A 70741-nucleotide genomic window follows, 5' to 3' on the forward strand; every position below is an offset into this window, starting at 1 on the left:
ATAGTCTAAAAGTGAAGGACATTCAAAGCATCTGCTGACATACGCTGTTCTGAGAAGTTTCCAAAGTCCTGTAATGGAACTACGACAGTCTTTATCGTCTGTTGAGTTCAAACCTTCACAACTAGAATGAGCTAAAATGATGTTTTTATGGAATGTGTGCAAAAAGAAAAAGTATGACTCTTAAAGGTAAACAAATAACCCAGAGTAAAGTTTGACAAAGAGAAAAAGACCTCAACCTCTTCAATAATATTCTTTGAACAATATAGAATTGTAAAAACTGAATTATTTGGATCCCAGAGCAATGAACATGCTTGGTATGAACCAAATTCAGCACTCAGGGAAATAAAAAATTAATACCAAATTTATTTTTTATTTACTGTTGCTTGATGACTAAAACAGAATTATTTTTGTTAGTCAGCGCCAGTTAAATTATTTTATTTTACGAAGATAAATTTAAAAAAAGTGTCCTAACTTTGATGTAAACTTGTTTCATTTTATATTTGCTACTATTTTTATTTGCTATAGTTCTTTCATTAGATGCATTATATGCACTACATGCATATAATGCGTCTAAGAGAAGTAGTTTTCCATCATATCTTCATTTTCGAAATTAAAACATTCTCAACATCTGCTGAGCAGCCTCAGCCTGTCCTTCAGGCTAAAGCTTAAATTGTTAGCTTTTTAATGAAAATGTCTCTATCTAGCGGGCATTAAATGAAGATTTTTTTACACTTTGCAGTATGTAAAAAACTACTTTGTTTACAAAAAGAAATGGAAAAGCAAAGTTTTAGCCATAGTTCATTTAAACAATAAAATACCTGTTAACTTATAAAGCATTGAATTTCAATTTTAGTTGCTAATACAAATGCATGTTTTAGTTGTCAAAGCTGTAAATTCAGATTATTCACTAAATTGAGTCATTGGCATATTTTTTTTTATTTTCTGTAATACTTCCTTTCTCTGTGTTAATAATGGCAAATACAGTGAAAAAAGGGAGAAAAAAGTACAAAATGACTTTTTCTTCTTTCTGTTTGAAAAGAAGAAATATTTCCAAAAGTAGAGACAATCAAATATAACAATTCTTTTCTTGTGTCCCTTGTTATGAGGCACATTTAATTTTAGAATAATTCTTGATTGCACACTACTTATGAATTGAACAAAAAATAATAAAGGGTCATTGTGTGAAAAAGTTAAAACTGCTGATTTACTAACGTGGCATTTTGTGAAGTTCAAAAAGGTATTCAAAAAGGGTATACTTTCTTTTGGCTACGACTAGAGCTAGATAAGCAGCTAAAAAAATTAACTGGCAAGAGAAGAATTTGAGTAAAGTAAGAAATATTTTAACAATATTTAGATTGTTAATGAAGAAGTATCAAAACATTACTTAGGAGCAGGTTTTTAAAAAATCTTAAGATCTGAGTTTTAATAAAAGAACCCACAAACACAATTTTTGTATTAATTATTTCAGAGTTTTACTCTTTTAATCATTGTCTCCCAGTTGAAAGGTGGAAATGGGTTGCTATATCTATAACTTGCCAATAAATTTACATTTTTTTAAAAACAAGCTAATATGTTGTTATGAAATAACAGCTCAACAGAACCACTTGCACTGAGCTTTCCTCCCTTGAATCCAGAAATTATAAAACTTACAATATTGGAAGTGGAAACGAACTGAAGTCTATAAGTTTAATTAAACAAGCTTCCATTGCTCATTGCTGGCTCATGAGGTGGGATAGCGATGTGCTCTCCCTAACTTGGGTCCTCCTGAGTTCTGCAGCAGGCTGTTGCCTGTCTGGCATGTTGGGGTCTCAGGTGAGGTCTCTCCTGCTTGGTGGTGTGTGGTCTGTGTGGGCATGATGGACTGCCATGGAGACTAGGTTCTAGGTCTAGCCTGTGTGGTATATAGGTGGCAGCATTAGCAGTGTAGGTAGCAGGTAACTGGGCCAGGGGGTTCTGCCAGTTTTGCAATGCTTTCTAAGTTTCTTACCCTTCTAACCACTTTGTCAGGTGACATTTTCATCTAGACACTGTACCCCTGGGCTTGTGCTAGTCACTCATCCATCCACCCACTCATACACAAATAATGTGAAGCTACTATTACAGCAATTTGGCCTGCTAATGTTGATGCTGGCGACAGTCTTGATTTAATAAAGTCAATCGAACAATTCCAACGTGAAGGAACCTTGTTGTAGAGCAAATCTGCCCTAATGCCTGTGGGCAACCAATTTCTCTATTCAGGAAATGCCAAGATAAGACAAGTGAAAAAAATGTATGTAAATGTTGCTGATTGAGTTGTATGTGTATTATATTATGTTCTCAATTTATCAACTGATGGGACCAGAGTAACAGATCTTTCAAAGACATACGTCATAGCTAATCATATTTGTTTTTTTTATTTATTTTTTATTTTAGAGATGCAGTAAGGAGGTTAAATGAAATACAAGCAAAGAAATAGCTGAAAATTTCTAATTTACAAATTTATAAATTTTACTTTTGTAAAAATTTAATAACTTATATAATTCGAGGTAAAGATAATAGATTGTTTTTCATTTTTCTGGGTCACCATAATAAAATAGTAAATCTGAATAATTTGGATAGTTATGCATATGTACATAATACTTTGGATCTATGACATACTTCAGTATGTCACACTAAACTTTGTAAAAATGTAAATATAAACTATTTGATCTCAAAATTATTAATGTATTTTATTGAATAATCTCTTTTATTTACCAAAAGTAACTGACAGATTAGAACATTTATTGATTAAAAAATATATTTAAAGTTTTTAGATTCATTTTCAGCATATGAATATGACCTTATATTATACCAATTTTGATTGGTATAATATAATATAATATAATATAATATAATATAATATAATATAATATAATATAATATAATATAATATAATATAATATAATATAATATAATATAATATAATATAATATAATATAATATAATATAATATAATATAATATAATATAATATAATATAATATAATATAATATAATATAATCAGAGCTCACAACAAAACTGTCTTTGAAACTATTTTGCCAGTTTCCGGACGGACGTGTTGGACAGCCAATCATAAAGCGTAAAGACCTAAAGCCCACCCACAGTGCTGATGTAGCCAATAGTTGTTGACATATGTAGCAATGGGTGGAGTGAAGCACATAACATGGTAGTGTGTCATGTATATATCCCGACGTCGGCAAATAGAGAAAAATAGTTAGCTAGGCTTGTCTTCTGAGGTAGTCGGGAGAGGCTGCGGTGCTGAATTAGTGAACAAAAAGAAAGAATATATAACAGTATTTATGACTTTATTTATATAACTCTATATATGCTGTCCAAATATTATCAAATTAAAACGTTAGAAACGAATTTCCTCCGAGCTCTCTTGCATTAAATGGAGGAGAAGAAGGAAGACGGGGACTCGGAGATACAGGAACACGGACCGGAGCACTGGTTCTCAAAATGGGAGCGGCAATGTTTAGCCGAAGCCGAGACGATGGACCCGGGCGAGGAAGAGGCCGACAATGACCAGGATAAACTCTGGCATCTCTTCCAGAACTCCGCCACTGCCGTAGCCCAATTGTACAAAGGTAAAAAGGCAACACTTTCTTATCAGCTTGAAATAACTTAGCTAGAGATATGTAGCTATTTAACAACTGCTAGTTGGTTAGCAACCCGGATCTGTATCTACAGTAACTGTGGGCTAAATGCTAGCTAGCTTAGCCAGCTTTCTAGCCGGTATCATGAGTAGCGTTCACAGGTGACTTTTTTAAGCTAAAGTTAGCTGGCTTGTGGTTGCCAGGGATTAGCATTTTCCTGTTTATGTAAAAAAATATATATAGTGCTATGCATTTTTTCTGGATAAACAGATCATATCAATATAAATAAACGATAGTGACTACTTTTTAAAAATATATTATACAGTTTGTTGACATTAACTAGATCGTAGCTAACTTCACATTAGCCAAGTAGTTACAAAATGGCGATGGTAACAACAGTCGTAGCTACGCGACATTCCCAGCTGACTGTCAGTGTTAACAAATGCTATGAAGTCAAAGTGGATATTTTTAAACGGCTCTTTACGTATTTAACGAGAGTACATCACTGTACGGTTGTTGATAAAACTCGTGTTTCCCTGCTAATTCGGAAGGCTGCTTTTGGCGAGCGTTAAAATTACAAGATGGCGAGGAAAAATATTGGTTCCCTGCTTTCACAGGCTAGTATTCTACATATGTAGATACCCAAACAGCAACGAGTTTGACGTATTGTTTGTCTTGTATGTGTATTTCGCATTGCTTTTGAACTTTACTGCTGAGAGTGCAGTTAAGTTCGGTACTTTCTCTCCGCTGCCCTGCTGGCCGTCTAGCTGCCTGCTGACATCTATTTTTATGCCAAACCCCATCTCTGCAGTTGTAGAGGCCAGACAAAATGGCGTTTATAAGTGAACCTCGTTTCTTCAACCCCAACCCTCGATGTGCACATCGAGGGTCCATATGAAAAAAGCTCAGTGTTGTGCGATATATAGTAACTCTTCATTTCTAATTTCTTCCACAGACAGGGTATGCCACCAACAGGGCCTGTCATTGTGGGTGCCATTTCAGAATGCTGCTACTGCAGTAACCAACCTTTACAAAGGTAACTGTCCATGTGATTGGCATGTGCTTCTTAAGCTGCTACCCTCTCGATTACTTGACTTGACGCCATCAGTTTAAATGCTGAATAGAAGTGTGGCCACACCTATATTCACTCAGATGATGAGATGAACAGGTATCATTGCTGTCCTTGTGTACTTCACGGTGAGTGGCTAGCTTGTCAAAAGTTGCATTGATCGCTGCATTAAATAAATATACTTCACAAAATCACGTCTTTACATATGAAACTAAAATACTTTAACAGAAATAAGAGTGAAATTGGTCAGAGATGCCATTTATCCTAAATTCAGCTCTGTGTAGTTTCTTCTACAGTATGCACTCCAGTGCCTTTAAAAGGTATTCACACTTGTTCATGCTTTGTCACATTACAACTACAGGCTTCTATTTACATTATTGTCATTCGTTTCCAGTGTTGGCATCTGTTATTGTGAGATGCTGTCCAACTGGTTGAATGTTACGTTAGCGTGTCGTATGCAAGTTCATAACACTTCAAATATATTGGTCAACAATTATGCCCCTTTTGATATAAATTTGATATTATGAAGTTGGTGGTGTATTTGTGCAGTTTATTGGACTTAATGTGTTGACGTGTACTACTACTTCTGTAAGGCACAGCATGTATTATTGTTAGACTGTTAATATAAAGTATTACACTATTTAGATTGACTAAATTATTATTAGGTCCATGACTGCAGAATTTTTGGATAATGATCAGTGATGTCTCCCACCTCAGAAAGTGTTGAAGCCCATCAGAGAAGTTGTGACCGGGGAATCCAGATAGGTCACCAACGGCGTAACAAGGTGGGTCCACGTCTTTGTCGATGATCTATTTATTAATTTTTTTTTCCTCTTTGTGAACTTGGTAACCTGTGTCCTCAACATTGGAATTGCATATTCCTCTCATATTTGTTTGCAATGCAGAAAACGGTTGATTTCAGATTACAGTTAAATGCCCACAGCAGCAGAAAGACCAGAGAAACGTATCGAGCTTCAATCAGATGACACAACTGATCGGTCCCTTGCAGGATATGCTGGCCTGGGTGAAAAAGCGCCGAAGAACCATTCGCAGGGAGGATCTTATCAGCTTCCTGTGTGGCAAAGCCCCGCCACACAGGAGCAGCAGGACCAACTCTCGGCTGGCCATGGTGGCCCCCAGCAGGGCTAATTCCCCGGCTGAGACCGGCTCATCTGTGGAGACGGACCTGCAGCCCTTCAGGGAGGCCATAGCTCTGCATGGTGAGGAAAGCTTAGTCTTGCTTTGACACGGCAGATATATTTGATATATTTACTGGAACATCTGGGCGGTGTCAGGTAGAAGTTGGTTGGTGTTTTCTTTTTTTTTCTTTCTTTTTTTGGTAAGTGTTTCATCCACTAGCACAACAAATCCATTAGATCTGTGGTAAAATAATTTATTTATAAGCTAAATGCGTTTCCTCCTGGTCAGCGTTATCTCCTTCTACATAGGAAACATCTGAGTTGTGGTGTGTGAGTTTATATATAGTTGTTGATCACGTGATTCTGTTTCTTGCTTCAGTCATGCTTCTCTGCCACATGTCGCCATTAGATAAGTTTGTTTTGCTGGGGTGTGTCGGCACCGGCCAATCCTAACTGCTGGTCCCGTTTTAACTCTGACCAAGGGAATGTCACAGAGCACAGCAGACTAAATCCAAAGTTGTTGTTGTTTTTTTTCTGTTTTAAAATTGTTTTAAATTAGCTTGTCTCGTTCAGATGCATGCAAACATGTTTGATTGCTCAGTAGCTTACTTTAAAGAGTTTCTATTGTAATGTAAACAAAATCAGATGGATCTGATGTCAAGTGGAATTGTGTGTGAAGTATTTCAGTCTCTGTCAGGAGATAAGGGAGTGTCCCTCCCATATTGGTAATGTATACTTCTCTACTTTAGTGATTATTGTGCCTGGGCACAATAGAGACAATTTTATGTTACTTTTGTCTAAATATAAATGACCCAAATGTAATGACTTTGCCTGTTTAAGTTCCATACATTTTGTTTACTTTTTAAGGATGATCAACTTACAATTTTTACCTTTTATTTTGATTTTCTTGCCAGCTGTTTTCTTTAATTAAAATTTATTTTTGATCACTCCTTCCTTGCTCTGCAGTCCACAGTTTAAGAAACTTTCTATGTTCACATTAAGTGTTTGGACACTTTGCTGTGTTTGGACACAGTTTTCACTTTGGCACCACTGACGCTGTTGTGGAGACGGCGCTCATGTTGTCTTGAAACTAGGATATTGAGGAATGATTCATGGGACACAGATGGACTTTGAATCCTTCCACCAAGTCTTGATCAGACATTATCTCATCCAAAAGATGTTTGCTAAATGCTACACACAGTTCAGTATCTGACAAAAGGAATTTTTTTTTGTTTATTTTTGTTTAGTAGGGTCCATCAGTGTGCAATCTTAAATTAAGTGACTAGAACTATTATGTGAAGGCTTTGACGTTTTAAGAGAGAGAAAAGTAGAAAATGTAGCAGATGAGGTATTAGCTTTTGAAATGTTTTACGCTACATTGCATTACAATATGTGCAATTTAGCTGCTGAAAAGGACTGCTTGGGTGCATTGCAGTGGAGTTTCGCTTTGTCATTCTCATAACTTCATTGTCCAGTGACCAAGATCAGAAAGCAAAAACTCAGGTGGCGTGGTGGGAAAGTGTTATGTTAGAAAAATTATACACTGATGCATTATAGTAAAATACTGCTAATACCGTTGGATTGTCACAGGATGCTCCAAGGTTTCAAGAGAGAGCTGCTCAATCCAGCATCTTAGCATGGCGAACTGCAGATCTATGAAGAAATGGCAGCACACATGAACTTGATTGGACACAGAGAGCATTCATCAAGAGACCCATTGTAGCTCTTTAAGAGTTGCAGAATCTGCTGGCAGGAAATTGAATAGTTGGTCTTCACAAATCTGGCCTTTATAGAAGAAATGTTACAAGGGATGCTGTCTGTGGTGAAAAACCAATCAGTGTGAAACAGGATGCCACCTCATCTTGGTGAGGGGTTGCTTTTCTTCAGAGGAAGCTGGATGGAGCGGTGGAAAGATGGAGTGAGATGTAGCGCAGAGACTTGGGACGAAAAGAGTAAAGATTTCGATGAGAACATTAATGTGTTGGTAAAGTCCAGACCTAAAGCTAGATGTTTGCCATTTTTCGTTTTGCTGTCTTGCTTATTGCTGTCATACCAAGTGAAATTCGTTGGGCCATCTTTTCCTCCTCAGGTCTGAGCGGCGCCATGGCGAGCATCAGCGTGCGCTCCGGCGCCCCGGGTTCCCCGACGCACGTGAGCGGGAGCAGCAGCAACACGGGGAGCGTGAGCGGCGGCGCGTCCTCCGGCTCCGGACCGGTGTGCCGCAGCAGCAGGCGCAACGGCCTCCAAGACGTCGACCTGAACACTTTCATTACAGAGGAGATGGCCCGACATCTGGACTCTACCGGCGCCACCGCCGCCGGGGGAGGAGGAAACAGGAAGCGCAACTCCACCCAGTGCAGCGACGTCATCACGGACTCTCCCACGCACAAACGCAACAGGGTGATCTGAGGTGTTGCCTGCATGATTAAGGTGGGATGAAGTCTTCAGAGCCAGAATGGACGGATGGGTCGTTTTAGTACATGTGTCCTGATGTACAGACTTCCAAACATCTGGACTGGAAATGAAAGTGAGGCCTGAAGGCTCTCAGTTGCATTTGTTCATGAATTGTGTTCCTTGTCTCCTTTTCCAACACTAAGTACAAATCCACAATGAGAGCAGTGTGTGTGTGTTTGTGAGAGAGAGAGTGTAACTAAGTGGGAAGTTTGGACGGCCTCGCACATTCCTCAGACCAAGCTGCCCTGGAAAGGAGTCAAAGAAGGAGGTCACTTACTAATTCTGGGATGTCGACGGTTCTCAATGAGCGGAAAGTGCGGCGTGCAGCTCGGCGAGAAAAAAGCCACTTAATCTCTGGCACGCGTGTGCGCTTCCCTCCCTCAGTCTGTCATCCCCCACCCATCACCTTAATAAGGAAGAGAGGGCCATGATCAAACGTCGGACTCGCCAAAAAGAGGAAAAAATAACAAACAAAAAACAAACAAACAAACAAACAAAAACAAAAAAACGGACAGAGCTTGTTGAAGGCTCGACGTCAGACGTTGTGTTTTCTGTTACTTCCTGTTGCCTGACGGCGCCGTGGCTCGTTCACCCAGCATCACATCAGTGGCATTTGTAGCCAGTTGCCGGGCGGATGATGTCTAGCAGGTGGAGATTAATGTTTGGACTCTTAGACCATGTTTTTTCATCTTTCTGCTGTTTCCGCTTTGGGTGTGACTCGGTGTTCTGCGGTTGGTTTTCCACTCTTCGCCCAGCAGTGTTAAAGTTACAGGCTCATCGCCTCCCTGCAGCTGGAACAGCCAAGTTGATTCTACACCAATCTTCTTTTTTTTTTGTTTTTCATGTTATTATTATGATAATGGAAATCGAGTCTTATGCCCTTCCTTCTCTTTCCCTGCGTGTTATCATGAGATCCGCTGCAGTTTTATGTGCTCGTGTGACAATTCTGATGAGTTGCAATAAGTATTTTAGGTTGTTGTTTTTTTTCTTTTTGTTTTTTTTTTTTTTTTGCACTTAGCCTTCACGTCTGACTCATGCAAACAAATCAGCACTTCCACTTTCCTCCCCCACTTGAAGTTGGTCTTTAACCCCCAGCAAGTGCTTAAAAAGCGAGCAAAACATTTGATCCCACCCAATGGAGCATTTATGCATACATCCCTGTGTGAGAAATTATTTAATTTATTATAAATATGGTATTGGCAACTTGGTGCACATGAATCGCTCTTAAGCTGGACTTGTGTGTCGAAGCACTTGATAGGATTTTTGGGTTTGTTTTGCTTTTTTGCCACTCGTATAAAACGATCATTCTTGTGTTCATTTCATTCAGAACGTGGTGGTTGCTTCTCCTCTACTAATATGGATTACGTCAGACACCGAGGTCACATAAATGAAGAAATTTGATTGTTTTTGGTTCAATGAATAAGAAGTGGACATGGAAGGAGTTTATCAGATCGAATAAAAAAAAGAGCAGTGCAGCCAAACCTGAACTTGTCTGTGGTTGTAATAATCCCAATAATTAGATCTGCACTGATCAGTTTTCTTCCTGGTTGATTCAGTTTTTTTTCTTTCTTTGTAAGGACTAAATATATACATATATATTTTTTTTTTTAAGTAAGAAATTAAAGCATTGGAATGCATTTATGCAACAAAGCACAGATCCTGAACCATTATCTGATTCTTGGTGAACTCTGAAATGAATCAGAATACTGGCTGGTGCATTTATGGACTCAAAAAGGTGGGAAGTTCTTAATTTTATACACATTTAATAGGAAAAAAACAAACCTGACTGATCAACGCCAGCTGAATGAAGCAAAGTAGATGTAACGCCTGTTTATAAGTTATGACTTTCTGAGATTGAAAGTTTTTAATTTTGCTGACTTGATGTTCTCATGCTCTCTGCTCTTCTTTGTGACTTAGTTCACTCCTTTCGGATTATCATTTTCTTTTAAGAATTAAAAATAATTAAGTTTTCTTTAAAGTGGCACGGCAGGGTATGCTGCTTTCGTCGCAGATTTCATTGTGTTGATTTATTGTGATATTTTATATTTAGCTGCTGCTGGCTGAAGGAAGAGCTGATTTGTCAATTCTGTCGAAGCAAAGTCCAGAACCTGGAGTTTTACATTGATATTTGTTGAAACTTTAGGTGAAAATGGAAAGAACGTCCTGATCAATAGGAAGTAGTTTTGTCAGGTTTTCCTGTTGCCATAATGTTGAACATTTCAAGTTGGTTGTGGTTCAAGAATCTGAAGTGAATCCTGACCTGTCCACATCCTCTCTGGTGTAAATGTTTTCTCCTCGGTGAGCCCATCTGACACTCCATTTTGGTGTTGGTTGGGTATCTGACTGAAAACTGAAAACCACCTTCTGTTGTTATGGCAACGTGTTGGTAAAGGAGATGGTGTTTTCTTACCAGGAGATTTTAAAAAGATAATATTTTTTTTCATCTTCCCTGAAGTTGAACTACGTTACCCACAATTCTGATTTGTTATCCAAGCCCCTGTTCAGGTTGCCAGCCCGTTTTCTACCTTTTGGTTTATTTAGAGTTGACATGTTTTTGTTCTTTTTCTCAGTCGGTCATGGCCTTCATCACCTTCATCAGACTGACTCATGCCACATGATGTCTTCAGAGCCAAAACTATGATCAGCTGTTTCTGGATACTTATTTGTCTAAAATAAGATAAATGGCTAATCTATATACTTAACAAATAATTGTTGGTATGATATATGTGGTTCACATTGTAAAATAAATAAAGCAGTTCAGTTGAAATTGTATGAGTTATGTGTTTTCATTTTTTTTAAAAGGTATATATTGTGGCACGGAGGTCTTAATTTTCTATTTTTTTTTTCTTTTAAGAAAATGGATATCTAAACTTAAAGTCCTATGATTTAAAATAAATTGAGCATTTCCCAATTACTTCCCTCAGAAATCGGAGTTTGCGTAACTAGATTTTTATGTGACGTAACATTCTGCCCCTGCAACACACGTTCCTAAACTGTACACCCCACATTGATTGGACAATGAGCAATGTAGCCAGCCAATCAGAAAAGAGTTCTCGTTTCGACCGTCTCAATTAGCTTTTAGTGAGAAAAGTATAAACGGTTCAACTTGGGCGTAGCTCTATTTTGGCGTACCCAACAAAAGAGCCAGGATAAATATTACACTGTGAATATACTTTTAAAAATACGCATATAATGGAAAGTTTCAATCAAAGCAAAAGGGTTTTTCATGTGTAAACGTCAGTTTATCTTCATTTCTCATAACGTATTTTCCTAACAGCCGGAAAAACTAATGGTCACCTGACGTTCTTCTTTGAACCACCAGAGGGCTCCAAGATACCGTATTAAAATGTTGCGCCCGTCTCCCCTCCTCCCCCTCCCGTCGAAGAGTCGCAGTATTGTTTGGTTTTGTATTTCCAAATGTCAAGAGGATTTTTCCCATGAAAAAATTACATTGAAATCTAAAGATGGCCTTTGTATTAATAGAACTCAACATTGACATTATTAAAGATTAATAGTTTAGACAATTTCACACATCTGCTTTTATTTACAGGCTTAAATAATAGAGTGGTGCAATAACTAAACTTAAATGACAAATGCAAAGCAGACCCTACCTTCAACAACGAGATCAACAAAAAAAAAAAAAAATTAAAATAGGGTTCAACAAAGTCTGGGGTATAGTAGGGAAAGAGCAAACTAATGCATACTGTTTCATTTTAAAGGTGATGGTGTAGGGTTACATATACAGCCAACGCTGCTGAAGATCCACCAGCTCAATTTTATAAGGTTTTGACCTCTCCTTCACTTACAAGCAGCAGATGAGGAAAACATTGGGGTATAAAATAAATCAGGATCCAGGCTGTTTCTGTATCCGACATGTCGGAGCGAATGCAAGGACTCGGAAGAGCAGTTAAATGAAATCCTAGTGCGATGTTTGGATGAGAAAAGTCCAGTGCAGTTCTCCAGGAGCTCCCACCCGTCTGAACGCAAGGCTGGCTTAAAGTGTAGCGGTGTGGTTCAGATCTGGCTGAGCGGCAGGAACTTCTGGTAGTAGCTCTTGGTTACATCAATCATGAGATCTTGTGTGCATTCTGGGAGCTCTCCTGAAAACAGACCTGGAGGAGCACCAGAGAGAGAGAGAGAGAGAGAGAGGGAAAAATAAAGACTGTTAGAAGCAGGTTTGGCGGAAAAAATACAAATAAGTCTGCTGTGTGTCCTGCTGACCTGGACATCCGGAGAAGATGGTGAAAGGTGGCACCACTGTCTCAGGAGGAAGCACCGTGTTGTCTAGGATCTTGCAGCAGTCTTTCAGCACACATCGACGACCCTGCGAGACAGAACGAATAAAATGAACAAACATCTCTGAGTTAAGGTTACGAGACACTGAACGGCTTATAATTGCTGTGCTGTGCACCGTCTAAAATGTTGGTTACAAAAAGAATGCAAAAATAGAAATATAAAAAGAAGATCATATAGTTGATCATATAGTAGATCATAACATTAAAATAGATAAATAAATAAAAATTGTACTGACGTTAAATCAGACCAGGCTTCTGTTCTGATTTCGAAGTCGTCGATAAATAAATCTCTGACATGTCATTTTCCCCGATATTGTTGCATTTAGCAAATAGAAATAATTTTGGTAATCCTAACTGACCTGCATGAGAAGCTTAGTCTGATTTAACTTTAAACGCCGAGGAGGGCGTGGGGGTAAAATCTGTATGTCTTTTATGTAAACTGTATTTCTCCATATTCTATTTCCATAAATATTCTCTCTGCATGTCCCCCCCTCCCCCAAATAGACATATTAATCTGATGTTTCGGCGCTGCTTGCTATCTTCTTCTCTTCAAAGCATGACCACCATGTGACTGCAGAAGACTGTAGCTGGGAGGCAGTTCCACTTTTTTCACTCTTTTTATTTTAAGATAGGCTGTCTTTTCACTGTTCTTGCGTTCATTGTTCAAATATCCCCCCCCCCCCACTTACTATCACACAGTTCTTGCCGATGTGGACATAGGAACCGATCTGAGCTGCATTGACCACACAGTCCTCCTCGATGAAGACATGGTCTCCAATGTGGAGCGGGAAAAACGCCACCCTGAAGCAAAACAGGGATAAGGATAAGATACGCCGAATGACTAAAAACATACCTAAATAAGACTCTAAAAGCCTGCAGAATGACTGACTGCAATAAAGTTTGGTTAGGTTTTTTTTCTTCTGCATTATATACAGAGAGATGAAGACATTTGCAAAAACTCAAGCATCTGAATCCGTTTTACGACAGAACTAAAACAAGATTAAATGTGACATGTTCAGCTTGAAGACGTGGAAGAACGCCTTACCCTTTGCTGAACTTTTTAAAAGGTGGTCGAATAACACTCCGGCTTTTTACAACACAGTGTCTACCCACTCTGACATTAGCCAGGTCCCCCCTGATGATGCAGTCATTCATCACGATAGTCTGAACAAGAAAAAACAACAAGCAAAGAATTAAAGCCAGATTTCTCTCCTTGATAGCAGCGTTAGCTCGATGCGTTCTTGTTGTTTTCTCACTTTGCCGTTCAGTACGATGTTCTGACTCCCGCACAGCACGGACTGCCTGCTCACTTTGTTTCCAGAAGCCTGTAAAAACCACAACATGAGTATTAAACCCGTCTTCTTGCATCCAACGCCCTTCTCCACATTAGCAAACAGCTAGTTAAAAGAGCCGCTACTTTAGCTACTAAAAGACTCAAAGTCGCATCTATTACCGTTTCAATGTACTCCGCTTTGTTGTACAATATTTCAGACAGTTCCATGGTTAGTAATTAGTTATAATATCAACGTCAGAAGTGGTTGTTATTTGATAAAAGCATCTAGTTATTATTTCCAGCTCTGAGTTCAGCCCTTTTCACTTCCTGTGTTCTGCGCATGTTCATTCAAGGTTCGATTAGTCTGCCCTAGATACTTCCATAATTTTCCTTTCTAATAAATTATTTTTCGTATGAATATCACATTTAAAAAGTTTCTATAGTACACTATAAAATATTAACCAAAAATAAACTGCTAATTATTTTTTAAGAAAAATAGTTTTGTATTTAACGCGCATGCGCAGATTGGAGCCCTTGACCTGGAGTCTTCTAACTTGCCTCCGATTCAGCAGGTTCTCCTACAACATGGCGGCCCGTGTCCTGCAGCAGTGTGTCCGCTCGCTCGGCCGGTCCTCGTTGAGGCTTTGCCCGGTCAACCTCGCGCTCAGAGCGGCTGTCGCCCCGGCAGTCACCGTCCATCGACCTTTCTCCTTTGCTGCAGACAGCCGGAGGACGCGGTGGCTGGGACAGAGCAGGGTAAGTCGCTGCTAGCGCGGGGCAGAGCTGCGGCCTAGCTGTGTGACCTACCCGATGTCTTTCAAAGCTCACAGGCTAATGCAGTCTGTTGCGGGTTTACTGGGATGTTTGACCTTTGTTTTAGTTCGCGGACTAATTTTTCAACACGAGTGTGCGGTCACATTTATGAGGGAATGCTATTGCGATACAACTGCTGAGTTTTGTGGCTTGTTAGCACATAAAGCTAGCTATTAGCAAAGTTTACTGGCATGTGTTGTTGCACTTGTGTTGAGTAAGTCTGCACCCCACACATACATTAAATTAAATGCTTCTAACAGTGGATAAAAATCACTTTCTAAAGGCATGTTTTTATACACTCAGAAGATTGCGAAGGAATAGCAGAAAGCTTCAATTTACACAACAAAGACATAATTATGGATTTGTTATTGAAAACTTGGGTCTTTAGGGTTAATTACTAAATATTCTGTGCAGCACACATACACGTTTGCGTCACTACTTTTTACAGGTGAAGACGAGTAAAAATTTAACTATTTTAAATTAAAAGAGGTATCACTTTTCCTCTCAGATTTAGATAAGCCCAAAACCTCGTTCATCATATCCTCTCTGCACTGTAGTTAGCATTTCTTCCTAGTTTGTAACAATTTCTCAAGGAATTAGATCATGAAGTGTAAGTACACCAAAGGCACACTGTTACGAGCCTTGTTTACTTTTATATTTAAAGAAATAAAATGTTGTTTATAATATTTTTTTTACGATGGACCTTCTTGTGTGTCTTTAATGAAGACACGATCATCTTCTCATGGTAGAAATTAGCATTACAAAACAATTCATTTGCCCAATAACTGCTGAAATACTTTCTCTAACAACTTGAACGAACCATGGAAATGCTGGAACATGTCACTTCATACATTCCTGTGCATTTCGCTGATTGTGGAAGTAGCCTAACTTAAGTCTTCTTCTGTCAGTAACGACTTCGCCATTGAAAAATGTTACCTGATTGTAAAAAGATTGGATTTTTGAGTTCCCAAGTGTCTGTTATTGTCAGGATTTTGCTGAAAATCAGTGGATCTTTAGTTCCTTTAACAGTGTAGAGAAGCATGTTGATCTGACGTCCTGAACTTTCCTGTCTCTTTCTCCCGGGCCTTGCTTAGATCTCATCAGTGGGGTTGCTGTGCCGACAGTATGGCGACCTGCCCCCTCTTACCCTAGAAACCATCAAAGACCGTGTCTTGTATGTACTGAAACTCTACGACAAGATCAACCCAGAAAAGGTGGGTTGTTGCTAAACAAGACAAAAAAAAAGAGTTTCTATTGGATCTTTAAGAAGTCTAGAAAACTCTGGAAGGTAGTTTCTATATTTTCTGAAGTCAGGATGACTTATTAAAAACAATAAAAAAGAAGGAAGTCACTAAATAATTCTGTTTTTATTCTCCAGCTTCAGGTAACCTCTCATTTCATGAAAGATTTGGGATTGGACAGCTTGGACCAGGTGGAGATCATAATGGCCATGGAAGACGAGTTTGGTGAGAGCCGGTTGGCTTATCTTATAGCATAAGATGCTCTTGAGCTAGAAAAAAAAAAAAAGAAGAGAGAATGTTTTGGATTTCTGTTTATCCCAGCTCATCGTTTATCGGACCTTCCTATTCCGTTTCTGCTGCAGGCTTTGAGATCCCCGATGCCGAAGCGGAGAAGCTCATGACTCCTGAGGAGATTGTACAGTACATTGCAGACAAGAAGGATGTTTATGAATAATAGTTCACAGGCAAGTGCTTCCTCTCTGCTCTCACCTTCTCCGGACTACCCCTTCATTAGATTTTTCACATCACTTTCTACTTCCAGAATGTGCCCACACCATGGGAAGTACTTATGAAGCAGATCGGCGCCAGTTTTTTTTCCACGTCAACACCCCCTCATTCCTCCCCTCAAGCTCTTCGGTCCATCATAGCGACGTCTGCAATCGCCTGCCGTGTCTTGTGTTTCACTGTATTTAAAACGAACATGTGCTTGGGAGCTTGGATGTTAAGAAGCTGTATTAAACGAGGATCTGTCACAGCCCTGAGTTTTATTTTACTTCAGGTTCCAGCCTGTCAAATTGATGTGTAAGATTTCTCATGAATAGATCAATAAAGGCAGGATGTTGGGTTCTGTAAACGCGGCTCCGGTCTCATTTCATTCGAAGCACACGAATACAGATGCGATTTGTTCGTCTGTTGTATTCAAGAGTTAAGCATTAAACACCCGGTACGGTTTTCTCATCGTTTCTATTGATGTACGGACAGGGAAGCAAAGCACTTAGGAGGAAAAAGGGAGCAATTTAGACAATGGGATAGAATGGTCTACTTATGCTTCTTACCTGGAAAACACTGAACATAAAATACCAAAGACTTCCCAGGTTGTGGAGAAGCCGTGGAAATAAAGATGCGGCGAGCTCGAGCGTTTTGTCACTGTTAGTCTTTTATTGAGGGTTGTACCTAAGTTATACAGCTTTGTATGCTGGCTGCAGGAGCCAGAGGGTTACAAACAGTAATCAGTATACAAGTACAGCCAACAGAAGACCTACTAACTACTACTCTACACCTTAATACAGATTCTCCTAAGAGTACTAAAATCCAGAAAATTAAAGAGGGAACAAAAAAAAAAAGAATAATACAGAACAAACCAAGCAACAAAAGAAAAAAAAAAGGAAGAAGGATAAAAAGATTAAATGAACCCAAACATACAGACAGCATCAGAGGAGACATTCATTATTAGAGCACACTGGAGTTGGTTTTCTATACCATGTAATATCAGGCGACTTTATTTTTTTTAATGTTTTTGTTTTTTTTTGTCAATTGATACCCATACAAATAAAGATTGTCCTTCAAAAAGTGCAGATTCCACTGAAGTTAAGATAAAATCCTTTGATGAGCCGAGGAAGACATTTGGAGAAAGAAAGCAAAAGGTACTTCCTGTTCTGTTTGTTGGAAAGGACCGCGTCCTCTCGATGATTATAGACACTGTAAGCTTATATTCTCATATATTTATATATATATTATGTATAGTTTCAACAGTCTCCCCAAAGCAATGTGCATAATAGGTTTAAAGGTGATCCAACTACACACTGGATTGATAGAATCTCTATAAAAAACATTGTAGTTGTGTAAAATTTGCAGTTTCACCGGCCAAGCTGGGAAAATAAATGGACTTTGCAAATCTTAACCTGTCCTCTTCTGCTACAACTGGCCCTGCTAGGTAATAAAGGTTTATCAGGTTGTATTGTGTTTTTTTTTTTTTTTTTCCTTTGCTTTTTTTAAAGTTTATTAGAAGCGGTACAATTCAAAGATGGCACATGTTTGAGGAACGTTATTGGGAATCCCATCTCAAGCTGCGTTTCTACAAAGGGATTTTTTTAAAATTATTATCATTATTTCTTTTTAATATAATTTAGAGAACAGAAAACCCAAGGTGGACATGGAAGCCTGGGTTCAACACTCCACTGCATAGTCTCTCTGAGCAACACCCGACCCCGAGAAAGAAAGGGGGGAAAAAAAATTAAAAGTAAAAATAAATCCCACCCCGCCGCCCCCGACCCACATCTTTGTGCTGGTTAGACTAAAGCTTTTCAGGGTTTGTACATGTGTGGTCATACTAAGTGTAAAACAAAAGACAGCAGATTCTCACAGTTTTTGCTTTTCTTTAAGAAAAAAAAAAAAAAAATAGCCTTAGCACTTTTGATCGACCGTAGGAGCCGTTGGGTGTGTGTTATGATATAATATAGCATTTTAGTCACAGGATAGTTAAGAGAAAAAACACAAGTCACATTATTTGTACTTTAAATATATATATATAAAAAAGTAGTAGAGTATCACCAGTGACCCTCCCTCCTCTCCTACCAATCTCCTTCCTTCTTTCCTCCACTCTTCCGGCCCTGTCGTCAAGCTGCTTGGCAGCTTTTTTGGGGATTGTACATTGCTCATGGTGGTTTTCCTCATGTCATCTTTTTGCAAATGAATTTTGTTTTTCTTCAAGCATTTAACATTGTCCAGCTTTTTAAATACACATATGCACACATACTGCTTTAAAAAAAAATAAAATAAAATCCAATCCCTTTCCTTCCCTAACAATTCTCCCTCCTCGATTTGGCATAGGTTCACTCTCTCTCTCACACACACACACGTGCATCTTCACTCACACACACTAACAGTAGATTGAACAAGACAGAAAGATAGTACAATTCTGCTGGGAACAACAAAAAAAACAACAACATTATTACCGAGAGGCGTTTTACAGACGTTGCTTGTCCCTTTCCTAACAGCGCTAGCGATGCCACCTCTGGGGCTGCTCAGAGCTCAGTTATCGTCCCACTAACGTTTAAGGTAAGGATACTAAAGTAGGACAAAACCGCTCTTAAATCAGCGCAGGAAAATGTGCATTGCTAAAAAGAAAATGAAAAAAACAAAACAAAATAAATCAGAATGAACAAAGTCCTTTTAAACGAGCAGAAAGGGAATATGGACAGATTGGGGTCGACTTGCCCCATACTTTCTCGTCAGTTTCTTTTTTCTTTCAGATCTTCTCCCCTGTAATTGGGCTTAGGGTTTGGATGTGGGAGAATTGATTCAAGATAAGCCAGCAAGGAAGCGAGCGGAACCCTGTGTGTCCCTGAAAACAAGCCTTATAAGTCACATCCTCTTGCCTGAGTCACAAAGGGGTTACAAAAAAAAAAAAAAACAACAAGAAAACAAAACTACTTTCAGTCATAAGAATCTCCCGCCATGATCGCCAGGCACGGTCAGAACTTCTCAATGCCCCACCTCCTCAACAATAAACCACGAGCAGCAGCTGCAGTTCCTGCTCCGACCCATGAGGGGGCGACATGGCTGAAGATGCCGAATAGGTCAAATCGGAGCTCCGCTGAGTTTTTTTTTTTTTTTTTTAAACCGTTTCCACTACAATCCGAGGCGAGGAAAAAACTAAACTAAACAAAAAAAGAACTAACAAAAACTAAGCACCGTCGTCTTTAGCTGCAGCTCACGCCACACAATAGTTACCCTGTCGCTAAGCTAAATCCTCGTCCCGCCCGTTTGACCCCGACCCGACTCCGTCCGGTGCTTCCTCCAATCCGCCCAAGTGCAAAATCCAAGGCTCCTCAGTTCATTCTGTCAACTTAACTAAAAAAAAAAAAACAAACCCCTAAAAACACAGTTCAGATGTTCCATTTGATAACTTCAACAAGACAAAAACACAAGTACTTATATATATATTTATAGTTTAAGCAAAGAGATGTGGAATTAAGTAAACTAATCCTTTTTTGTATGATTGAATTATTTGGTAGAAAGCATTCAATACTGGCACACACCACTGTCAAGTCTGGCTAATACTCGAGGTTTATTCACTACATACGCCTTAAAGTCGTTTATTGTATATATTCACGGTGAAACTTAAAACAAAACAAAACAAAAAAACAACAACAAAAGCTTGTAGTACTTCTGAAATAAAAACTCTATATTGGTGTTGGGTGGGATGTCGATGTGTGCACGCCAACACACGCATAGCAGGCTGAACACGGGAAGAGAAAAGTTCAAAAAACACGAGAAAAGAAAATTAAGGTCCATGGCTTCGCTAATGCTGATCTCTCGTCCGACGTGCTCTGAAGCTTTCGCCTTGTCGCGCTAAAAACTGTGCATCGTAGTAATTCAACAATCACTGGTATATATATAGGTAAATTTAATGTTCACGCAAGTATTTCTCTTGAAATCAACAGTTACATTCACACCGTTCTCTCGCTTTCTCTCTCTCTCACACACACACACACAAATTCATGATGTCAGAAACTTCAGATGAGTACCCCACCCTTCCCAGACTCAAAGGATGGGAAGAGAAAACCAACCAACCAAAAAAAAAAAGAAAAAAAAAGAAGAACAAAAAAAAAGAAAGAAAATAAAAACAGTACAACAATACAATCATATTCTATTTGTAAACAGGTAGAAGCCACTTGACTTGTTGCATCTTCGGACACATTTAGGATCAAGGCAATGAAATGTGGACGACTTTTGCACTGTTAAAATATCTTCAACCAAATATATTTTTTTTATGTCTTTTGTCGTTATATACCTTTTTAAAACACATTTGTGGCAATGATTATAAGCAACAAAACAAAACATGTAGTCGTACTCAATGAAACATTTCAAAAAGAAATTTTTTTTTGAGAGTCGGGGAACAAAAATGAAGAGAAAAAAAAACAAAAAAAAACCTCTCGGCAGGCCTTGTGAATACGAGAGGCTACAGTATGCATAGATACAGATTTTGCCTTTTCTCTTGTTTTAAATTATTATTATAAGTGACGAGACATTTTACACTCACATTAAAAACAGTCCCCAAAGTTTCTACAACAATGGAGTGGAGGAGGAGGAGGAGGAAAGAGGGATGGAGGGAGAGAGGGAGCGCTGGGATGATTTACAGTCCCTCCTCCGTCCTTCCCACCGTCTTTACCGGGAACGCTCCTCCTCCTTCAAAAAAAGACAGCATATTGAAAGCAGTGTGTGAGCTTCTCCAGCTTTAAAGCAGTTATTTGGCAGAGGAAAAAATAATTATAAGGAAAAAAAAAACAGACCTTTACATAGTTTTCAGTGCTAGATGTTGGATTTTCCTTTCCTACAAGGAGTAGTAGTATTTTTATTTATTTTTTTGTTTGTTTTTGTTTTTAAATTCAACTACAAGGGGCGAGGGGGAAACTGGCTTGATTTCCTGAGAACCATTGCTGGTTATTTAGCAGACAAGAGGAATAGTTTAAATAACCAACGCCATGGCCAAGAAAGAAAAAAAAAAAAAAAAAAAAGAAACAAAAAAACACTGATCCGAATTCCCAGAGTTACAACGCATCGTCTTCATCCTCAAGAGTTTTTTTTTTTCGTTTGTTTTTTTCTATTTCTTTTTATAATTTTTATATACACTTTTTTTTTTTGCTTTTTAAGTTTTTTTTATTATTATTTTTTTTTTATTTTAGTTTATCTTCTCTTTAAAATGAAGAATGGACACACGTTCTGCCTCCTAAGTCTTGTAAACAAGAGGTTGCAGTGTGGCACCTCCAAAAAACATTGAAAGCCTATTCTGAAAGTGCTGTTCCCTCCCCGCCCCGCTAGGGGGCGACCGGGAGGGCTTGCTAGATAGGCCCCGCCCACTTACTTAGAGCGGGAGAGGCTTGCTAGTCCCAGCTGCGGCTACAGTCCTTTGCACTGCAGAGCTCAACTTTCTTTAGTTTTAAAACAAAAATTGGTGCAATACTTTTAAATGTCACTTATTCTTTTCATTTTTTTTTCTCTTTCTATCTATCACCAGATAATCATCCTAAGTCAGGCTTTATTCATGAACTTATCTGTTGATCTTGAACTCCACAACAACCAGTAAGGTAGGTGTGCCAAGGCAGAGAGGAGCGCACATATATTCATTCACAATGCATCACAAACACACAAAGTACTCGCGCGCAGGCGTACGATAAGGACCTCAATGAGTAAACAGCTACACTGGAAAAAAAAAACTGGCTGCTCCCTCTATATTGCAGATTATATATACTGAGAAAAAAACCACATTCAGTGCAAAGTTAAAAAAAGCTCATACTCCAACATTGTCAAACAGAACGCCGAAAAAAAAAAAGAAAATGTTGAAAACAAAAGAATTGGAATTCAAATAAACATGACGAATGAAACAAAATATATAATAATAATAATAATAATAATGAACTTGACTGAAGCTTTTGAAAGAGCACTACCTGGAAGCAAATATCCATCCGTTCACATTATAGAATTGGCCTGCATGATTCAAGTATTCTGACTGATATGTTTTTGGGCTAAAACAAAGTGGACATATGTGCAGAAAGAGAAACGTAACTTGTATTCCACAGGGGGAGACACCCCGGCCCCCCGTTTTGTTGAATATCTTCTAAGTGAGAAAGAGTCCCAACCGGTGCGGTTGCGTTTAGAACTACTCTTTTCTTGCCGTTTTCTTCAGCTGATTATTGACTATTCTCTACTGACCCGTCTCCCGGCCTCCGTCTGGCGCTTCACATGGAGTCCCCGCCCCCCGTCAGGTGGTCCACCGGGAGGAAGGAGCTGATTGGAGAGGGGCTGCTGATCCGCCCCGGCTCAGTGGCGCTGGGGTTCCCCCACAGGCTACTGGAGTAGTTGGACCCGCCCCACAGAGAGGATCTGTGCAGGTCGCCGCTGTTCCACTGGTTGGGTTCAGAGGCGCGGCTGGGGAAGGGGTGAGACTGATCCATTCGGCTTTGAGAGGAACCGATGGCCTGCCAGCCAGAGGAGGGCGTGGCCAGTGACTGCCCTTGTGCAAAGAAGCGGCTGATTTCCTCCTCGCTGGCGAACTCAGCCAGTATAGTAGTGTTCCCCAAAACACACCTGCAGGGGCACAAAGACGAGTTCGTATTTGCCCCGACACAAAGCCCTGAGTAGAGCCGTTGAAAGCAAAAAGAAGGGTTCATGCATTTTTTATTTTTTTTCCCCACAGCAGAATTTAAGCACTTATCCAGGATTCTCAGTCGTTTCTCAGACTTTTCCAGCGTCACATTTGAGACAAAAACAACACAGAAATAAATCAATTCATCATTATATGATGTTTAGTACCGTTACTACTAAACATCATATATTGTGTTGTATTTTACGTTCTGCATCTAGGACGAGATAAACTAAAATATGACGTTTTACGTTTTGAAACGTTTCCTTCACACACACCCTGCACACCGGACAGATTCAATAACAAAACACCAATTTAACTAAAAACCTTCCCAATTTCAATAATGCTGTTTAATGTATGAAATGCAAGCCAAGCTTTGTTTCAACTACACAGATCAATAATTCAATGAGCCAATATTTATCAGATTGGAATAATCCAAATGAAGCACATTAAGGTAAATGGCCTTCCTGCTCAGATTAATTGCTTCAAGCACAAAAAAAGTTATAAAAAATAAATGTTCTCGCTTAGTTTTCTGGTGTTTAACAAACAGAAATAATTTTGGTAATTATAGTTGGCCTAAAACAACAAAAGTTTGGTATAATTTAACTTAAGACAGTAAGAAAAAAAAAAGTGTGTCTTTTTATTAGTCTTATGAAAACATCTGGTATCAACCGTAACGATTTCCAAATTTAGGCTTTTAATTTTAGAAACGCTGGATTGTAATTTATTATAAAACTTTGCAGTTTGAATATCAGGCACATTTAAGAACTTTTTTTACTTCAGATAAAAAAAAAGGGGCTTCAATACAAAAACTCACATTTTTGAAAAACAAAAGAAAGTTTCTTCATACTTCACTTTTAAGTCGTGTATGTCTATCATATTAAGTCTCAATGCAGTGAATTTAAGTTTGTGGTTGCAAAATGGCAAATCGTATAAACGTTTAAGGGAATAAATATTATGCGATGTAAAAGCTTTTGCGAATGATAGGAAAAGTTGTATGATTGAAAAGATTGGGAGAAAATAAATGTTATTGGTTCACTCTTACATGTGCAGAAAATAAATGTTATTAGTTCACTCTTACATGTGCAGAAAATAAATGTTATTAGTTCACTCTTACATGTGCAGAAAATAAATGTTATTAGTTCACTCTTACATGTGCAGAAAATAAATGTTATTGGTTCACTCTTACATGTGCAGAAAATAAATGTTATTGGTTCACTCTTACATGTGCAGAAAATAAATGTTATTGGTTCACTCTTACATGTGCAGAAAATAAATGTTATTAGTTCACTCTTACATGTGCAGGCTCTTCTGGGCCTTGGCGGCTTCATCCTTTGAGCTGTAGCAAACCACGGCGTTACCATGTGGCAGGTTGAGGTGGAATGTGATCAGAGGGCCATGCTGCATGCACAGAGTCTTCAATGTGGAGCCGTCAATCTGGGAACCCAAAATGAGCACGTAAGCTAAAATATCAAGCACTTGGACAGCAATAAACATTTAGTTTGGGGCTGTTTTCGTTCCGATTTATCTAAACTACTTTGAGTACCTGAGGTGTGAGATTTTTCAGAACAAGCCACTGGGTTCTCCCTGAGCTGCTGCTGCTGTCACCCCAACTGGAGCCTGATTAATAAAAAGACAATACACATCATTTAAAATATCAACAAAAAAAAAACACAGAGAGAGAGAAACGTCTCACTCTGTCTCCCAATAGCAAAATTATAGAAAGATCCATGTTCTGTCTCACCAGGTGTGTATCTGGACTCGGAGGAGCTCCAGCCCCCCAGCCTCAGGGCCGAGCCGTCCCAGCCGGACGAGGCGGGGCTGGGCTTCTGGGTAGTGAGGCCGGGCGGCGGTCTGGAGGGGGCTGCTACTGGCAGCGGCTTAGGAGACAGGGGGACCTTCCAAAGCTCATGGGCTAAAGAGGAGTTGGACACAGAACCGCCGCCAGGAGACCACTTTGACTCACTGGGTCTAGCTGCAAGGGGAGGGGAGACAGAGTTTGATTTTATTTAGGAAATGCAAAACTAATGGACGTCTGATCCATGGAAAGAGTATATTTACAGAAAGACGGGTTGATTTAGAGCCACGACGTGATCCCTGAGGTTGAGTGGGAAACGTACCTGAAGTGCTTTGTGCTGTACTGGTGAGGGAACCGCTGTGGCTGGAGGCACGAATGGATGACCAGGCACTGTTAGAAGGCATCGTGGTGTTCAGTGATGAGGATGGCCCTGGGAAACCATGGCAACAGCGTTATTTCTATTCCGTCATCCTATTTAAAGGAGTGCAAGGTTTGGAGTTTCTGGTGAAATCAGGTTTTTCTTTAAGAAAAATTTACGATTTTGGTGGACACCATTTTTCTTGTCTACAGAAGTCGCTAAATTGGCGACAGGGGCACGACTTTTGTTAACCCCGTAGGTGCAGACGTGACCTGGTGGGCGGGTCAGTCAGTCAGTCCTCTTTCACAGCAGAGAAAAAAGGCGATAATGGCTCATTTTCAGACCTTTGCAGCGGTAGATAAGGTCAGTTTCTCAAGTATCTGTCGGTCTCCGATCTCTCGAGATTAAGAAAATAGAGGCCGATTTATTGCTTTGACTCGACTCCTCTGAGCATAAAACTTACAATCACATCTTCACATTTGAAACAAGGAAGTAAGGTGGACGAGATTTTAAAGACGTTTTTTTTTTTTTTTTTTTGTGGCCTACCGTTGTTCCTGTCCCTGAGGAGGTCTGTGTCGCGGACGGTGTTGATGGAAAAGTTGTTGATGACACTACCAGGGGTCACATAAGGGTCAGTCTCAGGGTCGATGTTGGGGTAACCTTTCCAAGGCTCCCCGGGCCGGAACTCTGCAGATAGTCGTCCAAAATTAGTAGCAGTCATTCAAAAGAAACTATTTAAAAAGACGTTTTCTGTGCTGACGGGGGCTCTACCTGGGGGCCAGGTGACAGTATTTCCATGGGGAGGAGGGGAGTTGGCACGGGGTGGCCACCCATCCCCCACAGAGCCCATTGATTGACCAGGAGGACTCAGGGGAGACGGGCCGGGAGACAGGAAATCATAGAAAGGAGAGTCGTCCAGTCGGAGTCCAGACGACATAGCACCTGTAGGATGAAATCTCGGGCTTAGAGACGCAAACAAGTCTACAAGCAGACAGCGGTTTCTCAATGTGCCGTTACTAAATGCACTCGAGGAGTCAAGTACCAGGTTTGCTGCTCTGCTCCAGGGGGTCAGCAGCCCAAAGTTTCTTCAGTCTGGACTGGGGCAGCTCTTTGTAGTTCACAGCTCCTCCGCCACTGCTGCTTCCACCCCCAACACCCATGTCAAGGGTTACATTCTGGTTAGAGTTCAAGCCTGATGGCAAGAGACGGAGGCAGAGGTCAGGAACAGCGAGAGTGCCATCAACTTAATGAAAAGTATTCACGCCATTTTCGCTTCTTCACATTTTTCACGTCGCGACCACAAACCTCACTGCTGAACTGTGAAACGTGGAACGAATTTGTTTCCGTCGATCCGAGTCGAATCTTTGTAGAACATTCAGTCACTACACCAGAGTCTTTTGGAATATTTTTGCCCACTTCTCTTTGCAAAAACAAGGTTTCCCCTCAGGAAACTTGAACAGCGCGGTGGTAGTCCACCAGCGGCCCACCGTGCAGCAACTGTAAACGTAGTTTAATCCACCTAAAACCCTATCTAAAATAAATTACGCTTCCCCTGGTGGGAGCCCCGCCAGGCTTACGATACACTAGGAGACCCCTGCTAATAAAGCTCAAGCTCAGTCAGATGAGATTAAGATTACTTAGCATCTGAACATCAGTTTTCATATCTACGCCAACTGCATTTGAAATCTGAGAAAATGCGTCTTGGTGATTTAGACGACTGACCAGGAATCGACATACCAAAGGAGAAGTTGCCGAAGGACCCGATGGAGGAAGCGTCCTTCTGCAGGTCTGGGGTGTTTTGGGACAAGTAGTTGTCGGGGTACGGTTTGAGTTGCCGTGGAGGCTGCATCATTGATGGAGACGAACCAATGGGACGTGTCTGTGGAGAGAAGGAGGAAGGAAGCGACTTTAAGGCATTTTAGCTGTACCTGGTGGAAGTTGGCTTGAAATTAGGAAACATGTTGGACCAACTCACCTGTTCAGTCTGACGACCCACGGGCATGGCCCTCTGGCTCTGAACCTTTTGCTGCTGCTGATGCTGAAAGAGAAGACGCTGCAGACAGACGACAGAGTCAAAACACAGAACACGAATCACACCGACCCTTTAATGACAGTTTGCGCATTTGAACTGAGCGGATGGTCTATGCAAGCCTCCAATTTCTTACCTGTAACTGGCTGATCTGGTTGAGCTGTGTCAGCTGGTTGAGCTGGGAGAGCTGGTTGAGCACAGCCACCTGCTGACCAAATAGAGGGTTCAAACCACTGTTAGCTCCTGGGTACTTCAGCAGAGAGGGAGGGACCTGGACCAACAGAGAAGGATGCAGGTTTAAGTGAAGATCTGCCGTCTATGAAAGATGAAACGAGACAGAAAGACACCAGGATGTTCTTCCACAAAGTGAAGTGGCTTGTAGAGCGCCACCTAGCTTGTGACTCCATTTGCTGAATTAAGCTCTTACTAGATATAAAGGCTGCACTGTCTTTAATTGAGACGCGATTTAAGCAAACAATGCAAGTAGTTCTTCCGTTTTCGCAATGTTATCTAGACCATATCAACGATATATTTAGATGGAAATTAGCTACAATAACGCTGTACAATCTGGAGTGCATTTTGGAGACAGAAAAATAAAGATGAAATTAGGCGAATAAAGTTCATTTTTCATACTGCAATCGGCTAGCAGAGCTTATAGACTTGATTGTCATTTAACGATACATTTGAAATGTTCGTGCTGAGCAAGATTTTGTCACAAAACTCCAATAATAATAAATAAACAAGTAAATGAGTTTTAATTAAAACTATCAATATCAATATATAAAATAGAGACGAATGGGAGCTTATTAGTCTTATGCCAGCAGATGGTCATAGTTGAAAATGGGAATTTGTTCTCCCACCAAAAATAAAGGAAAAACTAAGAAAAAAAACATTATAACTAAAATTGATCATTTCTGGTTTTTATACTTGAGTCTGGACTGGATTTTACTCTTTTATATACTTTTTTATAGTGCAATCGGAATGAGCCAAACACTGAAAGCTGCAATCTATGGCCAAAGCTTGTTAAAATAAAAATTGTGATTCTTATGTTGGCATGAAAAATGTTTTGGTTTCTCCCGCAAAACTGTAAAAGTGTCAGGTTTTCCATCTTGAACCAAATCGTTTCTATCAAATTAATGGGAATTTTGGCATTTCGCATTTTTCTAATTTCTTGCAGATATTTCAAGCATTATCTAAGAGACACAAGACCTTCATGTAATTAAAAAATAATAATTCAACAAGTTGGTTCTGTTTCTTTTTCACTCGTTTTCCAAAAATAAAAGATGGAAAATTTAAATGAAAAAAATTTCTGGCAGGTTTCAAAAAGAGTCCAAGAGCTTCAAAAAACAAACACAAATTGTTAACAGTTGCTGAACGCCACATGATTATAACATAATTACTGCATTGTTAGCTTGTTCTACCTGAGGGGGAAGGATGGTTGGAGGCACTTGGTTGCGAAGGTTGTGTTGAGGTGGGGGTTGGGACTGGGGGCCTCCTCGGCCCTGTGCTACGCTGCTGCCACCCAACATGGGGTTTACATTCTGAGGAGGAAAAAGAAACAAAAGAAAGGAAAAAAATAAACCATTTTAAACAACCACAATGTAACAAGGAAAACAACCAGCCACGTGCTTTTGAACAGTTTAAGGTCTAAGATTGAATAAATGTCAGGAATTTATTGGAAAAGTAAGGCACAACGCCAGCCATGTAATGTGAAGAACAAACAAGTCTGAAAGTCTGAAAAACAAAAAAACAAAAACCAAACAACCACTCATCATCCTTCCACACTCACCTGCGGAGCGGCCCCAGAACTAGAGTGGGAAGGGGATGGCCCGGAGTTGAAACAGGGGATAGGCTGAGCAGAATTGCTAGGGGAAAGGCTCATGCTTTGATTGGAGGAGAGCTCGTCAGAAGCAGGGCTATCATAAGCGGAAAGCTGCAGAAACAAAGGCCCGGCACGCACGGCACATGGACGGCAAGCACAGGGGGACAGGAAGCGTGTCAGCAGCCAAATAAGCACAGAGAGGGAAGGGAAGAAAAGAGACAAAGTAATTAATTTTGCATAACGAGAAGGGTGAAAGAGAAAATTCTGGACTCTAGGGTGCGAGAGAAAAGTGCAGCGGAGCAGAAACAGATTTAGGGTCGAGTCGAACCAAGATAGAAAACAGACCTGAAAATTTAAACTAAAAAGAAAAGCATGAACCTCGCAGCAATCTTGTCAAATTCCTTATGAGAGGCCATTTATCAAGTCAAATATGTGACAAAATTACAAGTAAAGCTGCGCAGCAACTGAGAAGAGTTCAAACTGATAACATTAAAAAAAATAAAAAAAACAGTGCAGACATGCAATGTGCCAGAACAACCACTGAGGGGCAGAAGAGTGCAAAAAAGCAACAGCTAACCAGACATCCCTCCCCTCTAATGGCTTCATAACAGAAGCTGCGTACCTTCTCAAAGTAAGGACGATCTACGACGGAGTCCTTGTGATACTGGTGTCGAGAAACCGTGTTCTTCCCCATGACGCCGTTGTAGTCCCCCATGCTGCTCATGTCCATACGTTTGTCCGTCCCCATGCCTGACCCTGGTTTCATGGACTCATCAGGAGAGTCCCTCTGCTAAGGCAAGAAGATTTAGATTTACTGACATCGTTTGAGGAATGTAATCAGGAACTTATGCACAGAGAGCATTTGGCAGGCGGAAAGACTTGACATAAATAAACACCGAAAACCAAAAACAAGTTTTGTTTCTACAACTGCATCTCCTATTGAAAATATCACTGACCCCCCCCCACCGCATTTCCTACATAAAAAAAGTTGAGCCTTTCCACTCTGCTTCCAGACTCAGACCTTGATTTCAAAATGTAGTGCAAAGTTTAAATTTAAGCTAAAATGACGAAATTAAGAGTCCTTAATCTCTTTAGCGACAGGTAACTTCTGACATCGTCTCTGGTCCAGGAATGCAGCAGCTGCTGTATACGCGTCTGTGGCTCTTAAAGCAATAAAATCTACAAATGTCTAAATGGGCATTTCCTTCACATTCCCATCAAGACTGAATAAGTTTGTACAATCGATTCTACCAGTTTTTTCTTTCCACAAAACTTTCCACTTATATGCTGAAATGCAGCAATCTGAACAACTAGCTTCATTCTGTGCAGACCATGATATCTCCGGACTGTTTATTTGTGTATGTGTATTTTTTTTGCATATATTGAATTACTGAAATCAATTTAATTTTTTTTAAAGTTCTTAAAAATATACCTGTATTTTAAGCATGTTTTTCCACTCATCTCTTCTGTGTCCAAGTTGTACTAATGATGTGAGATTATTGAAACATTCAAACAGAAACTGAACTTTGAACAGAACAGGGTGAAGCTTACAGAGAAAGACATGCTGTTGAACTGGGTGATAAAAGGTTTCCAAGGATCATCCTGCTTGTTGACAGGTTTGTTCATCTGAAACACAGATTTAAACAAAAGAAAGAAATGGAGACTCTTAGTTTGTCAACAAAAAAAGGGGGGAAAAATTAAAGTATTTCTGCCTTTTTAAAAAAATATAATTGTGTGTTTAATTCGACAGACCTTGTTGGGGCCTTTTTGCTTGTAGTTCCACGTGTTCTGGTCATGAGACCGGTTGTCCTGTTGGTTATTGGTCCACATCCCAATCTCTACCTCCTCTTCCTGGTCCCAGCTGTTGCTCATGGACACGTCCTCGCTACCCCATGTCTCCATAGGCTTGGGAGCTGCAGATATTGAGGAAAGATGTAACGACAAGAAAACAAAAAATAGGAGGTACGGCACATATGTGAGGTGAAAACCTGCCGTCCACCTACCGGACTTGTGCTGATTGCCCCATCCTGGCCCAGATTCTCTGACGTCCTTGTTGGGTTCGTCCCAGCCAGCGCTGGTGTCCATGGGCTTCCCCCAGGCAGATGTCCCATTGTCCACCGTCACAGGTGGACCAGCGGAAGGTTCCCCCCATGAGGAAGACTCCTTCTGCTGAGAGTAGGGCTCCCCCCAACCTGCAGAAGAGGAGGACACCATATGAGACGCTGTGCAATTTCTAAAGTGTCCTCTTCAGTAGTTGAGACATTGTTGGCATTCGGAAGCATTTTTCTTTTCTTAAACACAGGGAGCCTCTGCAAACAGTCAAACCTCTGGTGTTTAGACAGCTTTTTTAGTCTGCTTTAACTAAGAAAGGGTTATGCCAAGTTTGATTAAGCAAGTGTTTATTTAGATGTTTAGCCTTTATATAGTGAGAAACGGGTTCAAAAGGCTCTCGTTACAGCTGATCCCACAGACCTGCAGCTTTCTCCTTCCACAGGAGGAGTTTGGGGGGAATGCCAGGGATAGCTTCTTATAAAAATAGGACTGACCACAGGGTACCCAGAGGTTTCAAAGTTCCTCCAGTAAATGTGCAGACAGTTGTAAACTTGCATTAGCCAACAGTCATAAAGGGCAAATCTTGATATTGATGGACACTAGAGGTGGGTATCGTATCGTATCATTTCGTTTAGCATTTATCGTGATACATTTCGTCACGATACATTCCAATTAATGTTTATAAAATTCAAAAACTGTCCGGCTCATCGGCAATGTGACATGCACATCGTGTTGAGACAGTGCAATTTACGATTACGCAGATCCAATATGCACGCCTTGTAGCAGAACATCAAAATTTCCAAGTCAAAATCTGCTATTTAAATTGTTAACCTTTCAATTCATTGCACAATAACTCAATTTAACATCAGTCAGAATTAGAGGTGGTGGTCACGTTAGAGTCCATTTAAACCAGAGTTTCGGCAGCTGTCACCAACTCAAATGTAAGACCTTTGACACCATTGTGAGAGGAATTTAAGACCCATTATCTCCAAAAACAAGTACAAACTTCGTCCAGTCAACTGCTGATAAATGTGCACTTTCCAATGATGGGCGCAAAAAAAGCTAGCTAGCAAGAGTAAGTTAGCAGTGAGTCACAGGACGTAATGAAGATGTCTGCGTGTAACTAAAACTTTTGCCCGACATAAAAGTCCCACAAGAAAAACATAACAAAAAAAAACAAAACAGACTATGCAACATTTGTAGGACTTTTTAAGGCCTTCATTGTAGGTACATTAATTTAAGACTTTTAAAGGATGTGCAGACACCCTGTAAACAGTCCTTCAGATGTATTCTACCCATTTCGTAGCTTTTAGTAACTTTAAACATCTTGGTAAAAAAAAAAAAAAAAAAGAAGCTTCCCCACATCACAAGGCTGTCACAGCATCTACCACTTTATTTCTAAGGATTTGAATTGTTTTTCACCTCTTTGCAATTGTGCAAAAACATTGTGATGCTTTATCCCTATCATGCAAAAATATGATAAATGCGGCCATGAATATGTGCAAAACACTGAGGCTGTTGTAATCGGTTCACTGCACAAGGACACCCTATTTGTGCATTTCTCTTTCTCAGGCCCTTTCTGCAGAATGGCTGCCTTACACTGAAAACGTTCCCATTACCAACGCAGAAGACCTCCTCCTTTGCCATTCATGTTGTCTCTTGCTCTTTTCTACTTCAACTCAACAAAAGTGTATGTGCAGAATTGGCGGGTGAACAAAAAAAACTAAAGGAAGAAAGAAGAGGTGAATGAGAAAACGAAAAAAAGTGATGCTCTTAGCATTCCAGAGGGATGACTCAACTAGCTTAGGAAAAAGCTCTCAGCACAGACAACACAGTAGGAGGACTGAGAAATGGTTCTACTGGCCCAGTTTTTACCCATGTAGCTCTGAAAACCATGCATGTGTCATTTGTGAGCATCCGCACAAATAACACATTTTTAATCAGAATTTGGTGCACAGCTGCTCACTTAATGTGATATATTTACCTAAAAGTTGAAACTTGCATGATCTGCTTTGAGATTACTTCATAAAATTTAAGAATATATCCAAGTACCGTAGCTTGCATTTACTAGGTAAAGTACCGTAATTTTATCTATCTAGCACATTTTCCGTAACAAGGCGATTCAAAGTGCTTTAGATGAATAATAATGAAATACAAAAAAGAAAAAAAATTGTTCTCCCAAAGGTATAGTTGTTTCCTGTAGTTCCAATCAAACTGTAAATCTTCATATTTTAAGATCTTACAAATGGTACCTTTTATGCCTTTTTTTAATGCCATGTAAAAACAGAAATATCTGTGATGTTTTGGATTTATTTGTTCACTCTCTGTAATGAAATGTCAGCCTGTCAAGAGTTTTCCTCTTTATTGTATAAACAGAAATTTAAATACAATAGTGAAAAAGGCCATTCGTATGTGCATGTTAATATGTTTGCAACCTACTTGAAGTGGAGGTTTTGTCCTGGCTGACGTGCTGCACAGGCGGCATTGAGCTGTGTGCAGGGTGGGGTTTATTCTGAGAGGGTGGGGCCATGGGCTCCGGATCCGACTGAGTGGTCCTGTTCCACATGTTGACAGCGCCTCCACTGTATTTACCTGTGAAAAGTTTCCAATATTTTTTAGAAATAGCATGTTTTTATTTTTCAGGCACAAATATGCAAGGACATTTTGGATAGTTTTTTTTCAATGAGCCTACTCAGCTGCATGATTCTTTGAATACAAATATGCTACTAACATACAGCCTTAAACCTTGTGCAAATCTGAAAGCTTCATTTGTCTGTCACTTTGCAATAAAAAAAGATTTCCATTCATACTCTTAAGTGCTCAGCTGTTAGTTGCCTTTAAAAGTTTAATGTAGGGCCCATTTTCTTTAAATCAGTCTTTTTAAAGAGATTGGTATTTGAATTGGTCGTTACCAGGATCTCCCCAGGCTGCAGTTCCGTCATCGATCTCCATCCTCCGACGGATGGACTCCGGAGAAGGTTCCTCCCATCCAGTTGCAACGTTCTCCTTCGGGCCTACAGGAGGCATTGGGCCACCAAGCCAGCCTGAAATAAAACCCTGGCATTAGCTTGTTTTTTCTTCTCAAAACATTTCACTGTAAACACATTCAGTTCAGTTATGATCAATTCTAGCAATGATAAACCCTCTTCATCCCCACCTGTGGGTTTGCTGGAACCCTGGTTGCCCCTGGACATGCTGGATTCAGGACCTTTACTCCATTCGTTAGAAGGTTTAGTGTTGGCTTCCCCCCAGTTCTGAGCTCCATGGTGGTTCTTCCCTGGCTCACCCCAGCCTTGGTTGGGCTTGTGGACTGGGTCTCCCCAGTTGGAGCTGGGGTTTGGAGTGCTCTGGTCAGGAGTATTCGATCCTCCACTGCCTACCCAGGTGCTGCTGCTGCTGGTGGTCCGGCTCGGCTCGCTCCAACATCCGGAGCCGGAGCGGTCGCTGTCGCTGTCCCACCCTACTGAGCCAGCGCCCTTCTGAGGTTCCCCCCAGTGGTTGCTGACTCCTGTTCTGGTGCCATCGACACCACTACCCCATCCTTCACTACCGTTTCCACCGTTTGATCCCCAGCCCTGCTGCACTTTGGGTGTATTAGTCCATGTCATTGACCTAAAAGGGGGGGAAAAAGGTTGTAAATACATACTGAAAAACAAAAAATATATAATAAAATTTTTATTGATAAGCATGGTTGAGAGAACATTCGGAGGGAAAAGGTGATTACTAATATGAAGGAATACCAGGATCTAAAAGTTTTTAATAAAAAAAAAAGCAACAATTGGCTCTACTTCTAAAATCACGTAGCTAAAGTACTGGTTACAGATGCCATGCATTATAATACAGACTGAATAAATATTCTAGTAATATTCCAGTAGACTTTGTAACCTCAATTTAACTATGGTAACAAGCTGATATCAGCTGGTTAATAAGTCTGGCTTAACCGATATTCTAATCATACACCTATGAATGATGGCTGCTGCTCATTTTTTCTTTCAGCCAGCTGAACAGCAGCAAGAGGTGTTTACTATGACCTCGTTAAACCATTAAAAAATTTTAAAAAAAGAAACCCTCAAAATAAAACCATGATTAGCAACCCCTGCTTGTATACAGCTAGAATGTTGGGCAACGCTTACCTGTCGTCTTTAACGTTGTTGTTGTTCCAGGTGTTGCTGCTGTTACCACCCTTGTAACTGGACCCATCATCCCAGCCACCTCCTCCTTTACTGTCCCAACCTGATGTTTGTTTCTGCTCTCCCCAGCCAGAGCCTCCACTATCAGGGCCTGAGCTGCTTGGCCCAACACCCCAACCTGCAAGTACATCCAAGACACAATGATCAACTGTCCTACTCAATGGTTTCATAGTAGGAGCAGTAGGTTTATGTTGAATATTTCAGATTAAGGACCAGCTCCTACCTCCAGAGGTCTGGGAGGGAGCTGCCGTTGTTGCTGAGCCCCAGCTGGAACCTCCGCTGCTCTGCTTTCTTTCATCCCCTTTAGGACCCTGATTGACCATAGGAGAACTGACGTCCCAAGCGGTGTTCTGCCGTATGGGCGTCTGTCCCCATCCAGTGTTGGAAAGAACCCTCGGGTCCACATCGGCCCGGGTTATGGCTGACGTCATAGACGGGGTATGGTCGCCTTTCCTGCGGTTTCCTCCTTTAGACTGGTTGACGTCTCTGTCTGAGCTGGATCGACCTCCGGTGCTTTCACAACTTCCTTCACTTCCTCCGGAGCGGCCCCAGCCTCCAGTGATACCTCCCAGGCCCTGACTACCACTGCCTGCTCCTCCCATACCCATAGCGTCATCCTCGAGGCTCTTCCACCCATTGTTGGCAGAACTTCCTTTCTGAATTCCTGCATCTGAAGTTGTCGCCAATCCCCATTCTCCGTTTGACATTTTGCTGTTAGAGGTGGAAGAAGATGATGACGACGACGAGGAAGAGGAGGATGCGCTGCTCCCCCACGGGCGAGGGATCCCTGCTGGAGGGCCCACAGTAGTTTGGTTTCCACTTCCAGGAGCCTGGCCTGTAGAGCCAGGGATTTGATTAGGGCCAACACTCCAGGATAAGTTACTTTGAGGCTGGTTCAGGGTGTTGGTGGGCCCTTGGTCCGACCGTGGGGCCCCAGTGTTATTGTGGTTATTATTACTCTTAAAAGCAGCAGTAGAGGAGTTCTGGGAGTTCACAGTGTCTATATTAAGGGGGCTTTTGTCTACAGGGTAGGTAGCTGCACCCCAAGGCGTACCAAAAGCCCCAGTACCCCCTGATTCTCCTTGAGGGTGCTGGGGAGCTAATGAGGGACTTCCATTGGCCAGTGGCCCCCCATTTCCTCCTCCAATGGAGCCCCAGGAACGCTCCCCGCTGAGCAGGGGTGAGGCGGTAGAGTCTGGTGGACTAGAGGTCACTGTGGCGTTAGTAGTAGTAGTAGTATTCATCATGATAGTGTTATTTGGTCCATTGGGTTCAGTGTTAAGGTTGCTAGGCAGCAGACCACCACTGCCAGTGTTGCTGCCTCCTAACACCTTGCTGCTCGATGTACCATTATTCACCTCAGTGTCTTCCATCATACTGCTGCTGTCTGGAGCTGCCATTCCCCCCCAGGCCATTAAGGGCCCCTGGTGAGGAACCACACCCAGTTTGGAAGTCGTCCCTTGAGCCGGTGGAGGCCTTTGGCCCTGGCACACCGGGTTTGGGGTTGGATTCTGTGGCCAGGCACCGTGGTTGGCATTTGGATTTAAAATGTTTGGGTTTGACCCTCCATTTATATAAGAGTTGCTTCCACTGATTGTGTTCATGTTGCTGCCTGACTGGGAGCCCCATACACCACTACTGCCAAATAGCTTGTTGTTGTGGTTACTCATATTATTGCTGCCAATACTGCTGGACCCAGCTATGGAGTAGTGTGAGGATCCGGTGATATTGTTTTCATGATTTGCGTTGCTTAAGGTTCCGATGCCTCCGACCTGACAAATGTTGCTGTCTCCGTTCACGCCGACACCAACCATCATGGTGGATGTCAGGGAGGAGGGGGAAGAAGCAGTTGAGGACACGGAGGAAGAAGTGTTGGCTGACATCATCATCACTGTAGTTGCAGCAAGGCCAAGGTTCTTCTCTGAACCGACTGAAGAGCTAGAATCTGCATCCATGCATTCTGATGCCAACTCCGGATCGGACCCTGAACCACAGCCGGAGGAGGATGAGGAGCAAGAAAATGAAGAGGAGGAGGGAGGCCAGACAGAAGAGCTGGGTGAACAAGTGTTATTGGATTTGTCGGAACTCCCGTCACCTAGGACTTTGCTCCAGTTGCTGTTACCATCACTGCTGCACGGGGATACAGAGGACCAGGAGGAAGGCTCATACTGGGAATCTAAGCCAGGATGCTCTAAACCTGCGGAGAACAGGATAGAACGCTGTTGAGATTTGAGCATAGTAGCGGCTGCAAAAAATGCAAAACTATCCATCCAGAAGCTAGAACTGGTTCGTGAAAGACCTAAAATGAAGTCTAGTTAAACTTTAACTCCTCTATAGGAGGGCCATTCCAGGGTGGTTACAGATTCTCCAAAAAGTCTGAGGACTAATAGTTGATTTGAGCCCCTTTCCAACTGGATACTCTCAGGAAGGGACTTTGATAATCCAATACATTTCTAGTTAGATCTTCTATTGTCCCAAGCAGGAATCTTCAACCCTTACAATACAAAGAGTATTTTTTGCTATCAGCCCAGTTAAATAAACTGGTTTAGGGGCTGCAAATATCAAGTGATTTTTTTTTTGGGGGGGGGGGGAGGGGGGAGAGAAGAGAAAAAGACAACTTGTGATATTTTATATAGAACATTTGTCATTATTGAAAACTTAAAATTTTACGTCTATTTTCAGGTTTTAGAGAAAAACAAAACCTTTTGAATGAGTAAATTTTAAAATGGTGCTTTAAAGAAAAATTGATCTAAAAATTAGTTACTGGTATTTTTAGTCCCACAATGAAAATCTGCTAAAACCTGCATTTGTAATTATAGTTATCTCTAAAATGAGTTAGCAATTTAAAGACAACATAATCAAGAGCCTGAAGCTGCAGACCCCTGGTCCAGCGTTTCAATTTAAAACAATATTAAAATAGTATTATAATAGTAGCTCTGTAAAAGATGTGTACCAAACATCGCTTCAGTTATTACATTAATAAGAACTGTTTAATCATGGTACAAACTCTGTTTAATACGCATTGTAAGGACCGAGAGCGATGCTGTTGTTCCCTACTCATTCTGCTTCATGTTGGCGCGCAAGACGTAACAGACAGCATCCGGTTTAGGATTTTCTAAATAAGAGTTCCTCCAGACTCAATACATAGAACGGACATATTTAGTTATTTCTTGCGCGGCCCGGTGGTTGGGGACCACTGCGTTCATTTAACTCCTCAGTCACAATCTTATATTTTGCCATTTCGTCCAATCTTTAATTTGACAACTGTTCTGAATGCCATAGCTGCCAAAAGTAAGCCTGGACACAGCTGCCACCATTTTGTCTCCACAGCAGGACACAAAAGCATGCCGAGGCTATTAAAGAAGATTCAGTGAGGCAGGCGACTGGCTGCTGACGAGCTGTTGGAGGGCAGAGGAAGGATGCCAACTGCATGAGGAAAAAGAAGTTGGCAAGGGGGAGGAAATGAAGGCATCTAAGATTGAGACCAACAGCATTCAAATCTGGCATGTTTCTAAAATTAGATTTCACAGACTGCATCCAGTTATCCTCCCCTTCACCATTAAACACCCATTCTGTCAATGTGGCGTCTGCCTAAATCTTCAGGAGGCATATTTACCATACTAATTCTTTCATATTGCATCAGTATGTAGTTCTCATAGCAGGAAACAAAAGTTTGACACTAAAACCAAAGCTCAATGAACCCAGAAAATTTGACCATTGTCTAAAAAAACAATCAAGAAAATATTTAATGCAACAATTACATTTTCAATCACAATTCCAAAGACGAGGGTGGTTTGTTTAGGATTGTTTAGGATAATGGTTAACAGGACAAAACTTGGGTTAGTAATGCCATTTCAAAATGAAAGCTTCTAATGCAGCCCCCCCCCACCCCCTCCAGGTACAAACAGGAAGTGTTCAGAATGATGTGGTTCCTCAGGTTAACTAGTAATAAACTTGTCAGATTTCTTAACCTTCTCTTTTCACTAAACCTGGCAGGGCAGCCAAATAACAATAACGCAAGGCATGTTATCAATTAAACAAACAGTTCTCCATGAAAATTGTCACCCGAGATGCAACTTTCTGCAAAGCTTCACAATAAAACCACGACTGAAATATTTCAATATTTATGTAGTTTATTATGAAGGCATTGAAAATTTTGTCTCGTTCCATTTGTAAGAAGAAAATATATATTAGTGATAACAATATTATTTAAAAATATTTCTAATAATGTTAACATTTAGGCTGCAGGGTGATTCTACCAGCTTCCAATGATCTGTTTTGCAAATGAAATGGTGATTTCAACTGGTGATTGTGACATTTTGTTTGTTTTTGTTGGTGAAGAAGGTTCCTAAACCAGAAAGACAGTTTAATGAAGGCAGGTTTTGTAGCTGGTGTAGCATGTCAACAGGACTGGCTACAAATCAGCTAAACACAACCAGACATCTGAATGTTTTCTATTCTTTTTCCTTTAAACAATCTTCACTTCTAAAGCCTCCATTTGAAAAAAAATAAAAAAATAGTCCCTCTCCAGCGCATCTTACTATGTTTGCCAGATCTTTCCTTGCGCCCTTCAACATTCCCTTCCTCTCCCATTTATCTCCACTCCACCGATATGCAATGAACACAATGCACCGTCAATAAAAGGTCAAGACCCAGTCTCACAAATATTTTTTAAAGCACACAATCATCATAGGGCATTACAGGAAAGAAGGGCATGCAGACAGAAAGTTCAGGAAGAAGCCATAATGTTGTGTCACCTGTTTGATTAGGGGAATGGCTGACGGAATCCCGAATGGGAGCCATGCCTGGAAACAGAAAGCAAAGGATCAGACTTGAAAGGGGACAGGAACAGAAAAAGGTTTTAGAAGTAGTTAAAGCTGAAATGCAATTCAATGAAAATCTAGTGATGCAGAGCGCTAATGTCAAGAACATTCAAGAGAAGAAAAGCTTGCAGTGTGTTAGTAGCCAGAGTACGCGCAAACATTTAGGGCAGCAAGTAACCATTACCTTAATAAATTCATTGTTCTGACGATTAATCAGATTTTTTTTTAATTTTTTTCAAAAACATGCATATTCTGCAGATTTTCATTCACTCACTAAAGATTATTTTACACAATGTTAGAAAAACATTTTTTTTTAAAAAAAGGGAAGAAAAATAAGTTTATTTTTTTTTGTATAAGACAGACATTACACTGCATTTTAATCATTTCAGCCCTACCTACATTTACAGTTGTCTTTAGTTAGTCAGATTTTATGACTCATACATGTTTTCACTTTTGATGAGTCAAGGATCTCTTCAAATCAAGTGGGTTTTTTCTTCATAATCACCTTAAAAACCTATACAATTTTCACTGAGGGTGCAATAGAACATAAACATATTTATGTAATTGAATAGTTGTAATTATGAGTCAGGTAGACATTACTGCACATGCAATCAAAAGGACATATCCCTTTGATGCAACAAGATGCTCACTCAAACGGTTAACTATTTCCCTTACATTACGGTTCTCTCATACTAATTCTTCAAGATTGAATAATAATAAAAGTGTTCAGTGAGTTTAAGCAAAAGGACCCTGTCCACCACATTCAGATCCATCTCCGTGTACATTTGTTTTTACAGGCACCTCCTCAGGACTGACATCCATGGCAAACAGTGTGTTTATAAAGCCTGGTGTCGCCACAGGGAGACATAAAAGCTCCTTCTGCTTTTCACAGTTTACCTTTGAGTGCCACCGGTGGCTGCAGCTCCTGGCTGGACAGGAGGGCGTCCCCGACTTCGGTGGAGAACAGGCGACCTTTGGTTCCCAGGTCGACAACGGGGAGGTCAGCGGTCAAAGCTTGGTTTAGCGCAGCCTCAAGGATGTGAGGTGAGGAGGCAGAGCTTGTCAGAGCAGGCAGCAGGCTGATCAGCCACCCTTGGCATTGCTGGGGAATTTGTGTGTGTGTGTGGGTGTGTGTGTGTGGATGGGGAAGGGGAGTAGGGGGCTGTGGTTTTGATTAAGGTCTTTGTCTTGACCAGGTATGCTCTGGCACTGCAAAAAAAAAAAAAAAAAAAAAAAGACAAAAACTTTATTAGTGTTTTTTAAACAACTGTATCCAGGGTTTCCTCCAGTGTATTATAAGCCTGGCGGGCCACCTTGTGCCCCCACCTGGTTAACCACTGCTTATTTATTTAAGCCTTTTTAATATGTTTACATTTTGAAGACTTTATAGTTGGTGTTCAGGGGTTGATCTTCCAATCTTTCAGTAACGGTAAAATGATTAAGTGATATTTTCAAATTTCCCGTCAACTTTAAACATTTTCTTAACTTAAAACCACATGACAGGCTGCTGGATGAACGACGGCCCCAGCACCCAACCACAAGGCTTAGCAAGTTTTCTGGGGGAGGCCTTGTATCTTCATAAGCTTTTTAACAAGTGGGAAAAAAAACTTACAAGTATTTTTAACATTTAACTTGAGATTTCAGATTAAAATACATTTTAATTTCCCCTTTTCAGAAAGAAAACTAATGAATGAAAACCTGAAAATAATCTAGCATTCAAGTACTGAAGTGTGGGGAAAAAAAAACAAAACAATAGTCTGGCACCTTTCAGCCACGACCACCACTGATAAACTATCAGACCAAGAGCAAAAAATTATAAATACGTTAAAAAGAAAGTTAAATAACTGTCAGCTAGGACACTGACAAATACAATTAAAAAAAAGCCTGGATGTATGATCAGCTCGAACAAACTACTGATTTGCATTTGGGTTGAAGATGAACATTTCATCACCTCAGTGTGAGGAGGTAATGCAGCAGACAGTTACAAAACTGGCAAAGCTGGATGTCCGGAGCATGACTGTGCAGGCCCATAAGGAAGCAATCAAAGGTTTTTCAGACTTCATAACTCTCACTGTGGAATGAATCAATTCCTGCTTGATCTTTCAGGTCAAAAACACCCAAAACAAACAAACAAAAAACAAAAACAAAGCAGCAACTAGCAGTAATTCATCGTCTCCAATTCCCACAAGATAAACGATTGGTATCTCTGTTAACCGTATGGCTTCGTCAAGAGCTCAGCGTTAACAAGCACAACTTTTTTCCAAACCCAATGTTGACTTTTCTGCTGCATTTTAATACAAACATCTACATGTACACCATCACTGAGATAAAATGTAATGACACATTAAATCATAACAGTATTATAAGCCTGGCAGGCCACCAGGCATTCCTTGTGCCCCCGCCAGGCTAAGCGTTGGTTACTTGAACTTTTTCATGTTTGCATTTTTTAAAGACTTTTAAGGGTTTTTAACTCTCATATCACTTCGCAGTTGCTTGCTAGTTGGTGATTAGGTATTAGTCGTCCAATCTTCCAATAACGCATAATTGTCAAGTGATATTTTCAAATTTTCTGCCAACTTTAACAAACTTTTAACTCAAACGCCACTGGATGATTTACTGCCCCGGCGCCCCGGTCACCGGGCTGAGCAGGTTTTCTGGGGGAAACCCTGTTACATTTCAAAACAGTGCTCTTTTCTGCATTTGGCCCACCCTAAATGGTGAAACCATGGCAAACAGCTGCAGATAGTTAACTATTTATTCATCAACAGAATATATTTTATGCAATAATAAAAAATAAGACTTGCATAGGATGAAAAAGACCTACAGTTGCTTTCTAACCTGCTACTTTTGATCAATTCTGGTTTGGTTCCGCCCATTTGGACTTCAGCATCTAAATAAATTTAGTCTTAGTGGATCTTCAAGAGGCTGTTATTTATTTTTTATTTTTTTTAAATCAACATCCTCTAACTTACACAGTTCTACATTTATTTGACTCAGCTGAACAGAAATACAAATGTGCTCCTTGCATACATTTTTCAAACACCGGGAGCGCTTCCAGGCAGGTTCAATCATGTTTACAACAAAGTAGCATGCTATAGGTGGGTTTCAGGGAAATACTTCAGGGGCAGCAACCTGATCAGTGAAATGGAAACAAGTTTTTGGCACAGAGCTTCAAGCTTCAGGCTACGGGAAAACAAAAATAGCCCTGGCTCATACGAACCTCTAAGTAGAGGCGTTGTACAAATTGTTCTGTTGCTCAAAGCAGAGCAATGAACAAAACTGTCATATGGAAGACCCACTTTGTAAGATATGCCTTCAAAAGGCAGGTCTTAGCATCTTTGCTGTTTATTACTACATGTTAAGTAAAAATTAATAGCATTCTGTCTGATTTTTAACTCATCCTTATTTGGATGAAAAAACCCCCAAAAAGACCAAACTGACGAGATGATCACCAAAGACGAGGCGTATCTGAAACACATTGCAACATTAGTTTCCTATGTAGTTTGATTTATTTTATTTTACTTTTTTTACCCCAGCTATCGCCAGCCTGTCTCAAGTTTCTGTCTGCATGCTAACTGCGAAACACCCTGATGTAACCCAGCTACCGCCTAAAATTAGTTACTCATTGGGCAACTTTCAACTCGGATATCAAGGACAGCATCTGGGAGTCTTGTTCAACCAAAACTAGCCTGTGTTGCCATGTCATGCTTACTGAGGGAGTGCAGCAGAACAAGTTCAGCAAGGCAGGAATCTTAATGAGGGAACAGGACAACACAGAGACCGGCTGCAGGAACTGGTTGGTGGAGTCCCTCTGCAAGACTAGATGCTCGCTGAGGAACTGTGACCTTTGACTTGCACTTAAATTCATTATGTATGCAATCTTAAACAAGTCTCAGCGAGAGACGCACCATCAGATTATTCAAAAACATTCTCAAGTTGCATCTTCTGTCTTAATTGGATTGTTGTAATTTATCTCAAGAGGGACAATGTACATCGTATGATATGCCACAGTGAGCCATACAGGCCAGTTTTCATCTGTAGTCCTTCAGGGTAGAATCAATGTAAATACAATTAAGGCTGAATTGATTAATTAAATTAATTGTGATTAATCTATTACTGAAATAATCGTCATCCAATTTAGTAATTGATTAATTGTTAACTGGAGTACAGAGACTCCTAAATGTGGCAGTTTCCTGAAAGAGCAACACAAAAACAAGTAAACATTTTGCATTCAAGATAAAAGAAAGAAGAAAAAAAACAACAACTTTGTGAATATCTTTTTAGCTTTAAGCTTCAAATCCTCAAATAAATCTCCAAGTATTAACTCTACATTTATTTCATTCATCTGAATAGCATCTTTTGCTATCCAACTATTAATCCAAAAATAATCATTAGACTAGTAGACAGTATTTCTTTTCTACAAATGATCAACAAAAGTTATTGCATTCCAGGCAACTGAATTGTTATTAAAGTTAATTGATTTGCTTATGTACATATTTTAATTTATTTCTATTAATGTGTTCCAAGGCTTAAGTTATTAAATGAAAAATCTTCAGAATGTGGCAATTTTCTTTTATCCGATTAATCTATTATCCATCAGAGGCTCACTAAAACAATCATTACTTGCAGCCCTAAATACAACACATTACGGTGCAACAAAGATGTATTCACAAGCTTCTTCCATCAAAAATAAGAGAATGATAAAAATAATTTATCAAAAATTTTTTTTTTAGAAATTTAAAAAGAATAAAAAGCAGTAAATCTCACCACAATACAAACAAACCATAAGTGACAAAAGCAGAATGAAAATACTCTCATGATCAGTGGCTGTATATTTGAGAATCTAAGAGTCATTATCTTAAGTTTGTAGACGGTTGTCAGTAAAATGCTGGCACACAGTGTCCGGCTAAATATTTCAAGGGAATCTTCATGGACATCGCTGACTGTAACCGTCTCCTCCAGGCTTAAAACGCTGTCAGCTGGAAAGGTTTCAGCTGCTCGGTCGAGCGCCAACAATTTGCAATGGAACGAAAACCGCAGAACACAGCAGGAAACAAAAAGGACATAGTGTTGAAGTCAGCTGTAGAAAGAATCATCGCTTCAGGATAAAAGGACCGGCGTTTGGAACGACACGTCTATATTTGCCTCGCTGCCTCTTATTTCTTTTTTAGACCACAGGTTAGAAAATGGGTGTTCGCTCTTTCTGCCTGTTTGGAGCACACGGACCTATTTATACATTTCCAGTTCAAATAGCAACCAGTCTGTCCTCCAGCCAGCACGATAAGAGAACAAACAAACCCATGTGGACAACCACCGAGTGTGCAGATGCAACACAGCGCAGCCTTGTTTGAGCAACAAAGATAAACTTATTTTTTGAAATTGCAGCATACAATAAGTGCTGTATAAATACAGTAAAATACAGTGTGGTGAACAATGACCAATGCCACCAAACCACACATAACCATGAGCCCAAATCTTTTCTTTGGTAACTCGCTAGTAATTTTGGGTGAGTCATCAGAAACAAGAGGCACCATGCAACTCACTGGAAATATTTAAAAACGAAACAGGCTCCTCTGTAACATCTCCACGAGAGACACAATAAAAGAGAGCCATGAAATCACTCTTAACGGTAATTTCAGATTCAAATAATGACTTGATTTCATCATCATTATTACTTTAGAATAGTCTGCTTTAAACTGCGCCTTGCTGCCTTTTCTTGAAGGCAGAACCTTGTTTTGAAGAGCCAGTGCAAGTAAAAATGTGTCAAAAAGAGAAGAAGATTGGCGCTTATGAAAGCACAGATTGTTGCAACGAATGTAAGGCTCTGTGATAAACTGATTGCATCGATTCATCAAAATTAAATTCTTGGAAAGTCCAGATTTTTTTTTTTAACCAATGCACTCTTTGGGTTTCCATAGTTCTGAGTGATGGCAGCCATCTTGTTTGACCAGAGTGTTGTACATCTTTTTTTTTTATCTGGACTTTGAATTCAGGTCAACTATGCAACATAATTTTAGGATCTCGCTACAACTGTTTAATAACAAGAATAAAATTCAAATAACATCAGATTAAAGTTGTAATACGAGGCGAATGAAGTAGTAATTGTATGAGAACCTAAACATTTAAAAAAATAAATAAAAATTCTGATGTGTTGAAGCACATTAAACTTAAACAGAGTGACATATTACCAACTATGAGAAAAAGGACAGGAAATACTCCAAGTATACAACACATTACGGTGCAATAAAAAAAATGAAACCATTTTTTAATAAATGCTTCTGCAATATGACCAAAGAAAAACAAATAGTTGCTCGTTTTCCTTTAGAACTCATTCATTTTGTTATATAGCTATTAATATTTAAACATTTCCAGAGACTTTGATGCTGCTATTGTATCCACTTCTTTTTCTTTTTCTCCCCCCCATCAAAACCATTTGAATTGTTCAACTGTTACTAAGCAACAGACCTATTTGAAGCATCATACTTTCTGGCCAAAAGAAATTGGCCAACATTGGCAAGAAAACGAGCCAAGAATAACTGGTTGAAGAAACTCGGAAACAAAAATACTTGCTCTAAAGCGCGTCGTTAAGAAATGTGGTGCTAATTAATTTTCCAGTTAGCTTAGCTTTCCTCAGATACATGAAAAGCAACTCATTAAAATGTTGTTTGATGATAAAACGGTAAACTGTAACAGTAGGGGGTCATTTTTAGACATTGGTGGCAACTTCAAGGAGGTAGTGTGGAAAAGAAATGTGAATACTGTCACAATGAGAGGCACAAAATGGAGTATTTCCAGACACCTGAGAAAAAATGACTTTATTCCAACAGCTGAAGTTTAATACACGCCGATTCAATTCTTGCTCAAAAAAGTTAAATTCAATTGTGAATATTCAAAATATCTGTTATGTTTCATGAAATTTTACTCACCACAGCAACAAAGCAAGTTCCCCATACCCAAAATAGCCCCCTCCCCCTCCCCGTTATATATAGTTAGAGTAACTTAACATTTTAAAATGTTATTCTTGAGAAATATCAGCCTAAATGTGCTTCCCGGCGCTTAAATCAGACCCCGTTATGACGACGAAGCTTCAACACCACTCCTCATTCCTTTGGGCTTGTCCAAGCAAGATGACATCAGTGTCAAGAGTGGCATGCACGTCTCCCTCTACAAAGCGAATACCTTTCTGTATGAAATGATACGTCACGATGAAAGAAACCCCGGGCGAGTGCAAGCAAATCCACGCCATTTTCCAGTAAAAGTCAACTTTCTTCAATCCGCCAAAGATAAAAACGGGAGACTGAGCAGCAGCGAACATGGGGCTCCCGTGGGTCTGCGACTCGTATCAAAACAGCGTGACGTGCATGCACGTACATGTGTCGTTTTGCCGTGTGCAGCAGCAGATAAGACTACTTGTGGTAGTTCGCTGCTGTCACAGCGGCTTTGGGAGTGGGAGGAGGGAGTGGGGGGCTTCAAGAGGCACCCACTCAGGGCTGTGAAATGAGGGGAAATGTGCGCAGCAGCACAGGCTTCATGTCTTTGGGTATGAGTCATCATCCGCTGGTTTGTTCATTATTCAGTCATCCATTTGATTTAACAGTAACCTGCCCACACACATTTCTGCTTCATCTGGTCGGCCAAAGGTTTAAAATTAGTCAATGTTTGTTTTTTGTTCTTGAGATATTTTAAACATGGGACTGAGTGGATTTCCTCCCAACTTCTACAGGAATGGTTTAATTGAAATAAATAGACCTTTTTTTGTCCCCCCTCCTCCCCCCCAAGTACTTAAATTCAGGACTCCTGTTTATATTTTGCGTATTTCAACCTATAAATGCAAAAGTTCAATTTAAAATTTCACCAAATGTTTCTGCGGTGATCAAGCTTCAAATATGCGAGAGGATGCACCGTCACGACCTGAGACTGTATGGAAATGAATGAAAACAGGAATGAAAAACACGTCTGCCATTTTCCCCAAACTGGGCAATCTTGTTTTTATCTGCTCCATCAAAAAACACCCGTCCATTAAACATCTACAGGTGTGCACATGTGGTTTCCAGCGGTTTGTTCAGTAGTAGAATCAGACTGGTCTTCAGGACAAGAAAAAGGAAAGCTGAAACTTTCAGCAGCACAACTCTGACTTTATCTGGAAAACAAGATTTACTATGTAAAACTGTTAAAACTTTGTGTTGTAATTATGGAGAATGTCACAGAGATAAATGTAAAAAAACAAACAACAACAAACAAACATTATAGCGACATATATGTGCCAAAAATGGAAGAGAAAGCAGGATTAAAACGCTTCAAGGTCAGAGAAAGTTTTCTTGCTCGAAGTAGCAGTGACAGCTTGCCTTGTAACAGTAGACGAGTCAGTGGAAACTCAGAGCCGTCTAAATGGAAAACACTACTGTGTGACATGGCAACGTACACCAGCACAGTCTGAGTAAACACACTCCGCTACTGGATCCGAAATACTGCACCACCAATCACAACGTACCGCTTACTAAAAGGTGTAAAAAGATTTTTTAAAAAAGGGATACTTGGAGGTTAGTTTGATTGTGCAACGTGAACGTGTTTCGACATACTTTCTATATCTAATATTCCGTGTGAAAAATCCTAAATGTTTAACCTCCCAGTAGTTGGGGGGGGGGGGGAAACAAAAACAAAAAAACCAGACAGTAAAACGGCTTTGACATCTACAAATAAAGTTAAACGCAACTTTATTTATTTCTTCTTACCTTCTGTCCAGTCCGTTATCTCACTGGATTCCTTCCTTTTCAAACTCTCCGTCTCTCTCGCTCTTCCATCCACCGTTCTTCCCTCTCTGGGTGCGTTCCCTGCAGACGACATTAGCAAGCTTACTCTCCAGCACCTCTGGCCTTCTATCGAATCCCATTTGTTGTTGTTTTTTTTTTTTTATTATTTACTTAAGTAGTCGCTGCATGTGGTCGCCCAAGCTAAAAGTTGGGAAGTGAGAGCCTGCGAGTAATAGGTGTGTTGGTGCACTTTGACCTCAAATGACATCTACCATTGAGTGGCCTATGAGGTCCAGTTTCCCCTTCTTAGAGTGATGGAGTTTAGATGCTCTGGCTCGGGTGGGTGTGCCATTTAGCCGGCAGGAGAAGGCTGCAGGCTAATCTGATAATGAGATTACTGCTCAGCACTTATCTTCGCTTCACCCACACGCTGATAGTAAAACAACTCGGGCACCAAAACCACAACAGTAATTATTATTCATTTAAAATTAGCAGAGCTGCACAGCGGCTAATTGAAAACAAAAGCCACACGTTGTCTAAAACATATCTATATATAAACGGATTATAAAATCATAAAGCATCTTTTTTTGTTTTTGTTTTTATAGTCCTGAACTGAAAACTGAACTGCATAATAATAATTTAAAAAAGGCCACCTTTAATGTAAACCAGCGCTGACCCAATATGCATGGCCTTCTGGTAGCCCGTCAGTTGATGCATTCTTCATTAGCTCTTTGCACTGCTTCACCGTAAACAAAGCGTACAGCACGGATGCTATTTGGAGAGGGTTGCAGAAAAATGTGGGCAGTGTTAAACACGCCGAGTCGGTCCAAAGACAAACCACTCGCATCGCTTTGAAAGTTGTAAAACCGGGAGCCTGTTTGTGGCTGTGGGAGGTTATTGCTACTCCTGCCAAGATCTCGACAGGGAAACTCTTTGGTGTGAAGCAACAATAATCCTTCACACCAAACTGAAGCTTTAATTCTGGTCAACGCCTTCCCAATAATCAGCTGTTTTTCCCTTAATCAGTTGGAATCCAACCAGATGTGGCGTCCCGCCCCGCCCCCGTCTTCAACCCCCACCTGAACAGTCACCAGCAATTTACTTCCAACTGTGAGGAGTTTCAGGAGGAGGTTTCACATAAGAACAAGAGGGCAACCCCCCCCTACAGTGCATCCATACACATTACAGACACCATGTTTATGAATGGGTCATTATTCAGCCTTCCCCCAACAAGTACAGTCGAAGAAAAGCAAGGCAGGGGAAGCATAATACTACTATACATGGAGAAAGTATGCATTTCATCCCATTACTTGGTCATATTAGGGAGATTATTGAAGACCCCAGCAATTAATTGTGCTTTAATTAATTTATGTTTAAAGAATGTTTGCTAAAAGACCCTAAAATTTTTTTTATTTTTTTAAAACTTTTAAATTAAAACCTGTGTTGTGTTTTTTTATGTTAGAATCTGTTTGAACAATCAGAAAGATTACATTTAATAAGATTCATTTCCAAAAACCGCCACATTTTCCCTGTGGAACATTACAGATTACGAGTAAACTTGTTACTTTTAAAAGGCAAAATCAGCGGGTTTTTTAGGGTGAATATTCCTTTAAAATACATGTCTTCCACAGCTCTCTGAGGGTTCAATCCACATTTAAGTAAAAACAAATTTATTCACAATAATGCAGCTTTCCCCAACTTGGAATAACTCAACTTGAGTCTATATTAAACCACTTTAAGCTCTTTGGAGAGAAGAAAACAAGACATTGATAAGTTTTAACTACAACCATTGAGCAAGCTTCTAATTCAACATTTCATTCGTCGGGAAACATACTAAATCCCTTTTCAAATCTGAAAAACCCAAGATAAACATCTATGGTTTCATTTTGACTGCAACACACGCATAACTTCATTGCTGACAAGAAACTGGCGTACTCTTGCGTCTGTTACTGTAAAATTTCACATGGCTTCATCGCTCATTTATTTCACCAATCTAAACGAACAGGACCAGGAATCGCTTACGAGCCCACTGAATTCTGGAGTGGCAGCGCCCTGAAACCTTTTGGAGCAAACGCAGGTAAAGGCGCGCCCATCCCCGATAAACAAACACCACGGCGTGGCCGCGTGGCTAATTTGCACATCGTTTTCATCGATTTGCATCCTTTTTATTCTCGCGGAGCCCAAACCCCGCCGGGGCTTCCACGCAGGGCAGACGTACTCCACTAATGGACGATGCATATTTTTTTGCCCTTATCACAAGCAGCAAAACACTAAAGGTTTTTATGGCAGAGCAACGTGTGACGTTTCTAGGCGAGGTGAACAGTATCTGCTCGGTGGAGCCAAAACGAGAGCAGTTCATTTCAGGTCAAGGTAACCCAAGGAAGGCTAAAGGGGAGGAGGGGGAAGGAAACCACTCTGTGTGGCTTTCAGGGGAGCAATCAGTAAATTTTTAGATTTAAAGGTTTGATTTAAAATTTACCATACCAAAACAATATGCAAATATACTTTTTTTTTTTAGGACTTAATAAAGAATCTATATAAGAGCAGGAGTGCAAACATTGCAGGTTTTGACCTTTCATAAAAACAGACAACAAAAAAAAAAGTTATATTTCAAGAAACTTACACTTTTTTTTGTACTAAAAAGAACACATTTTGTATAAAATCTAAAAATGCAACAACAAAAAGCCCTTCCAAAACATCGGGACCTTCCCCAAAAGGTGATTCAAATAAAGACGCTGCAGAGCTAGACAGCTTGACAACTTGTTTATGCAAAACTGCATTTCTGTGGCTCACATCCTGTCTGAGCACGCATGGGTCAACTAACTGCATCAAACCCTCCGTTTCTGGGCCTGACTTGTTCCTACCTCACAACCACCTGGGTGTGGTTTATTGCTCCGAGGGGCAATGATGAACTATCTGATCCTCGTAGCCACAAACGCAGCAAAGCGGCTTATCTTGGCAGTTTATGACGCCGCGATGTCAAAATATAAACATGGCAGCGCCAGCTTTGGGGTTCGTTAAGCTTTTTAGAAAAATGGAACAGAAAAAAAAGTGACAACCAAGCAAGAAAGCTCAAAATGAGCTTTTTAGAGTTTCTCATACTTTTCATAGATTTGACTATTTTATTAATCCCAGTAGAGTCTAACTCAATGTGCAAACAGATCATATAAAACCATAGAAATAGGGGAGAAAAAAAAATTTGACAACTGGGAGAAACTAGTGTTGGAAAAATTAAACATCAAGTTTACATACAGTATCTAAGAGCAGCGCTCTAAACAATAAGATGCATTGTACAAATGCAACAGGGATGAATTCTGGATGTATAAAATGCTTGATTGCTGTGTTAGTCCTTATTGTTGATTGTATTTATACATTTAAAAATGTACAAAGACAAAACCTTTTTTAAGCTGACCTTGGGGAACGATAATCCAAGCCTGAGAAAAGTAGTAAACCGTTTTAGTACCCTGGAATATTAATAGCACCGTCTCCAATTATTATGTCTTTATAACACTTTCAGCTGGAAAATTTTTTTTTCCAGTGCTGAGAAACTATTGAACACAAAGTAGAATGGCAACCAACCAAACCTGCATGACAGGGTTTACTTAACAACCAAAACCCTGATTGTAGTCTGTGTATTATTTCAATATACACAGACTACAACTCAAATCTCCAAGAACTAAAAAAAAACAAAACACAAATATGCTAAAAACAAAAGTGAGAGCACAGAAGTTTCCTGAAGAAATTGAGTCACTTAAAAAGAAAAGAGAGACTAAACTGTTCAGTTTTGAATGAGTTGATGATCCACAGCTTCATTGTGCGCCTGTGTGTGGAGCACAAAGAGCTGCACAAACACCCCTCCACACAAAACATCAGGATTCTGGCTTCTCATTTAGCGATTTTAAAACAGCAAAGCTTACTCAGCACAAGCAGCTTGGACCAACCCAGGCCCACCAATTCAATTCAAACGGAACTGCATGTGCTAGCATAAGCAAGGGTTGGCCATCCCAGACAAACACACGCCGCTCTGCACGACAAAGACAAGTTCTTTATCACCTACAGAGAGAAACAACTAGAAAGTTGTTTTTTTTGCCAAATACTGAAGTGTACATATTCTAATCTATCGTCCACCTGAGATAGAAAGTGAAACACATTTCAGATCTTGAAAAAAATATATATATAAGAAAAGAAATCAAGATTTGAGGGTTTTTTTTCTCATTTTTGTTGCATTCCTGAACATCATCATTTTATAATTTTTATAGTTTTGGTCAACATTTTGCTGTTCTTATTTGACTCTAATGATCCCAAACTGCAGGAGGCGACTCATGGTACCCTGATTTGATTACGTAATAAATGCACATTTTAAATTATATGTGAACTTTTAGCATTAAGGATTACCAATTTTCTCCAGATTTTATGAAAAACATTTACTCATAACAATATGCATAAATAATTATGCGGGTATATGTTAGCCATTTTACAGTCTTAAAATAGCTAACATAAGTGAGGTATTTGTAAGTCCAAGACAATCTCTAATATTGTTAAGCTTCTATACATCTACCAAAAATAATATTCTTCACCAGTACTACTGATTTAAAATCAACGGTGGACTTTACTGGCAGAACTTAATGCACTGATGTGGATGTGTGTGTTTATGATGATGCACCGACCTGTTAAGATGCTTCAGTTTCTTTGGTGGCAACAGCTTTCGATTCCAAATCTCTGAAATAAATAGAAAGGATAAAACCTTATTCGCTTAAAGATTCAAAACAACGCTACCACAAGCTAAAACTTTGTCATTAAGTTATATCTATGGTGATTGTGTTAATATACTGTTATTGTCTTAAACTAATGTAATCAAAACACATGATAATTTGTTTGGCTAGCTCATGACAGGGTATGAAGACATTATCTCAGTGCATAAACGTGTACAATCAATTCAGCAAAAAAAAAAAAAAAAAGAATAAAATGTTCCAAGACATGTGGAAATTCAGGTTTAACAGCATAGCAGGAAAACACACATCTAAGATCCGCTAAATGCCTGCCACCATGAATGAGAAAACGAAAATAGAAAGAGTGTGTGTAGGTCAAAGTTACAGCTCGGGTCCTGATCGGCCATTATCTCAGCTGTTGCCCGAGTTAGAGCTTAACCAACATGGCTTCTCCCGAGCCTGGGCTTTGTTCGGTGCTTTCAAATGCAGACATCTTCACTGAACATTAAAGTGTTCTGGTGCACGTAAATGATAGTGTCGCAGCAATCACCATTGCTGCGACTGATCAGTGAACGTTTTCAGCTGAATATGGCTGCATCTCTACCAGAGCGGGGGTCGGGCATTTAGCTGCACAGTTTACATGGTGCTAATGTACCGACAGAGGGCGTTAAATGAGCAGATTTAAAAAATAAAAACTAAATAAAATAACAAAAACCATCCCATGCAAGTAAATTTTAGCATAAAAATTGTGTAACTAATATAAACATGCTAAATAAAAAAAGCTCTGCTTTATATCTGCACAGCCGTGTTTCTTATAAAAGTTCCAGAAATGCCAAACAGCAGTTCACTGTAACTGCGTCGTCGAATTAGCTACTGCTAACGCTAGAAGCTAATGCTGCTAAGCGGCTAGTCGGTGTTGTATCAAATGTAAGTAACGTAAATTAAATAAATTGAAAAAGAGAGTACATGGGGGGCTACTTATAATATTTTACTTGTATATAAATTCTACATCTGCACGAAATATTGCTTCATTGTACCGAATAACTTCTTCTGAGAGTAATGTTCGCACAGATGTCGAACAGGGGTTAAACTAGTACTAGTTGGCGCAAGGTTAACCTCAAAATGCCTTCTGATGTAAATACGTTACTCAGACCATTTAATTTCCAGTATCCGCTGCATGAAAACTCAACCTCGCGTTCATAAACTGCAGAAGTACTAATTCATCTACACAAACGCGTCCACTACATGAGCTAGCTACGTTGAAACAGTCAAGGCTAACTAAACAACAGCGACCCGGGTCTCCCTGCCTCGCACTCCTCCAGTGAACCAGCTCGACAGAAAGAGATTTTTTTTAAAACACCGTAAAGGAAAGCTCACCTCTTTGAAGAATAAAGTGCAACAGAGTGGAAAGGAAAGCCGACTGTAAGGCTAAAGAAATTCAACGCGTTTGCAGCATCTACGAGGGTAAGCATACATCCTGCGTGATCGCCATTTTCTTCATTCGCTTGTGCTCTGCTTTCCCCTCTGAGATCTGCGTTTACCTCACCGGGCTCTCTCTCTCTCTCTCTCTTTGAGTGTGTGTGTGTGTGTGTGCGTGTGTGTGTGTGTGTGTGTGTGTGTGTTTGTGTGTGTTCTGCTGGAGGAGGGGAGACGGGGCAGGAAACACATAACCACTTCCTCTTCACTGAGAAGTGAAACACAATTAAAAGTAGCCAAATGGTATCGTAGACAGGGCGACTGAAAAAGAATGCAAATTTGTAGTAAGGACGAACAAATTCTTTAAGAGGTCGGTGTGAAGATGAGGCTACTCTTTAAAATGCAATTACTAACACAAAAATTACCACAGCAAAATAAAAATAAACAATTGACACAGAACGAGGTTTTATCTTGAACATAACACAGGTAATAACAATACCACGGTTTTACAGTTTTAACATAGAAATGTTCAAACAAAATCCCATGAATTTATCACTTCTATCTCTGCTAAAATATTTTAGCAAATGTATATCACATTTACAATAATTTATTTGTAGCACTTAGTTGTCATTCCAATTGTAGTAAAAAAAAGATTGAATAAAACAATTTAAATGGTAAAACCCAATTAATTCGTCGGGCTACATACTCATGTAGCTAGCCTGCAGTTGGTTGCTTGACAGAGATGCCACTCAGAGCTATAACTGTAGTTTTTAACTGTGGTAAATACTGCTGGGGACTTTGGTGTTTGTCTCTTACAGTCAGTGGCCGAGAGAAGGGGCACAGCATTTTATTACAGAAAATATAAATACTAAATATTTATTCTAATGCAAATTCTATGGTAGCTTCTAAAGCCAAGAAGTTAATATTTCCCGAATGCATCTCAATATAATTTTGATATTTTAGGAAAAATTTACTTAAGACTGAACATGTGTGCTCATGGATTATGGTAGAAAATTTTCCCCATAATGTATCACTTGTACAAAAACTTTACAATTTGTTCACCTGAGTTGTGGAATGATTATAGTCCTCTTGGGCTCCCCCTGTTGGTTTGGAGGGCATAGGCAACGTCCTGGGTCGCCTCTGGCTTTGGTTGTGGGAGAAAGGTCAAGATCAAAACAACAAAATCAAAAAAACAAGCAAAGGAAATTATTTATTTATTTTTTTTCATACAGTGGTTGGAGGTAGCTTTATCATCTGAGGACAACTCAAAGAAGAGCCACTGTGAAGAAGTTGTTTAATCATCTAATTTTCCAAGGTCATACCAACAAGAGGAGATTCCTGGGTAGACGTAAAACTTGGTGAACGAAATATGCATATCTTCTGACCTGGAAGTGCTCCTGAAATTTAATAGTGCTTTTGTGTTTCTAAACTTTGCTGTTAGGTTAAGTTTTGTGGTGCTTTGGACCAACGTGCAAACAGACATGGTTATTTTTCCCAAAAAAGTCTAGTAATGACACACAAAATGGAAAACAATGCGTAAAATAAACACAACTAATACTAGCTACTCAATCCGTTGTGATGCTGCATCCAGGATTTTAAAAGAACGTTCCAGCGCAGTCGCTATCAACATTATTTATATCTGTGGATTATACACACACTATTTCCAGATATGACTGATGGCGTTCCAAAGTTTTCCGCTGCCAGGAACAGATTTTTTGGGAAGATAGCTAAAGCCCTTTATTTATCAAGAAATTCCTTGGCTTCAAAGAATGCATCCCGAAAGAGGGAAACGTCAAAAATCTGTCACACAATTGCATATAAAAGATAAAAAAAATAAAAAAATAAATCTTTCCTTTGATCACAAGCTCTTCTCTTATATCCATGTTTGGCTCAAAGTGTTATGTAAGAGGAGAGAGAGAAAAAAAAAAAAAAAAAAAGCAAAAACAACAGAGAAACAAAGTGTGTGGAATCTGCAAACCTTTCATCACGGAGACAATGCTCACTGCTGCCTACAGGAGAGAACAGTGGTGTGTGGCGCGCAAGTGTGTGCGTGTGGAAAGCGACGACCATTGACCCAGCAATTGCAAAAACAACCCCCAACCTTGTTCGCAAATTACCTCCCTTATCTGCTTGCTTGACTGCAAGGAAGAGCAAGAGGCAGCGTTTGCCTGCTGCCAAGTAATGGTTTTATTTGACCAAGCTTCAAAGACACTGAGATTAGATTATGTGGTGTATGAACTAGGTGTTTGCGACACAGATGTTTTAAAAATATACAATCAGTAGTTAAATCGCTGGCAAATTTGTTGCAAGTATGAAATTTAGATGTAATAAATATTGGTTAGAAGGATTTCACTCTGCTTAATAAAATTAAACAATTGTTCCAGTTTCACTTTTGAGGCAGTTGCATGTTCCATGTAGAAAAGCATTTACATTTCATACATGACTGCAATAAATTACAACAGTGTAGTTGAGTTAGAAGTTTACATAAACTAAGGTTACTGTACGTTCGTATAATTTGGAAAATCACCACTTTAAAAGCTTCCGATAGGTTCACTCATAGTAATTGGAAGCCAATCTCATAAAGTATGTTTTTTGTTGAAAAATCCAAGGAAATCAACGAGGAAGAGATTTGTGGAACCCCCATAAAACTGGTTCACACACCGTCCAAGTGCCTGAAGGTGCCATTTTCTTCTGTTCGATTAATTATGTGCAAGTAGAAACGACATGGGAATGTCCATTCAGGAAGAGACGCGATCTGAGACCCAGAGATGAGCTTGTTTTGGAAGAAGTTATGCGCATCAACCACAGAACAAAAATAAACGTCTTGTGCCAACATGGGCTGAAATGCCACTTAGAGGGGAAGAAGTCATAGCTAAAAAGCCACATGCAGTCAGGAACAAAGATTTTAAGTGTTTGGCTATTTTGACCATCATTACATTTAAAGGAAAACAGGATGAAACAAGTGTTTTTGTTTTATCTTATCACTGTTGATATTCCGTTTTTTGTTATTCTTCCAAATTATGCGTGCATTTTATTAATAAAGGTTTGAATAAATTTCCTTCTTATCTGGGTCGGTCTTTGTTTGCTGCACATAAAGGAAAGGACACCGCATAGTGTGCTGACATGATGACTGATCATTTGGGGGCACTTTGACACAGTTATGCAAACAAACTTCAAAGCTTAGAAGTCTATCAGGAAACAAAATACCCCAATTTCACTGTGTGCTCTGCACATATAAATGACACAAGAGTTCATGTGTGGGTTTTTTTTTCATACCCTCAGAACAGCTGCCTCTTGTTAGCAAGTCATCTTTTGCCAAAGCCAGCTCCAATTCTGGAACGGTTACAAATCAGTGTTTCTGCAGTGAGTTCCCTCACATATTAGGATTAATATGTGGATTGTAAAGATACACAAAAGAGACAATATGCAGGCACTCACATGAGCGTCAGCTCGAATTGAAAACTGATTTGAAACAGAATGAGGAAACAACGGAGAAATTGAGAAGATCAAACAGCTTGACGGCAAACGGGACAGAGAGCATTTTTTTTCTATTTGGGTTAAAGTTGCTAGGTAAAAGTCCAAAAAGCAACACAAAGCCTCTGTAAATATTAAATTAAAATGATAAAAAGCTGAAGAATAATAAGCAGCTTAATTGGGATTCGAGTCTTTGGTAATGGTCTTCGATAAGGCAGTCACCTAGATAGGAAGAGGACTGCATACGCAGCGAGTCAGAGTTTAATTATTTACTCCTTTAAGCCCACACACACTTACTACACACTCTGCAGGAGGAAAACCTGGTTGCTTTGACAAACAATTACATAAGGCAGAAACATATGTCCATATTTATGAGGAGGACAAACATGAGAAAAATGTTTGTCATAAAAAAAAGAGCAGATTTTGGTGAGATAAATCCAACGAATCTCCGGTCCGTCTCTTCAAATCGATTTCAAAGCATCTGCATAAAATGTTACAGTAAGTAACATCATGCTTTACCAACTCCTTGAGCATAAATTCATATGTTGTGTTAGTAGAAGTATGCAACATGGGCACTAGATTACATTAAATGCTAAAACTTTATTGTTTGGCCTTCAACATTTGTGCGCATTCGTCAACCTCTATGGATACCAACCCGTCTCCCCCTGACATACTTTCCCATAAACATTTTAATAAATGGTGCGAAATGTTCCTAGGCATCAATCTCTATGGCAAATCTCTCCCTTGGCTACATTTTACAGCCGTTATGTTAAATGTTGTTTTAAAAGTATGTTTTTAAAGGTTAAGTTGTGCCCACTGTTGCAGCCTGAAGTGCAGCATCCACATTTAAAAAAAAAAAAAAAAAATCCAAGTCCTTACGTTGATTGTAGTTTGAAGTTTAGCCTTTAGGTGTCACTACATCGAGCACCTTGAACCTTTAATAGCTAAAAAGTATGAACAGATTGGTGTTAAATATGTTATATTTATGTTTCAGTCTGTTAAAAAGGAAAAACATCCTCGTGCGGAATTTCTTTTTTCTTCAAGCCTGTGGTTTGCAAGTAAGGATGAAAATAGGATGCCTTTCCACTGACTTTGGCATCTCAATCCCTGAGTTCTGCAAAGAAAAATATGGGGAAAGAGAGTGAAGTTAGAGAGAAAATGAAACAGGGAGATTATGTGAAGAGGGGGCTGACGGGTGCATGAGACAGACAGAAGAAGGTCAGAAAAAAGATTTGCATGTCAAGTAGCGATAGTCTTGTCCTGAGTACAAACGTGCACACTCACAGGCTGCGGCGTTCACAGTGTGCGCGCTGCTTATGCATGAAGTGTCACATTATATTTCTACTGGTTCCTTCACTGTGATTACTGCATTTTAGAGGCCTCTTTTGTTTCTGTCAGCATAAGGGCAGTTTGGCAGTAATTATAAGACTTATTATGTCAAATGAGAAGTTGTAAATATTGAAAAAAAAAAACAAAAACAAAAAAATTATGTGCAAAGACAACATACAAGCCCATTTCTTATTGAGAGTTTAATTTCTCCCTGTGTTTTAATGCAAAAGTAGACCGATTGACCTAATAGGCAGAAAATTTTAGAGCGGGATTCAAACCCAGGACCTTCTCGCTGGAAGGCATCAGCTACCAACTGCGCTCACAATTTTTTTGTTCATTTTTTTAAGGCATATTTGTACTTATTTGTGTAAACAAAAGCCCTAAGCCTCCCACAGTTTTAAAATAAAATTCTTTGGTATTTGTGAACCTGCCCGTTCCCTTCATCAGTTCCAGATGTTTTTGCCTTTTTGTCAATTTTTGCCCCCCCCCATTTTATCCTGTCCTATCAAGTAATTTCAAGTATTTATTTTTATTTTTATGAATTGCTTAGATTTATGGTCACAAACATGCACCAGGTTTTGAATCAGCAGAAAATCGTGCTAAGTGTGGTAGGAGTCTGCATAATGCATTCAGATTTATCACCTATTTTAAATTCTTCCTTGTTTAATATTCATACGTGTGATTCAAACCTGGTGGTGGCCATTTATTACTGCAGGAGCCTGTCACATTCATCTCTGCTGTATATATATTTTTTATAGGGTAGGGAGTGGTAACACCGGGCAGAGACATGCAAAACGCCTTCCAATACAAAATGTTTTGTTCTTTCAGGAGACATAATTTTTGAAAATTAAAGACGTTTCATCTGTTTGAGCTCCAACTTTCAAAACAAAACAAAAGCCACTGCTGGCAATGTTGCTTTATTGGGGGTTATAAGACGGTGTCATAATTGCAAAGTGGACCAAAATATGTTTAAATTGTGTTCTACGTTTAAAGAATCTAAAATAAGTGGTGTGGATTTGTCTTCAACCTCATCTTATTCTGATAAACCTAAATAAAATGGAGAGTCGGTCTGCTAAAACTCCCAGAGAACATTGAGTTTGTGGTTCTAACAAAACAATATGTGAAAGAATCAGAATTGAATGGGTGTTCAGTACAGGAAGTGGGCAAAAATGTGTCTATTTGGACATCTAATAACTTTATTAACCACACCAAACTTTGGAAATAAAAGGAAATTCATCTGTTTCCTTAACTGGAGCCTATCTAGATGCTTGGATGGATCAGAGGACTCACTTTTTTGAGAAAATGATGGTGATCACATTACGTTTTAGGGAAGACACCTGAACTGTAGAAGCTCCTTTAGAAAAATGGATGGCAAAAGAAAATATGCTTGCATGTGCAGGTGACAAAAAAAAAACATAAATAAATAAAAAAAATTTTTTTGAGTGGTTAGGCTGCCCCCAAGCTGGTGCCTCTCTAGGAAGTAAGGCGCCTCATGCATATTAAAAATTTAAACTGTCAGCGATCTAAAAATACATATATATCCTATATGGACCCAAAATCAAGGCTACTGCATCAGATAAAGCAAAACAAAACCAAAACAACAAAAAAAGTAAACCCTTGTGGACGACACCCTATCAGCGTTTTTGATTGTTTGCATTCCATTCTCAAAAGTTCCATGATTTTTACGCTCCGCTTCAATGCAGGAATGTTGGCGTTTTATTTATTTATTTTTTTGCCCAGCCAGAGGGGAAAAAGGAAGTACAGCAGGTGATTGTGACCTCATCCTGCGACGGGTCTACAGCATCCAGTCTGAGCTGAGAACCATTGTCATGGACAGAGTCAACGCTGCCCCTTTGTTCGTGCTGGCGGAGAGGCAGAAAGAGAGCGTAAATGCACTTCAAAGTGTGAATGACAAAGAGGAGAATGGCCTGATGGGAGGGAAGTGTCGTCAGGGAAAATAAAGGAGAAGAGAAAAGAGCCGTATCCTTACGGTGAAAGGCTTTGTTCTGTTAAAAGTTTTGGCACTTGCATCCATACATTAATATAATCAAAATTCCCCGTTTCTTTCCTGTTGGGAAGATCCCAGACTTTCAAATGCAGCCCTCACTTGGGCGTTTTGAAGGTCTGATGATGATGCAAATTTCTCAAAGTCAGTTAATCTCATGAATAACATTTTTGCTCTTTTTTCACAGATGAAAAAAGCAGGACGGTGTGAGTAGCCTGATGTGAATTGTTTGAAAGCTCAGAATGTTCCAGTGCGAGGTGGGGGGAGGTTGTGAGAGAGTGTGTGTGTGTGTGTGTGTGTGTGTGTGTGTGTGTGTGTTCAGTCTGCCCTGGCATGCTGCCAGTCTCTGGGTCTCTCATTACCACTGTGCCTGCACAAGTGTGCGTGTGGGTCTTTGTGTGTGTGAGTGCGTGTGCGCGAGTGAGTGTTTGAGCGCGGCCGCGGGAGCATGTCAGTGTGACGGGCGTAACCATGGCAACGCCAGAGCAGGTTCCAGATGTAATGCATCATATTTCTGCAGGAAGGAACTCAGCCATGTCCACAAACACACACACACACACACACACACACACACACACACACACACACGCAGATTAGTTCAATCAAGCTTCATTGAAATATTTCTGCTGCCCTTTAAATTTTCCCCTCATTCCAGGAGACCGACCGACTGAGAAAACGCACGGAAATACACACACAGTGTCTTACAAACGTATCAATGACCATTAACTTTGTCACGTTTTTCTCATTAAACGAAAACCTGTATGTCTTTTGCTGGGATGTCATGCAACAGACCGAATGTAGGACGTGGAAAAGCAAAGCAAAAACAAAACAAAACAAAAAAATGAATATGTTGCACAAAATTGGTTCACCTGTTAAATGATCTTCATGGGAAAACCCGAAGTCGATCAAATTGGTTCCTCATTTTAGGATTTGGCTTCAAAATATCTAAAAAGTGTGGCGTGCATTCATATAACTAGGCTTTTATATTTGCCATAAATTAAATCCGCTCCAACCTGCTGGCTTTAACGGTGACCAAATTAGTAAAGAGAGTCAATATTAATCCAGCAGTTCTATGAAAGGTAACTCTGGAGGAGCTGCAGAGATCCAAGTGGCAGGTAATACACAAATCAGATTTTTTCTAAAAAATATAAATAAAATAAAAAGAAACAAACATTGTTCAAAGAGCTTGTTTAATAAAGCTTGTCAAAAAATAATCCACTCAAGGAAACACGGTGGTGGCAGCATCAGGTTATGCTTTTCTCCAGTAGATACAGAGAAGTTTGTCAGAGCCGATTTGAAAACAGATGGAGAAAGATACAGGACCATCTTTTATATTGAAACTTTTTTTTTAATTTTATTTCTGCATTGCTTTTTGTCATTGTACCTCATCAAAACCCAAAAAATAAAAACAAATTTAAAACCTTTGTTCTCTATTTATGCGTCAATATATTTTTATCCACTAATACTAAACTAGAAGAATGTTACAACCATCTGGGTTCTTTGAGCTTGCAGTGAGGTACCGTTGCACATCAAAATGAATCACACCAAACTTCCTGTGTTTTTATTGTTTCATCTGATAACCCAAAGAAAAAGATCTGAGCACTTTATGTAGCGCAGTCACAGTCCTGCATGTGGTGTTGGTGCCTTTCCTCACAAAGCTGAAGCGCAGGATAAGGGTTCAAAAGTTGCCACGTAACATTATTATGTTCATGTGGTTTAATGATTTTCAGCCACTTTTTTTTTTTTTTACCCTTTCGCTCTTGTGCACACAAACTCCGGCTAATATTTTTACAACTTAGTCTACAGACGTATTCTTTAATACATGTATAATCTCAGCCGGGTTTTCATATTAGACGTCGGTGACGGCAGATGAGCTTAAAAATAGAGCTAAAACTGTGCACCTCTTTGCTGAATGTCTGGGACTAAAACTATAAAAGCACATTTTATACCTACACTTAAACCCTGCCTGTCTTTAAGCTTCCTTCCTTTCATCTCTTCACCCCGTCCTCCTTCACTCCGTCCTGCTATCTTGTCCTCTGCCTGCAGCAGGCCTCCAATAAAACCAGGTCCCTCTGTAAACAGTTCGGAGTGCGGAGACCTCTGTTTATGTGAGAGAAAGGAGAGCATGTATAAAACAGGAAGGAGGCGGTATCAAAGTGTCTGTGTGTCACTGTGTCAATGAGAGTGTGTAGAGTTTCCATCTACATGGCTTATTCATGTCGGAGTAGGATTACAGGCAATCCAAACATAAACAATCGCGAATAAGTGTTCCCGCTAAATTAAAAACTGAAGGAAAAGTGGATAATCTTGAGATTTTAAGTTGAAGGAAAAAAAATGACCAAGTTGGAAAATCAAAAACAAATAATTTTGCGATGAGTATTTGCAGGTCATAAAGAAGATGCTGCAAACATTTCGTTACTTCTGGTTCAGGAAATTCACAAAAAGTTGACTGAATTGAATTATTCCATTAGTTTGGCAACCATTTACGTTATTGGAGTTAGGAATGAGAGTGAAGTGCAAGTATGAAAAAATTTACAAAATCCCTTCAGATAAAGTCTAACCAAGCTGTGTAGATATATTACTATCTCTAAATTGTCTATATTTATTGTATCCAGGCAGATTTGGTGGGACGTAATGCTTTTCTGTGTCAGAGCAGATTTTTTTCTGCAATAAATATTGATAAACATAAAACACTCTCCTGGCTGCATATTTGATTTTAATACATTTACTCAAGGATAATTTAAAAAACAAAAAGATGCTTGATTTGACCCGCTCCAATTAAACCTGAGACGTAAACTGACAAATTTAATAAGAGAGGAAATCTGAATACTGCAGCTTATCCCCTTTTGGCAGGGCTGTGGGAATTGTAGCCATGGTTTCACGCTTTCAGCTGACAGGAGGAACACCTGATGTGTTTCTCCCCCTCTGCTGCTTCAAGATTTAACATGTAGACAAAGAAAATGTAGTCTGTGAAGAAAAGAGAAAGCAAAACTCACAAAAACAACCGACGACATAAAACTGAGAGTAAAAAAAAACAAAAAAAAACAAAAAAAAAAAAACAACAACAGCAAAACCCCACCAAAAGCTCAAACTAAAAAGAAAATAAAACTGAAACAAAAACAAAAATGTTGGACGTGCAGTTGACCTAGTTTTATTTCAGAAACGTTACATGGTAACATCCAGAATAATAATTAAAAAAGTACAGCAGCGTTCCTCCTCCTCTCTGATCCACAAGTTTGTATTTCTGACCACATTAGAACGTCTACTGACTTCCATTCATTTAAGGAAATCCATTAGTGCCCCTAATGTCTGCTCTTGTCCCAATCATCACCAGTTCAATACTAACTTACACTAAACTCACAACACGGTTCTAAGGCTAACAATTAAAAACTAGAGGTTTACAGGTGAAAAGTGACCATAAACACCCTAGATAGGCAAATTTTACAAGGTGAGGAATGGTGACCTCCCACCTCTGTCAACCCAACAACATCTCCATATCAATGGCAGCAAGGTAATTACGGTGCCAGTTCACACAAGCCCTCACACACACACACCAACACACACTTAAAAAAAACTTCAGGCCTTTGTCCTTATACTTTCATTTCTCTTACTTCCTCAGTGTGTTTTCATGTTTTTAATTTCTGCACATGCAGAACGTAAGTATGGCATTAGGATGTTATTTTCATTCTCTTCAAGGTTTCCACATCAGAACTGCTTTTATAATGACTACAATCCAAATTTACACTTGGCGAAAACAGATTTATTTTTTTTCCCCCCCCAAGTATCTCAATCTGAGACGTTTCACCTGAAGGAACCAGAAAAACTTTGTGACAAAACTACTAAAGTAATTTACTGGAAACGTTTGTGATAAAAGACAGTTTGAGGAAGAACCTTATGTTTTTTTTGTTTGTTTTTTTAATATATCCAAGTCACATGACAGTTTACTGTCTAAATGAACGGCTTGGAGTCAAGATCTGCAAAATAGAAATTAACATCCATCACTGGAAGACAGAGTGAGCATTAGTGCAAGCTAATATCATAAATATACGATTAAAATTAATACATTACAAATGGATACATGTTTTTTGGACATTAGCTTGTAATGTAACAAAAAGTTTATTGCACACATGAGGAGGAAGATTTCAGCAGCAACCACTGTCCAGTGGTCAATATAGACGCTGTTAAATCTCCCACTAGAGTGATTTCCCTACATAGTGATGGAGAAGCTGCAAGTCCTTTAAATGATTTGCGGATCCTTTATTAAATGACACTACGCAGTTAAACTTATTGGATACTGAAAGTGACTAATTATCGCAGTAATTCCCTTCCTAACTAAATAATTTAAAAAAAAAGATATTTCCTTTTTTGCACAGGTTTGACATGTAAAGTGAAAATCATGCACGACTACTTTAATTAATTGGGGGGAAAAAACCCAAAACTAAAAGAAATGGAAATAAAAAAAGAAATATTTGCAAACGCTAAGGCCTTCTGTTCACCTGATGAATGTTATTACAAGAAAAAACTAAATTTGATCAAATTTGCCCTTTATTTTAGGATTTGGCTTCAAAACATCGACCTTCATTAAACCGCTCTAAATGAACCTCACCACTGTTTCATTTATCCTTTTATAGTTTTAATGGGAATGATTGGTGTTACTTAAAATCTACCTCAGTTTATCTCTTTTTAGTTAGTTTTAGTTAGTCATTGCCACCATCTTCACCAGCAATCCGTAGAAGAAGAGATGTGTTCAACTAACGGCAGCTAAAAATATTGCATTAGTAACAGCAATAATAAGTTATTCTACTTTTTTTTTTTTTTCTCAATTCCCAGAATCTCAGGTGGACCTTTGGGCTTCTTCTGCGAAACTGCTTCCGTATCAGAACGCAGTGTGTCCATTTTTACCCTGAAGACAGCACCCTAATTCCCATGATTCCCCTCTCCTCTCCATGGTAATCAGCTGTTGTTGCCATGGACGTACAAATTAAACAAAGTGCTCCACGTTCTGGGCTGCAGAGGGACGGCGACGTCAGGCTCGCAAATAGCTACGAAAATGCGTGCTCACCGCTTGTAAAGTGCGAGTACTTCATCTTGTGAAAATGTCTGTGCTGGTGACTCACTCTCACGTCTCCCCTTTATCTGTCCGAGACACATGTTTCAGGAGGACGTGTTCGGCACAGAAAGGTTTTCCTGCTTCAGAGAGAGCGCTCTTAACCTTTTGCAAACAACTATAAATAAGGTGTCTAGACAGCCGAGCCGTGGGCCTGCCCTCTGGTGGGGGGTCCACACACAAATCAAGCGAATGTGACAACAGAGAAGAAGGGGGTAGTAGACGGTAGGCTGTTAATAAATATGCATGATCTCTACACAGTTCTTCAGGGGGGAAAAAAGAAAAAGAAAAGAATGATTCATCCTGTTGCCTTACTTTTGATGGCCTTCGCTTGAAAAAAAAAGAAGGCAGATGGAAAACAATGTTTGCTTAAGAATTATTTTTCCTGTTAATTTCAATCAATCACATTTTATTTGTATAGCGGCTTTACGTCATTAAAACACAAAAATCACAGAACACACACAGTCAACAATTGAAACATTGCATTTTATCGAGAGCCATCGTTACACATCAGATTCATATTTTACTAATCGATAATTCATTATTATTAGTAGTCAGCTTTTTATACTTGCTGTCTTACAGGTTTATTTTTCCATCTGTCTTATTAGCTTTTCTATGGGGTGGGCCATAAGTTTTCTTACAAAGGAGAATGTAAAATGTATATTTCATTTGTATTTCAGATTCCCAAGAAGATGCGTTTGACAAAAGAGCAAAGACTTGAAATTATACTGATGACTGGATCGGGACGCGGTTCGCATGGTTGCACAAAACTTTAACAGAAAACATGGAACGAGCATCACATGCGACACTGTGGGAAAACCTATTTGCAAGTTTCAGAGAACTGGAAATGTTGCAGATCAACCACGAAGAGGTCCAAGTCGTGCAGCGATTACACAGAGTCCCACAAAAATAAAAACTGTCGTCCAATATTAAATGTACATTTTTTTCTATGTGGCCAAGCCTGTATTTTAATTTTCCAAGTATTCGACTTCAACGGGTTGCTGATTTTGGTTTCCAATAATCACACACACATGCACACGCACATACACACACACACGCACCCACACACACCTACACACACACACACACACACACACACACACACACACACACACACACCCACACACACACACACACACACAATGTCACAATGTAGAAGTTTCTTTGTAGAATAATATGATAAATATTTCAGTATTTCCAAATTTTGTAGATTTTGAAGTAAATATAATCAAATATCCCGAATAGCATAATTTTTTTTTTATTTTTATTTTTTAAACATAAGAGAAATAACCCTTTAATCAGATCGCTACCCAAGAGTCATTGGCACGGCGTCTGGCCAAATCTTTGTACAATGCTTGGCAATCATTATATTTATTAAAAATAATTACAGCTTTCTTGTTGATAACACAACCTCCATCCATGATGAAAGTGATTTGATTGAGAGCGCCGGAACAGCTAATTAGAGCAGTGATGAGTCAAACCTTTTCATTTTGGATCGCTTCAGTGTTTCAGGGAAGCCACTTTGTTTCAATGTCGCCGCACACAAAGAGACAATCTTTCCTGTTTTTGGCAGGAATTGCCAGAAACCGAGAGATTTAATTATTAAAACAAGATAGTTAAATGATAGGGAACCGGGTCCTGTTTTTAAGCACATTGCTGTTAGAAAGAAAAAAAAAAAAACAAAAAAAAAAAAACTTGGTCTGAGGAAGCTAAACTGCTCTGTTCTGGTTCTTTAAAAACCCGGCCGGCATGTGAAATAAAAAAACGTTCCAGAAATATTAATTTTTTTTTTCCTCATTTCGTCATGTAACAATCACAAACTTTGGGTGCTTTATAGGATTTTTATGCAATAGACCTACAGACAGTTTGGCATGATTGCAAAGTAGATGAGAGGTGACACATATTACCATTTTCAAATAATCTGAAAAGTGCGGCATGCACTTGCATTCAGCCAAACTCTCTCCAGCGCCTCCTGAAGCTCAGTTAGTTTTGAGTCCTGGGGTTGGCGAACATCAGTTAAAAGTCCTGTCCCAGAGACACAATGTGATGTAAGTTCGGACTTTGACTAGACCTCTCTTAACACACAGATAACAGAGGTGATGCTGCATGTTAAGTCTCAGTCCTGCTGAAAGTTGACCCTCTGCTGCTTTTTCTAAGGTGTACCAGAGTAAAGGGGCTGGATGTAGGATGTAGTAGTGGCGGCTCGGAAACGTCGAGCTGCCATAAAGTCTCATTTTTGTGTGTGTAGACATAAAAATGCGACTTTATGCATCACAATGCTGAGACAGAAAAAGTGTCATGTTGATTAGTTAGAGGCCACCGTCTCTCATACGGAGGTGAGGTGGGATTAAAACCCTTTCTTAGACAGGACATCGCCGGCCCTGGGCAAAGGCACAGGCACACAGTTCGCTGCAGCCTGAGAGGCTCATTGTTATTCTGCACACAGTTGTGGTCACAGACAGGGCCAGGCAGGCAGGAATCTACACACACACACACACACACACTGTAGGAGCCGGAGGGGCGCATGTTGTCAGGACACCTTACAAATGCTAAATTCCACACAAGATTAAGAAACACAAAAGCAGATCTGATTTGCATGGACACAATTGCACGAGCTGCAGCACACATTCCATCAGTCCGAAAGAAACATCTGCCCTCAGCAGACTCCCTCACCACACGCCTGCAACAGCAAGGAAGAGAACACAAAGCCTCTCAAGGGTCCCGGTGTCGGTGGCGTTAATGTTAACGCGTCTGCAGAGGGACAGTCCAGCATCGCAGTCCCACTCTACGCGTCTCAGACTGGACTCTGACCTTCGTGTCACAGAGGAGGCCTTGAACTCCTCTGTGAAACGTGTACATTGATATGTACGAGAAAGTTTGAACAAAACGTTTACGCCAAGCTTCATTCATCTATTGAACTATATGTAAAAAGATGTGAGAAGTTTAAACATTCTCACAATAGTCATGAATATAGATCATTTTTGGTCAGGATGATAACACAACACATTATATTTATTTAATCTGTACACATGTAAAAATGGCACATACAAGCTTTTAATTTTTTTTTCACAATACTGCTAATGTGAAAATTGCTGGCCTCCTTTTATTAAACCATATTCAGTTCATACAAACCATCTAACATCTTCTTCAATCGAGACACAAACAGCTGAGTACAAAAGAATATATAGATATTATTATTGTTGAATACTGTAATTGTAGTATTGAGTGAAACTAACAGCCAGTGTTCCCACTGCTTTCTGTATTTATCATCATTACGATGTAAACCATCAGCGCCTCTCGATCTTTATCTAATCTTTGTCACTCAGATCCATATCAGGTCTTGGATTAGGGGCAGCGGAAGTCCATCCAAGTCACCAAATACATGACTTGTAGAAAATTTGAATGAAAAACACATACCCTGTTTTTCATTGGCAGAAATATCCCAGCTTACCACTACTACTAGATACTGCATCCAAGCAGCCCTTTGTTGCACACGGTGATGTTGTGATCTGACGTATTGCACATCGAGTCAGAGGCAGAACTGCACTGGGTACAATCTTCTAATTCTACGTTTAGGAGTACAACTAACTTATATTTGATTGGGAAATGAGCAGCACAGTGATAGGTTTGAATCCTGACCAGCACCTTTCTGCACGGTGTTAGTTTGTTTTTCCCATGTTTGGTTCTTCTCCCCGCCGTCCTCTTTTAATTGCTCACAAGTGTGAATTGTGTGCATGGCTTTTTGTTCTAGCTGCCTCGGTTTTGCCCTATGATAGGCTGTTGACTCGTCCATGTTGTATCTTGGACGGGTCAACAGCCTCGGCCTGTCCTAACTTA

At 39.7% G+C, this 70741-nt stretch overlaps 4 protein-coding genes across 8 annotated transcripts; 2 read left to right on the plus strand and 2 right to left on the minus strand.

Annotated features, from left to right (window-relative positions):
- The first annotated feature begins 3162 nt into the window (after nt 1–3162).
- On the plus strand, nt 3163–8770 carry lg19h16orf72 (linkage group 19 C16orf72 homolog). Its single transcript, XM_044100809.1, has 5 exons — nt 3163–3605; nt 4570–4650; nt 5401–5468; nt 5693–5903; nt 7912–8770. The coding sequence occupies exons 1-5, from the start codon at nt 3410–3412 to the stop codon at nt 8229–8231; spliced, it is 876 nt and encodes a 291-aa protein (XP_043956744.1). The 5' UTR covers nt 3163–3409; the 3' UTR covers nt 8232–8770.
- Nucleotides 8771–11800: 3030 nt separating this feature from the next.
- Nucleotides 11801–14195, minus strand: dctn5 (dynactin 5). Its single transcript, XM_044100815.1, has 6 exons — nt 14025–14195; nt 13828–13896; nt 13617–13735; nt 13261–13372; nt 12498–12600; nt 11801–12388 (listed from the first exon to the last, which is right to left on the minus strand). The coding sequence occupies exons 1-6, from the start codon at nt 14070–14072 to the stop codon at nt 12291–12293; spliced, it is 549 nt and encodes a 182-aa protein (XP_043956750.1). The 5' UTR covers nt 14073–14195; the 3' UTR covers nt 11801–12290.
- Nucleotides 14196–14377: 182 nt separating this feature from the next.
- Nucleotides 14378–17241, plus strand: ndufab1b (NADH:ubiquinone oxidoreductase subunit AB1b). Its single transcript, XM_044100816.1, has 5 exons — nt 14378–14600; nt 15752–15871; nt 16036–16123; nt 16261–16362; nt 16440–17241. Exons 1-4 carry the CDS (start codon nt 14430–14432, stop codon nt 16350–16352), a joined length of 471 nt encoding a protein of 156 aa, XP_043956751.1. The 5' UTR covers nt 14378–14429; the 3' UTR covers nt 16353–16362; nt 16440–17241.
- Nucleotides 17037–55131, minus strand: LOC122822276 (trinucleotide repeat-containing gene 6A protein-like). 5 transcript variants are annotated; one of them, XM_044100810.1, is made up of 27 exons: nt 54951–55131; nt 53532–53583; nt 48847–48945; nt 41012–41323; nt 40049–40096; nt 35515–37488; nt 35235–35409; nt 34259–34713; nt 34014–34145; nt 33541–33693; nt 31053–31241; nt 30802–30962; nt 30601–30675; nt 29672–29839; nt 29017–29160; nt 28649–28768; nt 27364–27498; nt 27174–27251; nt 26936–27077; nt 26241–26390; nt 25970–26140; nt 25745–25885; nt 25163–25270; nt 24787–25017; nt 24589–24662; nt 24340–24479; nt 17037–22987 (listed from the first exon to the last, which is right to left on the minus strand). In XM_044100810.1, the coding sequence occupies exons 5-27, from the start codon at nt 40092–40094 to the stop codon at nt 22639–22641; spliced, it is 5511 nt and encodes a 1836-aa protein (XP_043956745.1). In that variant the 5' UTR covers nt 40095–40096; nt 41012–41323; nt 48847–48945; nt 53532–53583; nt 54951–55131; the 3' UTR covers nt 17037–22638. The 5 variants fall into 5 exon arrangements, with proteins under 5 accessions (XP_043956745.1, XP_043956746.1, XP_043956749.1 ...); XM_044100811.1 differs by having other exon boundaries at nt 29672–29836; nt 54951–55130; XM_044100814.1 differs by lacking the exon at nt 40049–40096 and having other exon boundaries at nt 54951–55130.
- Nucleotides 55132–70741: the final 15610 nt, after the last annotated feature.

This window comes from Gambusia affinis, linkage group LG19 (assembly GCF_019740435.1).
Source record: "Gambusia affinis linkage group LG19, SWU_Gaff_1.0, whole genome shotgun sequence".
Classification (NCBI taxonomy): domain Eukaryota; kingdom Metazoa; phylum Chordata; class Actinopteri; order Cyprinodontiformes; family Poeciliidae; genus Gambusia; species Gambusia affinis.

Excerpts from the sequence above, each read along its gene's own strand:
- lg19h16orf72 (XM_044100809.1), top strand. The coding sequence starts at position 3,410 with ATGGAGGAGAAGAAGGAAGACGGGGACTCGGAGATACAGGAACACGGA. Across the intron at positions 3,606-4,569 it reads CGTAGCCCAATTGTACAAAG|ACAGGGTATGCCACCAACAG; the intron begins GTAAAAAGGCAA and ends TTTCTTCCACAG. Across the intron at positions 5,469-5,692 it reads GTCACCAACGGCGTAACAAG|GATATGCTGGCCTGGGTGAA; the intron begins GTGGGTCCACGT and ends GGTCCCTTGCAG.
- dctn5 (XM_044100815.1), bottom strand. The coding sequence starts at position 14,072 with ATGGAACTGTCTGAAATATTGTACAACAAAGCGGAGTACATTGAAACG. Across the intron at positions 13,736-13,827 it reads ACATCGTACTGAACGGCAAA|ACTATCGTGATGAATGACTG; the intron begins GTGAGAAAACAA and ends TTTCTTGTTCAG. Across the intron at positions 12,389-12,497 it reads CATCTTCTCCGGATGTCCAG|GTCTGTTTTCAGGAGAGCTC; the intron begins GTCAGCAGGACA and ends GTGCTCCTCCAG.
- ndufab1b (XM_044100816.1), top strand. The coding sequence starts at position 14,430 with ATGGCGGCCCGTGTCCTGCAGCAGTGTGTCCGCTCGCTCGGCCGGTCC. Across the intron at positions 14,601-15,751 it reads GGTGGCTGGGACAGAGCAGG|ATCTCATCAGTGGGGTTGCT; the intron begins GTAAGTCGCTGC and ends GGCCTTGCTTAG. Across the intron at positions 15,872-16,035 it reads ACAAGATCAACCCAGAAAAG|CTTCAGGTAACCTCTCATTT; the intron begins GTGGGTTGTTGC and ends TTTATTCTCCAG.
- LOC122822276 (XM_044100810.1), bottom strand. The coding sequence starts at position 40,094 with ATGGCTCCCATTCGGGATTCCGTCAGCCATTCCCCTAATCAAACAG. Across the intron at positions 28,769-29,016 it reads GTTCTGGGGCCGCTCCGCAG|AATGTAAACCCCATGTTGGG; the intron begins GTGAGTGTGGAA and ends TTTCCTCCTCAG. Across the intron at positions 27,499-28,648 it reads CAACCATCCTTCCCCCTCAG|GTCCCTCCCTCTCTGCTGAA; the intron begins GTAGAACAAGCT and ends CTGTTGGTCCAG.